The following is a 72,089-nucleotide window of genomic DNA, read 5'->3' as shown; positions in this document are numbered from 1 at the left end:
TATGCTCAGACGTGAGTCCCTTGCTCACTTTGCCACTGGATTCAAGCAAGCCTGGCTGAAGACGGCTGAAATGCCAGAAACCGGTCCTAGGAAGCTTGTTTCCGGTCCAGGGAAGACATGGCTTGGCAGTTCGGGCTGGACTGTTCCCATGAGGCACAGGGTCAGACTGATTTGCATATGGCCATGTCTGAACTGGGGTGGCAGAGTGGGCTAAAGAACGGTGATGGATTAAACCCAGATCAGTTGACTGGGGGTGAGTGCTTGCAATGTTCAACACTCCGTCCATCATTTCCTTTGGTTTTTGCTTTGTTCGCCATAAGTTGGCAGGGTATGCTCAGACGTGAGTCCCTTGCTCACTTTGCCACTGGATTCAAGCAAGCCTGGCTGAAGACGGCTGAAATGCCAGAAACCGGTCCTAGGAAGCTTGTTTCCGGTCCAGGGAAGACATGGCTTGGCAGTTCGGGCTGGACTGTTCCCATGAGGCACAGGGTCAGACTGATTTGCAAATGGCCATGTCTGAACTAGGGTGGCAGAGTGGGCTAAAGAACGGTGATGGATTAAACCCAGATCAGTTGACTGGGGGTGAGTGCTTGCAATGTTCAACACTCCGTCCATCATTTCCTTTGGTTTTTGCTTTGTTCGCCATAAGTTGGCAGGGTATGCTCAGACGTGAGTCCCTTGCTCACTTTGCCACTGGATTCAAGCAAGCCTGGCTGAAGACGGCTGAAATGCCAGAAACCGGTCCTAGGAAGCTTGTTTCCGGTCCAGGGAAGACATGGCTTGGCAGTTCGGGCTGGACTATTCCCATGAGGCACAGGGTCAGACTGATTTGCATGGCCATGTCTGAACTGGGGTGGCAGAGTGGGCTAAAGAACTGTGATGGATTAAACCCAGATCAGTTGACTGGGGGTGAGTGCTTGCAATGTTCAACACTCCGTCCATCATTTCCTTTGGTTTTTGCTTTGTTCGCCATAAGTTGGCAGGGTATGCTCAGACGTGAGTCCCTTGCTCACTTTGCCATTGGATTCAAGCAAGCCTGGCTGAAGACGGCTGAAATGCCAGAAACCGGTCCTAGGAAGCTTGTTTCCGGTCCAGGGAAGACATGGCTTGGCAGTTCGGGCTGGACTGTTCCCATGAGGCACAGGGTCAGACTGATTTGCATATGGCCATGTCTGAACTGGGGTGGCAGAGTGGGCTAAAGAACGGTGATGGATTAAACCCAGATCAGTTGACTGGGGGTGAGTGCTTGCAATGTTCAACACTCCGTCCATCATTTCCTTTGGTTTTTGCTTTGTTCGCCATAAGTTGGCAGGGTATGCTCAGACGTGAGTCCCTTGCTCACTTTGCCACTGGATTCAAGCAAGCCTGGCTGAAGACGGCTGAAATGCCAGAAACCGGTCCTAGGAAGCTTGTTTCCGGTCCAGGGAAGACATGGCTTGGCAGTTCGGGCTGGACTGTTCCCATGAGGCACAGGGTCAGACTGATTTGCATATAGCCATGTCTGAACTGGGGTGGCAGAGTGGGCTATAGAACGGTGATGGATTAAACCCAGATCAGTTGACTGGGGGTGAGTGCTTGCAATGTTCAACACTCCGTCCATCATTTCCTTTGGTTTTTGCTTTGTTCGCCATAAGTTGGCAGGGTATGCTCAGACGTGAGTCCCTTGCTCACTTTGCCACTGGATTCAAGCAAGCCTGGCTGAAGACGGCTGAAATGCCAGAAACCGGTCCTAGGAAGCTTGTTTCCGGTCCAGGGAAGACATGGCTTGGCAGTTCGGGCTGGACTGTTCCCATGAGGCACAGGGTCAGACTGATTTGCATATGGCCATGTCTGAACTGGGGTGGCAGAGTGGGCTAAAGAACGGTGATGGATTAAACCCAGATCAGTTGACTGGGGGTGAGTGCTTGCAATGTTCAACACTCCGTCCATCATTTCCTTTGGTTTTTGCTTTGTTCGCCATAAGTTGGCAGGGTATGCTCAGACGTGAGTCCCTTGCTCACTTTGCCACTGGATTCAAGCAAGCCTGGCTGAAGACGGCTGAAATGCCAGAAACCGGTCCTAGGAAGTTTGTTTCCGGTCCAGGGAAGACATGGCTTGGCAGTTCGGGCTGGACTGTTCCCATGAGGCACAGGGTCAGACTGATTTGCATATGGCCATGTCTGAACTGGGGTGGCAGAGTGGGCTAAAGAACGATGATGGATTAAACCCAGATCAGTTGACTGGGGGTGAGTGCTTGCAATGTTCAACACTCCGTCCATCATTTCCTTTGGTTTTTGCTTTGTTCGCCATAAGTTGGCAGGGTATGCTCAGACGTGAGTCCCTTGCTCACTTTGCCACTGGATTCAAGCAAGCCTGGCTGAAGACGGCTGAAATGCCAGAAACCGGTCCTAGGAAGCTTGTTTCCGGTCCAGGGAAGACATGGCTTGGCAGTTCGGACTGGACTGTTCCCATGAGGCACAGGGTCAGACTGATTTGCATATGGCCATGTCTGAACTGGGGTGGCAGAGTGGGCTGAAGAACGGTGATGGATTAAACCCAGATCAGTTGACTGGGGGTGAGTGCTTGCAATGTTCAACACTCCGTCCATCATTTCCTTTGGTTTTTGCTTTGTTCGCCATAAGTTGGCAGGGTATGCTCAGACGTGAGTCCCTTGCTCACTTTGCCACTGGATTCAAGCAAGCCTGGCTGAAGACGGCTGAAATGCCAGAAACCGGTCCTAGGAAGCTTGTTTCCGGTCCAGGGAAGACATGGCTTGGCAGTTCGGGCTGGACTGTTCCCATGAGGCACAGGGTCAGACTGATTTGCATATGGCCATGTCTGAACTGGGGTGGCAGAGTGGGCTAAAGAACGGTGATGGATTAAACCCAGATCAGTTGACTGGGGGTGAGTGCTTGCAATGTTCAACACTCCGTCCATCATTTCCTTTGGTTTTTGCTTTGTTCGCCATAAGTTGGCAGGGTATGCTCAGACGTGAGTCCCTTGCTCACTTTGCCACTGGATTCAAGCAAGCCTGGCTGAAGACGGCTGAAATGCCAGAAACCGGTCCTAGGAAGCTTGTTTCCGGTCCAGGGAAGACATGGCTTGGCAGTTCGGGCTGGACTGTTCCCATGAGGCACAGGGTCAGACTGATTTGCATATGGCCATGTCTGAACTGGGGTGGCAGAGTGGGCTAAAGAACGGTGATGGATTAAACCCAGATCAGTTGACTGGGGGTGAGTGCTTGCAATGTTCAACACTCCGTCCATCATTTCCTTTGGTTTCTGCTTTGTTCGCCATAAGTTGGCAGGGTATGCTCAGACGTGAGTCCCTTGCTCACTTTGCCACTGGATTCAAGCAAGCCTGGCTGAAGACGGCTGAAATGCCAGAAACCGGTCCTAGGAAGCTTGTTTCCGGTCCAGGGAAGACATGGCTTGGCAGTTCGGGCTGGACTCTTCCCATGAGGCACAGGGTCAGACTGATTTGCATATGGCCATGTCTGAACTGGGGTGGCAGAGTGGGCTAAAGAACGGTGATGGATTAAACCCAGATCAGTTGACTGGGGGTGAGTGCTTGCAATGTTCAACACTCCGTCCATCATTTCCTTTGGTTTTTGCTTTGTTCGCCATAAGTTGGCAGGGTATGCTCAGACGTGAGTCCCTTGCTCACTTTGCCACTGGATTCAAGCAAGCCTGGCTGAAGACGGCTGAAATGCCAGAAACCGGTCCTAGGAAGCTTGTTTCCGGTCCAGGGAAGACATGGCTTGGCAGTTCGGGCTGGACTGTTCCCATGAGGCACAGGGTCAGACTGATTTGCAAATGGCCATGTCTGAACTAGGGTGGCAGAGTGGGCTAAAGAACGGTGATGGATTAAACCCAGATCAGTTGACTGGGGGTGAGTGCTTGCAATGTTCAACACTCCGTCCATCATTTCCTTTGGTTTTTGCTTTGTTCGCCATAAGTTGGCAGGGTATGCTCAGACGTGAGTCCCTTGCTCACTTTGCCACTGGATTCAAGCAAGCCTGGCTGAAGACGGCTGAAATGCCAGAAACCGGTCCTAGGAAGCTTGTTTCCGGTCCAGGGAAGACATGGCTTGGCAGTTCGGGCTGGACTATTCCCATGAGGCACAGGGTCAGACTGATTTGCATGGCCATGTCTGAACTGGGGTGGCAGAGTGGGCTAAAGAACTGTGATGGATTAAACCCAGATCAGTTGACTGGGGGTGAGTGCTTGCAATGTTCAACACTCCGTCCATCATTTCCTTTGGTTTTTGCTTTGTTCGCCATAAGTTGGCAGGGTATGCTCAGACGTGAGTCCCTTGCTCACTTTGCCATTGGATTCAAGCAAGCCTGGCTGAAGACGGCTGAAATGCCAGAAACCGGTCCTAGGAAGCTTGTTTCCGGTCCAGGGAAGACATGGCTTGGCAGTTCGGGCTGGACTGTTCCCATGAGGCACAGGGTCAGACTGATTTGCATATAGCCATGTCTGAACTGGGGTGGCAGAGTGGGCTAAAGAACGGTGATGGATTAAACCCAGATCAGTTGACTGGGGGTGAGTGCTTGCAATGTTCAACACTCCGTCCATCATTTCCTTTGGTTTTTGCTTTGTTCGCCATAAGTTGGCAGGGTATGCTCAGACGTGAGTCCCTTGCTCACTTTGCCACTGGATTCAAGCAAGCCTGGCTGAAGACGGCTGAAATGCCAGAAACCGGTCCTAGGAAGCTTGTTTCCGGTCCAGGGAAGACATGGCTTGGCAGTTCGGGCTGGACTGTTCCCATGAGGCACAGGGTCAGACTGATTTGCATATGGCCATGTCTGAACTGGGGTGGCAGAGTGGGCTAAAGAACGGTGATGGATTAAACCCAGATCAGTTGACTGGGGGTGAGTGCTTGCAATGTTCAACACTCCGTCCATCATTTCCTTTGGTTTTTGCTACAGCGAGGCACAGTGTGACACTCACTGTCCCGCTTTTTCATCTTGCAAGTACAAGCCATGCTTGAGGGAGGAGCAGCAGCACAGGAGTGGTCCTTCACAATGCAGCTTCTGGAGCGCGTTCAGCTTTGAGATGCAAATCCAGCCGTCTGCTGATAAATATCTCTGAACGTGTGAATGAAAATCATGCTGGGGATCTCACTTGGGATTACGCTTTGGTGTTTATTTCTTCCATTAAACCTGTTTCAAAGTAATGATATCTTGTCAGATCAGTGGTCAGAGGCACAGGAAAAGTATGATTTACCCAGGATCAAACAGCTTGTTAAAACGTTATAGACAAAACTGCAGCACACTACTACTTGATGCAAGGGCTATACATTTACCACAATATTGCAATTTGGTGAATATACCATGAGACTGGGCACTTCTCCCTTTCCCGGTCCATATTTTTTCCCACACGCTTACTCACAGCTTTTACGATTGTAAATACTCCCAATCCTGCAAACAAAGAGCAGACAAATATATTCAAAAAGTGATTGCCCAAGGGCACACAATTTGGCCCAATGGGAGGCAGGGATAAAGGACCATGTCTCCTGTTTCCACAATTCCAATTAATCCACTAAACTACAACTGGGCTGCAGTGATCCTAGCGGGAAGACCAAGGGCCTGCTCTTCCCAAGGAAATGTCCCTGTGTTGTAGGCCCTGCCCATCTTTAGAATTAAGTATTTCCACTTTGTTTGGCAAAGTGGTTAAGCTGAGATTTAATATCAGGTATCTTTACATTCCCACTTCCTGTGGCAGCAGGTGGTTACTGGGCAGTGAGCGAGGTAGATATCACCATGTCAAAGCATAAGACTAGTTCATTCTAGTTGGTTACTAGAGCTGTTTATCATCTAAACTTGACACTCAAAAATTGCTATAGCAAGCAGTCACACCTTACTCAAGAGGTGATAATAGGATTATGTAAGGAAATGCCTCTTTTGCATGATCATCACCAAGTTTTTGGACTGGTGCTGCTGGATTTTTAACTCTGTGGGTGCACTGAGACCTGTTAAGCAGATCTTAGTGCCGTTGCTCTGACCCTTAAAAGGTATATGCATGAATGACTCACCCACAATTGGCATGAGTTAACTTTCTTATAAGTCCCTAGTAAATGGTACCAGGGATATCCTGGGCCTGTAAGTTAAAGTTTCTCCCATGGACTGCAGCACTTATTGCGCCACTACGAGTGGGACAAAGAAAAGTGTGACTCCCAAACCGATATTACTGGCTGACAGAGCAGTTTTAAACTGCTAAGTTGACTTTTCCATTTAATGTAATGGCAAAGCCCAAACCTTCCTTTTTAATACACGTCACACATAAGGCAGGCCCAACGAATCCTATGGGAGGGTGCTGTGTATTAAGAAGTAGGAAATGTGTTTTTACATGTCCTGACAATAAAAACCCCACATAGTTGTACTTACTGTAGAAAGGCTATTAGCCCAACTGGCAAGTACAGGGTACATGCTGACCACTCAGCAGTGCTAACTTCTGAATTGGACTACGAAATCCGGTACCACAAGGTTTCAAAAGAATTGTTGATTAAAACCCGACCTGAAACTCAAGTCGAATTTAATGTAACGTTTGCACAAGTGGCAACTTTGATAAGTAGTCAAGTCAAGAGATACTTTATTTCGAATTTAGTATATAAATTCATAAAAAGTCACATACATACAGAATTAAAAATCACAGACCAATTAAAAAGAAGTAAAGTTCCATTGACAGTTTAGCAATCCATATCCGCTCTTGATTTCATGGTAGATTTTAAAAAACGGACAATAAAATATATACAGTCCATATGCAATATTTGTAAGAACATTAAAGCAGGTTTAACCTGGGTAAACTTCATTTTCTTCAACATTGGTGTCAGGTAAGTAGTCACTTTGTTGCACAAAGTTTTCTAGCGACTGTTTACGGATGATAACCACAAGACTGGCTTCTGCCCTCCTCGGAGGAGGTGTGAACGAATCTCATGAAGGAACACAAAGGGCCCACCGTTGGAAGAGGTGTTAATAACCCTGGCAGTAAGGCCAAAGAAGGTGTGAGCCCAAAAAACGAGCTTAAAAGTGATAACTGCCTTTGAAAGGCAAATCGTAGACACACATGAAAGAGGGTTCTCTTTTATTCATGTAGACAGATGTCTGGGACAGAGAAGGGGAAGCTGTTGGCAACTTGTTTTTTCTACGGATGTGTCGGCGCCAGGTAGCCGCACCTCTGGGCTGGGCTGGGAAGCTCCACACACCAAGAGAAGGGTTCTGCCATGTTGGGAGCCGGCAGAATGGTGCATTCTGGACTAGCTAGATGCGACACTTCACAGGAAGTTGTCACTTAGCGACCAGGTAGCTCATTGGCTAGTAGTTGCCACATCCCCGAAGGGAACAAACTAGGCATAAAAGGCACACCCCTAGCACCCAACCACAGATCATATCTGTACTGAAAAATGGACCAAAGAAAGACTGCCCTGCTACTCCCTGGACCAAGCAAAGACAGGCTCCATCAACACTAGACTGCACCTGCAGCTCCTTGGTCTAGTAGAGAGAGTACGGTGTCTGTGGTGCCCTGCTCAAGGAAAAGTCACTCCCTAGCCTCTGACAGAAGAATTTGCTCCAAGAGTCAGTTGACTGACTTCCTGTTATATCTATAGGGCCACAAAGGCTGAATAACCCGGCCTTCGTGGGTTGGTAGCCATGAACGCCCGACCACCAATGTGCAGCCTGGGTGACTAGGTTCGGGCCCTTGAAAGTTGCAATCGAGTCTATTGGATCCAGGAGAATAGTCGGACTACAGTTTGTTCGCCCAACAAGGAAGTTGTCGCCAGTAAAAGGGAACCACTGGTTTTGCTGTAACTGGAGACCACTAGACCAGTGGCAACTGATTTTTGCCTGAACTTCAACCAACCTTCAAGGGACATTAACCCCTGTGGTCAAAGTAGCTCCACTATGTTTGTGGACTGAGTTGTAACCCCAGGAAGCCCCCCATCACCAGATAAGCATCTCTAGCATCATCAGGATCCTGTATTCCTTGCATCAGGACCACTCCATTAAAGTTTATAGCAGTTTGGAACTGGACTGGAGACTGCTTTTAGCTGTTTTGAATAACTTCACCGAGACAGTTGTCTAAACGTCCTGCTAAGCACCTGGATACCCTCGCGGGTGATTAGCGTACTATACAAATATACATAACTGCTTTAACTGCAAGATAACTGTTCAACCAAGCCTCTTTGGCCCCTGTGACTCACTCCTTTCCATAGTTTGTCTAAAGCGCATCAGAGTAGTATATAACAACTTTATAAAAGTTTTTCAAAGTTGTCAGAGATTACAATGAGCGTGGTCCATTAAAGTGATTTACTGAACTGAATGAAAAAGCTGTAATTTATTGTTCCTATGAAAATTCATATCTCTGGAAACCTCAGGTAGACTTTTTTCATTAAGGTATCTATTTGAAGATAAAACTACAACCTATTTTTATAAATTGGTGTTAGATTTTTATTGAGTCTTGTTTCTTACTTATTATACTGTTTTGGTATTCCTTAATGATTTACATTTATTCTTTTCATCGAGCCAGACTGCTCAGAGCCATGGCTACCCAGGGTTGAGCTAAGGTTTTTCAAACTAATCTATCTGGATCCAGTATAGGTAGTGATTTTATTACACAGTGAGGTCTCACTACCACACCATATGATAAACCGGTTTCTTCACAAATTAGAACTCAGATAAAGGACAAATAATGATCACACCTGATATTGCCAATATCCAGCCAGATTATGTTGTTTTTGATGGCCTGATCTGGAGGAGATTTAGAATGAAACCACACAATGTTATAATAGTGTTAGTAGTGTAATAGTAGTATTGAAAGCTCCCGCTGGCTGAGGTTCTAAATTTAGGAGCATTAGGAAAGGTGGCTTCTCCTTTTCTAGCCTGGTCGAGCGAACCAGGAACCAGCTTCCAGCATTAATAATTCTGAATTGTAATTCTGGAACTTGTTGAAAACGTGGCTGTTTGCGTCGGCTTGATTTGGTTTGTGGCTTCAAGTTTTGTGTTTCCATTCAGCAATGGGGTGCTTCTAGGAGTAGCTGCGTGCTCTACAAATCACTTCATTCATTTGATGTGCTACATGATTCATAGTCTCCCACCTCCCCAACAAATGGCTTTGGATGTCTCCGTGTATGGAAAGTGCCTTAGCATGTGTAAAATGTCTGTGCACAGTGTCCGGCAAAGTGATAATGGATCGTTGGCTACTCTAGACCAGGAACTTGATGACTTCTCAAGACAATCCTATCCAGCTGATTAGCATTATGAACAAGTCATCCGTGGACACCGGATTGCCTGAACAGAATTCACATGCTCTTAGTCCTATTTCCCCAATTTAATTAAGAAGCACTCTTGCCAATGGGTTACTACCTGACTGCTTTTCTATCAGCACCACTGGTATTTTAATGTCTCAGCTGATACAAAAATAGGCAGAATTACCTAACACCTGCATCTTTAGTCCTTATCTGTACTTCAAACTGCAAATATAAATAGAAAGCACTTTTAAATTAGTTGTAGAGCTGTGTTAACGATCCCTGTTTAATAAAGTAAACAAAGAGAAGTGACGTTAGTCAATTTTGTTAAAAGTCCCATTTAGAATCTGTTCCTGGCCTTTGAGAGTCCAAAAATAATAAGAAATGGCCGGTGTTGTTCTCTTGGAAAGGTGGCACCCCTACACGTGCCCCACCCACAAGTCTAATTTGGAAGGTCAATAAATGACACCATCCTCACCATCTACTCAAAATCCAGCCACTACAATTGCCACAGAAAGTAAAAGATAACGGTGCAAAAACAACCCGGTTATTATAAGATCATACCGTGGGTGAGATTATATGCCATGCGAGGTTTGTGAAAAATGCCCCCTTGGACAGTTTCTTTGCTGCCATTGTTTAATGACACGCTTAAAAATAATGGAAGAGCAAAGGAGCTTTACTGGGGAACCCAGACCAACCGTTGAAATGAGAAATGTCCTAACTTTCGTAAAGGAAAGTTTCAATTCTATTAAGGACATGGAGGTGAGGATTATGCATAACTTTCTAAACTTTTTATTATTCAACAGTTTCAAAGTAAACGTAAAAACATCCAACACTACAACTCCCATGAGTCCAAGGGATAGTGTCTATGGCAACCATTAACCAATAGTAGCACGGTCCGTAACTGACATATAAGCCTCTGACGTACGCAGTCCTTCCTCTTCCTTACTGATAGAAAGTTAAGTTCATGCAGAATCAATCCGTTTTGGAGTCGGAGCCTATGAATGAAACATAACCATTAAGTGTATGCTATTGTATTAGGAACTCACGACGAACACAATATATTAATCAGTATCATCACGTGATCCCAAATAATGTCTTTGAACCTCCCGGATAGGGAAAATACAGCATAAGATCTTGGTCTACCATCAAGCCTCTAGTAACTTACCAAGAAGCCTATCTTAAGCCTATCTTAATCATATACTCCCTGTAATCCATGAATCTGGGAGGGTAGGAATATAATGATATGGCGTGGGTGGATCGTTGCTTCTGCATCCTTAATAGAATATAAACTTTCCTTTACGAGAGCTAGGAAATTTCTCATTCTATGTCCGGACCGAAGGCGAAGATTATGCATTTTTAAAGTTTACTTACCACCAGGGATCCTTTATAGGTTCAAAATAAAACCTCTTAAAGGTGGACTCTGAGGACTAATCTGCTGCACTTATAATGTCCTCCAGTCTGCCGCCAACCAGAACGGCGGTGGATGCCATAGCCCCAGCTAGTCGAGTGGGCCCCAAAGAGGTGGGTATTATTCACACCCCCTGACATTAGCCATCTTACCAAACCTGGCAATGGAAGGAGAAGCATCAGCCTTGAACGGTTTCTTAATTGCAATGATTAGCTGTTTCTCACCTGGAGGTCTTACCTCTGCCTTCATTTCCTTATAAGCCTTAAGGCATCTTACCACACAGAGTTTAGGAGAACCTTCAAAAGACGGGTAAGTTACTGACCTCGTATTAGTTTTGGTCCTTCGCGAAATAGTGAATGTAACCCCCTCTGGATGAAGACCTGTGCTGTGATACCCAATGCCCTGATATCAGAGACTCTCTTGCAAATGATAAGGCACAATAGCATCACCAATTTGGTGGAAATTGCTTTCCTGGACAGGTACTGATTATCCAGCCAACCCGTTAGTAGACGCAGTACTAGGTTAACATCCCATAAGGCACAATACCTAGGTTCTGGGGTAGTGTTATTCTGATACCCTTTCGCAACTTACACACCCATGAGTGTTCTACCACCATAACATTGTTGATGATGGGATGCCCCGCTTAAATAGCTGATCTGAATGCGTTCACAGTGTAATAAGCCACCCCCAGCTAGAGAACTCCGTCTGGATGTTCAGGACCACTGTAACCTGTATGAGACAGAGGTGACCTTGTAGCACCATAGTATGTGGACGGTCGGTGGGGTCTGGTAGCATCTGAGAAAACAACGGCAGTCGTATCGGTTCCCTCCAGTTCCAGAATGGCGGGGAATGAAGCCTGAAATTTCCAGATTGGAGTCACCAGCACCAATGAAGGTCTCTGATGCTGCACTTGAGCTGCTACTCTCAGGATCAAAAGAAACAGCGTGAAAGCATATGCTTAACCTGTTGTCCAATCCTGTAGGAAGGCGTCCACCGCCAATGCACCCAGGTCTGGTCTCCAGTTGGCATATCGAGGAATCTGGGCATTCAGCCTGGATGCAAACAGGCCCACACAGCAGGACCCCATGGGCCATCAGGGTCAGAAAGGTCACTTGGTCCAGTTACCAGTCACTGGAGTCCGTGAAATGTCTGGCGTTACAGTCTGCCACTGAGTTCAGAGATCCCGGAAGGTACTTTGCCATCACCAAAATCTGCCATTGGAGGGCAGAAGGGACAGAAGTCCTTGGCCAGTTATGCTAATGCTCTCAAGTGGGTACCCCCCAACCGGTTGATGTATTTGACTTCTGTCATATTGTTCATCCAAAAGAGGATACATCATGATACCTTGTCCCTGGTCATTTATCAGAATCGCAAAAGATTCCATTAGCAGCTCCAGGCAGTTGATATGTAATCTCAACTCCTGCTCCGTCCATCATCCTCCCATGGAGATCGAACCACATCTGGCACTCCAGCCCTGCTGGCTGGAATCCGACTCTGTTACCAAGCCCAGTAGAGATCCGAAGATCGCTAGCCCATCCATGCCTCCATATGGTCTATCCACCATTTATCCTGGCCTGTCTCGTCAGGGTCACAAGTTCAGAGCAGGTGAGGCCCTTCCGGAGGTGAGCCACTTTCAAACATTGTAAAGCTCTGTAATTTAGTTGGCCCTTAAATATGGCATGAATTGAAGAAGACAATAATCCAATTATCCTGGCCAATCGTCTGAGGAAGAGCCAACCCCATCTTAATACCTTGGCAATTCTTTCTTGATCTTTGATGTCTGAATGCTCAGTGTAGCTGTGGTGGAGTCTATGAGAAGCCCCAGGAAATTCATGGTCTGCATCAGCGTCAACTCCGATTTCTGCGAGTTGATGACGAAACTCAGATTCAGAAAGAGCGCAATAGTCTTGTTCAGGGGTGACACCAGATGTGACTGGTCCATCAAGAGGATGTCATTGAGATATATAATCAGTCTGATACCCTTCAACCTCAGTGTCTCCACCACTGGTCAGAGGAATTTGTGATGCATTAAAGTGCTAGGAGAGACCAAAAGGGAGGGACTGGAATTAGAAGATCTGGCCCCTCCACTCGAATTGTAGAAAACGCTGATAAAGGGGAAAATAGAGACCGTAAGGTACGCGTTCTTGAGATCTAGATGCACCATTCAGTCGTTCTGCAGTAAGAGATCTCTGAGAAGGTGAATGTCCTCTATCTTGAAGTGATGGTAAACCAGCCACTTGTTGAAACTTCTTAGGTTTATCGCGGTGTGGAAGCCCTTGTCTTTTTTTTTTTGCTAGAAAGAGGTTGCTGAGCTCCTGATGGTGTAATACTGACCTCTGGATTGCTCCTTTGGTGAGCAAATCCTATACCTTCACATCTATCAGGATCATATCCTGTTGCAAGAAAACAAGGGTGCAGTATGGCCACTTGCACCAGGGTTCTGTAGATCTATTTGGTATCCCTGTACCGTCTGTAGCACCCACGGGTCCACAGTGATTTCTGCCCACTTGTATGCAAAGAAACTCAACCTCCCACCTAGCCTTTGAGGGAAAGAAAGGATACTGCTTACTGTTGAAACCTCCAGGAGCATTAGCCCCTCTCTGGCACAGTTGGCTCTGTCCTTTCCGCCACCACAGTTGGGGTAAAAGGTCCCATGCCGACCGTCGTTCCAAACGTTGTTGCCAACGGGCTTGACCTCTGCAGGGGCCTGGATTGAAAGAGCAGCCGGAGGAGCGACCCCTGCTTCTTCCGGCCTTCCCTGGAAAGATTTTTATTATGGATGACTGTGCTTTGTCCTGCGCCGAGAAGGTGGCAAAGAATTTCCCCAGTTTCTTCACGGAGTGTTTTCCAAACAAATTGCCTTTAGCCACTGTTCCCGCTTCGGATGAAGGCAGTTCCCCCAATTTAGGGTCTAGTCTACCTTTATTTATAGGGAGCGTTGTCTCTCCTACGATAGGGCACACGTCATTGCACAACAGGCACATCGCCCTCTGTGCCCAGCCTGCCACTATGTCTGTGGGAAGACAGGTCCCCGAATGTCTGGACTGCTCCGCGAGTTCTATTATTTTTAAAGATTAACAATGACTGGGTGGCAGCAGGGAGCCTTGGTTTTAAAGTCTAGCAAGACAACCGATAAGAAGTCAGCATCGCTTTGCCTGATTATAACATGGCCGCCGGCAGTACACGTGGCCAACCTCGCGCAGAGGATAAAACGAAACTCGACTCCTACGCACTGAGAGACGTCACAGGCAGGGCTTGCCTTCTATCTCGCCTGTCAGTGACGTCAAGGATGCGCCTCATTCTACACTACGTGGCGGTGTGTGGTGACGCCAGCCGGAGTGACAGCTGCGAGTGTCAATAGAGGAGGGGCGGGGCTGTGGGTACAGCCGAAGCGGGGCGGGGCTTGTGAGACACAGAAGACCCACCGCACCGAGAGAGAGCCTGGGTCCGGAGCCCTCTGACGGACGCAAGATGATGAGCTCGCAGCCGGCACCCGAGGAGTCAGGGGCTGACGCGGACAAGCCCCCGACCGCGGCAGTTTCCAGCGCGCAGGACGATGGCATGACCTGGTGGTACCGCTGGCTCTGCAGGACGGCCGGGGTGGTGGGAGGCCTGTGTGAGTATACTCTCTCCCCCCCCCCCCCCCCAGACTTTGTTCCCCTCATACAGCAGCCTGGCAGCTCACTCCATGTTGTCATGGATACCGGGGCTCTCTCGTGAGGACCTAGTGCATTCTGGGTGTTGTAGTGATGATTTTTCCATTGTTTCACCTTTGTCACAGACGCTTGGGCTCTCTTGTGACGTGATGGATTCTGGGTGTTCCAGTGCGACTCGCATCGGTTCAATCAGTTGGGGGTACTAGTATACTTAATGGTAGTGCTTCCTCAGTGAAAAGCACAGGACTGGAAACATGGTGTTAGTAATGATCAGGAGGGAGGTAGTCACCCACACTCAGCTGGAATGTGACATCGATGGTTGTGCGTTATGTACGCTACTGGACGTTGCAAACTTATTGGCTTGTAAGAGCCCCTGATAAGCTCATGTTCAAGAGGGTCCAGGCAATTGGTGTGATTAGGGCTTAAATGGGATGAAAACAAGCATTGGCATAGCCAATAGGCCTCGCTTTTGGGACCTTATAAGTGTTTAGCCATGCATCAGTTGGTGTTGTTGCACTAAGGATATTGTGCTGCATACCTAAATACTTATAAGGTCCCAAAAGCGAGACCTATTGGCTATGCCAATGCTTGTTACTGTTGCATGGAGCATGCGGCAGGAGGGAGAGAATCTCGCTAGACACAGCACAGGGAGAGGGGGCTGCGCAAGAGAACCGGTGCAGCACATCCTGCTGGATGTGTATGTGCGCGGAGGGGGGTGGGGGGCTGCGCCAGAAACCCTGTGTAGCACAGGCTGCTACGATTGTGTGCGGAGGGAGCGTACACCAGAGACCCCATGCAGCACACAGTGCTGGGACAGTTGGGGAAGGGGCGGAGGCACCAACAAAGACGTGGTGCATCGTGCATACGCTGCTGGGATTTGGGCTATTCGGAGGTGGGGGTGGGGAGGGAGCGTGGACGTACAACATAAAACCGCTGGAGCACACGCTACTGAAACTGTGTGCTGATTGGGAGAGGGTGAGGGGGTGGTGTACCAGACGCTTGCCGGAGCACATACGGAGCACATACTTCTGGACTGTGTGCAGGGTATAAGCATGGGTGGGCTGCACCATAAGCCCAATAGATCACACACTACTAGGATAGTTTGCATTGGAGGCCCATCTTAGACCTCCTGGAGCACACACTGCTGGGGTTGTATGAGGGGGAGAGGGCATGGCGGAGAGCCGGTGCAACACAGTGCAGGGAATGTGTGACGGGGAATCTCACGGGGGGAGCGACAAAGACCTTGGAACACAGACTGCTGGGGGAGTGAGAAGGGAATGTCATGGGGGGGAGGGGAACACGGACCTAATAAATCACTCACCGATAGACCTGTATGTGAGGAGGTGCACCTGACGGGGGCACACTTCGCAGGGCAACCGATGGAACACACACTATTAGGACTGTACAGTGGTGTTCATTAGGAGCGGACTGTGGCTCATCAGATCCATGGTGTGCGCACACAATGCTGTTTTAAAGACGTGTACTAGGAGCGTATGAGCAGGGAGGGGGGTGAATGTAATGCACACAACCGGGACTGCGCTGCGGTAATACAGTGACTGTCCTTCGGCTGGCCGGTGTTACCTGCACTAGAGAGATTGGCTGAAGGAGAGGCAGAAAGCAGGGGCTCATGGGAGCGTGCAAGAAAGGGCGTGCAGATGAAAGAGCGCTGCACCAGAGAGTGCACGGGGGTTGGATCAGAGTGCACGATAGACTGCAGTGGTGAGCGTTCTCGAGAAACTGCACCAGAGATAGTTCAAGAGGCTGCACACGAGAGCACGGGGCTGCACCTGAGACAGGGGGCGTAGGGGTGAGCAAGAGAGTACATTGGGGGCGCACCGCAGACAGAATGCCTGACGGTTATCCCAAAGCCATTGTGTTTGTGAGGGGCAGCAAAGAGTTGCACCAAAGACTGTACATGGCTTGCAGCAACAAAGATATAGTGCATATGCGTCATAGACATGTACATGGACTGCTGCAAAGACAGAGTTTGTGGTGGTTTGCACCAAAAACATGACCCATTGAGCTCTGCTCAAGGTACCGATTACATGGGGATGCAGCAAAGGAGGTGGCTAGTTGCACCAACGACAGAGTACATGGGGAGGGGTGCTCAAAAGAACAGAACCCATGGGGTAACTGCACACGAGTACACCGGGGCTGCATCAAAGACCACTCTGATTAATTCCAATGCCCCTTTGCGTGTATTATATCATTGCAATGGTGTGTAATAACTGTGCAAATAAAGATTTGACTTGTATGCACTCAAACACCAAATACACTACAGCACATGAGTTGCTGCACAGGAGAGTGCCTGGGCAATTGCAGCAAACAGAGTGCACGAGTGGCCACACTAGAGGCAGAGCAGATGGGGGCTGTACCAGAACGGAGCCCATGAGGTGACTGCACACCAGAGTACACAAGTCGCTGCACCATAGACAGAATGCACTACAGCACATGGGTAGCTGCACAGGAGAGTACCTGGGTGGTTGCAACAAACCGAATGACGGCTACACTAGAAACAGACTTTGAGTCACACTGTTCATATGGAGTGGTCGAAGGGAGGGATGTAAACGGGTACAGCGCATCATGCTCACGAATTACAGCAAACCTACTAGATGCACTGTAGGCAAGGATCAGGAGGGAGGCGGGCACAAGACATGTGCGGAGGGCCCAAGCATACATGGAATTCGGTAGAGAACAATTGATACCGGTAAATGCACTTCTGATATGTATGGGCGGGAGGGGGTTCAAAATTACAAGTGACTACAAGGCTAGAAGGGGTAGATGGTGTGGACAGAAATCAAATGGCCACGTCGGTGCGAGTTGTACATGGAGTACAATAGAACGGGGCGGGGAGGTACGGATGGATAGTGAGAAATAATGCACTACGTGCACATATTGTATACGTGAGATCCATACAGGGGTGCGTAATACCAGGGACAGAACTGTCCAGGGTCACCATGTGTACAGTGCACTGTGGGTTATAGAGGGTGCATGGCTGTCGGGGGGACAGGGGTTTGGCCGCTGAGGATAGAGATAATGCTGGTGATTCATGGGACATGCAGCTGTGCTAGCTAGCGTGGGTTAGCCGCAGAGGTATGGGAGTGCATGGGGTCCTAGTGATACGACAATGCAGGTGTACATGGGTTCTTGGGACCATCGGGGTGCATCTGGAGTAGAGTGGATGCAGGGTGCTCAGGGTGCGAGGACGGTACATGCACTTTGACTGGTGCAGTGATGCATTGGGTCATAGAGAATATACAGGGTTATGGGGACACCAGCGCATGAATAGATGAAGTGACTAGGATCAGCAGTTCAAGGGGATGCTGTGGTCTCAAGGGGAGGTTGGGTGAAGGGGTTTCCGGAGTACCGCAAGTATCGGGGTGTAGGAGACACTCTAGGCTTGGGGATAGATACATGGAGTGTAGCATGAAATTGAAGAGTGTTGAGTGTGAGTGTTGCTGTGCTGGACCATTTCATAGGCCATATAAACTAAGCAGCCCGAGGTCTTCACAAAGCCCTCTTCAGGGCGGCAACTGGGTCATGGAAGATACAAGAACATGAGACAAATCTAAGTGTTATTAGGACTCATTGTTTGAAATAGACTGTAAAAATACTAAAGCGATAACTTGCCAACCATGAGCTCGATACCCCAGTAAATATTGTAACATATTCATAATGCGACGTACGACCAGAGATGGGCATGCGGGTCAAGCCTTGTTCTGAGACGCCGCGCAATCATTGTAAACAGAGGGGGGAGGCGTCAAAAGGACTAGAGACCATGAGCCACGCTTCCAGACAGAGGCCTGAACCGCAAGAGGCGGAGCGAGGGAGAGCCAAGCCACGGAGGAAAGAGGCTGCCTAGGCAAATTGAGAGTTTCTGGCGCCACTCCGAGAAGAGCGATTGCTGCGCAAATGACTCACCATGCTCAGGGTTTGTCAACAACACTCCATAACCAAAACAAGAGACGCGCTCTGGGGTGGGCGAGGGAGAGGGGCATGCGCTGGTCTGGAGGCAAACCAACACGAGTGAAAGAGATTCGAGCAAGGACGTTCTGGCCGCGAGACGTGCTCTGTGGTGGTGGAGGAGCATGCTTAATGAGGAAGAGAGGGGGCGGGTTGTCTGTGTAGAGTTAATGAGCCATGACCAGCAGAAGGCGGCGCGTGCTGGCGCGCGTAACCGCAAGCTTGAGGCCAGCAAAAGCCTCTGTCAGCACTTTGAAAACCCACTTACTAAATGTCTCGCCAGAGCAGCGCATGCGCTGGCTCAGGCGTGACCTAAAAAACTGGGAGGTTCTCAAAGGGGCATGGTTTAAAACAGTTACTCTAAAATCTGTGCTTAGTATAGTGTGCCGCCCGACTGGTATTTTTGCTGTTTCTCCCATGGTATCCAGATGTACAATACAACAACTAGCATTACACCTACAACAAGCCTTGACTATTGGCATTGTTACTTGCCTGAGATAAATAATGAACACTGTAACCCAACTTTCCAGGGTGCCTCACATACCACTGACTCGACCGCAGTTATACAGGCCCTTCAGATACCGTGGCCTGCCAGGAAGCATCCAGTCTTGCCTGTTGGCCAGCGACCTCTGGTCACACAATGAGGGGAGCAGGCGCCGTGAGTAAGTATTGGTTTGGAAGCTTCCTTTGTTAATGACTCGGGCACCGACTCCAGAAGCCTCAACACATCCTGATCTGTACAAACGTGGACCTCTTTTCTATAGTGCAAATCTAGCTACAAGGCAATGTAGTGCTGCACAGGAGCAGAGCTTAATTTGTATTTTAAAAAAATGCAAGTGCAGGTGGCCAACATTTTTCTTAGGCAGCACGACACCCGGTTCCACCACTAGCATGGGGTGTTAATTGATCAGCTCTTCCATATATTGTGACTAAAGCTGTAATTTGATTATGGTTGACTATAGGGCACTTAATACATTCTGCCACAGTGCCATGTTGATCAGAATGTATGAAGGTTCCTTTGACTGGTGAATGTTTAGTGCCATGCAGCAGTAGCACCCTTTGATGTTCGCCACACCAGCTTCTTCTGAATATTTGAACACCTGTTGATCTTTGTATTCAGACCCAAGAGGGACAGGGGCAGCGTGTGCGCCCATTCAACCTTAGGCCTCTCTTAGAAGATGGGCCCAGACTCCAAACACATTTTAGAATCTCTTCCTGGGCTGTTGCTTGCATTTCAGGTAAATGGATGCATACCCCCCACGCCCCCACACCGCCACAGAAGTGGCCACGGGGGTGTGTAGGAGACGGAAGGGGGTGGGGGGGTTGGAGATTGGCTCAGATCCCACTCTCTTGCTTCATCACTCAGCCTCCTTATTTGGCTTTATTCAGGAAATTCATCACATCACCTGTTTACATTGCAAAACAGGCAGGCGGGACGCCCGATATCAGAATACTCACTTGGACAGATTGGGGTAATCCAGAGAGCCACAAAGTACGGAACTGAATGAACTGTTTACATACCAACTGCCGCAGAGTTAAGATTTTTTCCCCCACTCCGGGCAAAAATGGAGAGCCTGATAGGGACCTGTCTCAGCACCTACTTTTTAGAACTGCCGGTGCTAAGCGCAGGCAGGACTCGGCCCACTTAAAGCCCTGTGTGTGATGTTTATTGCACCTATTTATCTCAGTTGATAAATTCACACTCCCCTGAAATACCTGCCAACTGCGAGTGTCTGGTGCATAACGAGCAGATGTTGCAGCTTACCGGCACGTTCCTGTAAATACTGGCTATTTTTCTCCTGATAAATATTGGCAGCTTTGACCTACTGTTATTTATCACAAAACATGTAGTCGGTATACGAGTGGTAACAGCAGGTAACTGCCCATATTCCAATTAAACAGGCTGCTGGCAATGAGGGCGAGAGGGATCTGCCGAGACCAGCTCATCAGCTGCAGGCCGACTGAGCATCGTTCAGAGAGATGTCTCGGCTTCCTGTGCTGTGGCATGGGATGGGACCCGAAGCGCAGGTCTCCACCACAGACCATCTTAGGGACCGGTTTACCTCAAGAGGTATTAATAGGAAGGCTTCTGAGTGCCTGTAGCGATCGGCCCTGGACCAGCAGGAGAACGGCTGTAAACCAACAGCAATGCTAAATCTTCACTGAGCCAGATCCGATCACTGACCGGTCCGCTCTTGAGGACTGTACTGGCCCCTCTCGATGGGCGGATCATGGTTATTTTACGGCCTGCATGAGCACGCGAGGTAAAACAATGACTTCGGCGTTGTTTGAAGTATCGTTTCCATCATTTTGGGATGTGGTGGAAGATTGTATTTCTGCATATTTTGGGGGGAATATTAGCGTAAGAGCAAACACAGTACTTGGGACTAGTTTGTTATAATTTAATAAATCAGGGACAGTGGTGGTTACCTGAGAACTAATCTCCATTTACCCATTAAATGATGAGATTATAGTCCCGCATGAGTGTAAACACACTTGGGCCCTGTTTTGGGAAATGCCCTTGTTGCTCATTTCCTGTACAGATTCTCGCTTGATGTCCTCACACAATAGCAGAGGAGTGCATGATTTAAGCAAGATTAAACAATTTGGTTACGTAGGAGAATCAAAATTACAATATAGGTGTGAAGCTAGCTAAGTCACTTGGTCACTTCTAAAGGAAGTTTTAATTGTATCAAGAGGTCCAGCAGTCCACTTCCTGTGACCTGCAACTGACCACGAAGCAGTTGGTTGGAATCGACAGTGAACAGAGCTGAAAATGGAATGCACAATGAAAGAAAACGCTTATAAACCGGAAGTATAAAGAGCAGGGTACAGAAACCGGCAATGGACAGGTCAAACTACACTACATCATCTCTTCCTTTTACAAAATGCAAGAAAAATTGTTAACAATGCAATGTCACAATAAATGTAACTTGGCTAAGTAAAAAATCAATGCAAATATGTCTTTGAATTTTGCCGATATGGGAGCATTTTCCAAGTGTCTAATGTCATGTACTGATTCCGACTGTACATCCGAAAAACTCAGAATATCCTGCATATCCGCACTGTAATAATCTCCCAATCCAGCAGAACCAGATGCCTTTAAGTAAGTAAACCAAGAAGTATTCTCAGGTACAGAAGAATTTCCATTGTCACGATCTTCAACTGGTAATGTGTGGGAGGAAGTTTCACTGACTTGTCAACCACATTATCAGCTGTTCAGAACCATGAATGATCATCTGATGTTGATCATCTAAACCTCCTTTGTGACTGTTTTTTTTTGTTTGTTTGTTTTTTGTTCAACGGAAAATTAAACTAGACTTCTTTTACTCCACCATCTGTTTCTGAGAAGTAAAACTGAACCTTTTTGACACCTTAATTACTTCTACAGGTTCTGTGTAAAAAGACTCCTTCTTTGACTTATTAGGCCGTCTGATTAAGACCAAATAACCAAGAAGAAAATTCCAGGCTCTTACTGAATGTTCGTTATTAAATTGATTTATAAACGGTCTTTTGACATTCAGTTCTCTTTACCACATCATTGACCATTTTCCGATAACTTTCGCCACTTTTTGACCTTAATCCCTGTACCGAATGAGGACACACATTCTATATCTGTACTATTTTCTGTCCGTAACAAAGGAAAAGGTGAAACTCCTGTGGTGTGATCAAGCATGTCCATAACCTCTTCTTCTCTTTTTAAACTTTTTTTGTTTTTGTTTGTTTGTTTAAGAAATTCCAGCACTGGTGCTACAATGGCTGAAGCAGATTGGACACCCTCTTTCAAAATGTGTGCATTCTCTCAACTCATCCATTGGATGTTGGAGAATATAATGCCACTCTAAGGTGTTTGATTTGAAAAGATTCTATGGCATTTTTAATCTGTAGTGAAGTAAAATGTGTACCATTACTGGTTACCAGATCTTTTGGCGGGCCTTCAATGTCAGAGACTTTCTGAAGGAGTTTAATCACATTTGTAGTGGTGGGTAGATGTGAATTTAAAGTATACCACTTAGAAAAGTAGTCAATTAAGACTAATAAATCTCTTGTGTCACTGATGATATTGCTAGATACTTTGCTAGCAAAATTACTAACATCTATGCTAATTTCTCAAAGGATCTGCCCTCGGGCTCTGCTTTCACTGAGAATTTGGAGATCACTCATGATAAGGCATGCCTTTATTGCTTTACTGTTCCTTGTACTAATACCTTAATTAACATCTGTAAAAGCATTAAATCGGGGTCCCCTCGAGATCCTGCTCCTCCCAAGATCTTAGCAGCTAGCCTTAAAGTCTTAGAACAACACTTCAGACATATTCTCCAACTCTCCTTTTCTACGGCCATCCTCCCTGTGGAGTGGAAGCAAGCCATTGTACTTCCAATAAAGAAAAAACCTAACTTAAGTCAGGATATCCTTGAAAACTTACGGCCTATCTCGCTGCTACCTTATCTGGCGAAGGTGGCCGAAAAAATAGCTAACAGTCAACTCATGGCCCATCTAGAGTCTAATAAGGCCTTCCACAGCTCTCAATCTGGGTTCAGGGCAGGGTATTCTACTGAAACCGCCCTTCTGAGAGCGACCGAAACCTTACGTGCAGGTGCGGATGAGGGCCAGACTATGGCTTTGATTATGCTTGACCTTAGTGCCGCGTTCGACACTGTGGCACACTCCATCCTGCTGCAGTGTCTGAACAAAGCCGGGGTCACCCAAGAAGCACTGGGCTGGCTTAAAGCTTTTCTCACCAACCGCTGCTTCCAGGTTCAGAGAGGCATGCATCGCTCTAACAGCATAGCTTTAGAACAGGGGGTACCTCAGGGCTCCGCCCTGAGCCCCACCCTGTTCAATCTCTACATGGCCCCCTTGGCGAAAGTGGTTGAATCGTACGGCATTGAATTAGTCTCATATGCCGACGATACCCAACTCCTCCTTTCCCTGTCTCAAGCACCCTCCATTGATGCTAACAATTTTAAAACCTGCATGCAGGCTCTGGCAGGCTGGATGACCCAGCACTGCCTGAAGCTTAATGGCTCAAAAACGGAGGTTCTGGTAATTGGAGGAAGGGATGCGAGCTGGACCAAGGAGTGGTGGCCATCATGCTTGGGACCGCTACCCACTCCCTGTAAAGCAGCTAAGAATCTGGGGATCTGGGTTGATCCCAGACTCTCTTATGATAACCATGTACATAAAGTGGTGGGGAAATGTTTCGGGGTAATGAAGACCTTGAATCGTACCCTAGACCTTCTCCCTCTGGAAGCCAGGCGCACTATGACCCATGCTCTAGTGACCTCAAGGATAGACTATGGCAATGTGCTCTTGCTTGGAACCACACAAAAAAACTTCAGGAGACTTCAAGTACTCCAAAACACAGCAGCACGCCTAGTCCTTAGACTTCCGAAAAGGTCAGCCTCTATGCCTGCCCTAGCCACTCTGCACTGGCTCCCCATAAAAAAGAGAGTCCTATTTAAAGCTCTTTTAATGTGCTATAGGATTATCTCACACAAAGCTCCCCTTTATATGACAGATCTGGCTATCCCATACGAGCCTAAAAGAACTCTCCGCTCTGGGGGAACTGGATTGCTTAAAATTCCCCACGTCAAGAAAGCCAGAATGGGTGGATGTTCTTTTCGTGTTGTGGCTGCTAAAGAATGGAACTCCCTCCCCATGAATATCAGGCAAGCGGATTCAGAGCCCTTATTTAGGAAACTTTTAAAAACCTTTCTGTTTTCTTCTTAAACTGCCATCTCATGGCTCTGACTTTTCTCCACAGCGCGGGGACACGCCGAGATGGCGTCACCATGCGCTTTACAAGCTCCTTTATTATTATTATTATGAGTGTTTCACATGGACCCACAAAATCTAGTGAAACCTTAAACCAGACATCATCTGGCAATGGTACCATGTGGATAGGGGTCTAACAAGTATTCCAATGTCTATTCGACAGCAAACACGTCTCGCAGTTGCCTACCCACCTGGAAGCTTGAGTGCCCATTGATGGCCACAAAGAATATTGTCTGAGATTTTTGCAAGTTCCACCCACCCCTAGGTGTCCTTTATGAGCTGCTTTGATTAAAATATCACAAATTGAGGCAGGTGGAATAAAAGCATTGTTTCGCATTAAAACTCCTTTGAAATTGAAAGTTCGCTTTCTATTTGTGCAAAAGGTTTGAGGGGTGAAGGCAACAATCTTTCTTTAAACTATTTCTTCTTAACATATTCCATGTCTGAAACCAAAACAGCATCTTCATCAGCTCCAGCAAGACCAAGGAACTTTTCACCATTGTCAGAGTTCACCTGCCCATCAGCCACAGAAAACTCGGTTTCTCATCACAGGAACTCTGGAACGTTCTTGCAGACCACTTCCACAACAAGATAGCCTCCATATATAGAACCTTCGATTCCCCAAGCCACCAACCTCCTTTGCATTCAGTCCAGTGGAGACTGCTGCTGATCATCTGCTCACATCATAGGAACAGCTCGGCACAGCGGACACCAAAGTCCTAATGAACTCCATTAACTCAGGAGCACCCACCAACCCATGCCCCCCTTGACTCTTCAAACTCGAAAGCGACGACATCACCCACCAGCTCACCACCATCCTCAACGTCTCCATCACCATCAGCCAACTCTTGAGAAGTCTCCAGACGATCCAGAATGCGGCAGCCAGACTGATCCTCAACCTGCCCGAAAAGACCTGCATCACCCAGCACCTGAGAGACTTTCACTGGCTCCCCAACCAGAAGAGATGCCACTACAAGCTTCTGACCCACACCTTCAAAGCCCTCCACAACCGAGGACCAGCATCATGAACCGCTGCCTGAACTTCCACGCACCACAGAGAGAACTCTGCTACCCCTACCTTGCCCTCTCAAAGACACCACGCAGCCACACCAGATGTTGAGCCTTTTCCCACTTCACCGCCAAACCCTGGAACGCCCTTCTCCTCCACCGTCAAACAGCTCCTTCATTGGCAGACTCGGAAATGGGCTCCAGACGTGGCTCTTCAACTGAGATCGGCAGCCCAGCGCTTGGGTAACCTCATGGGTGATAAGCTGCGCCATATAAGTACAGCTTGATTGATTTTTTTTTTTCTCCAGTTGCCTTCAATCAGTCTTTTAAAGAAATTAAACCAGTGGGTTCTAAGATATCTTCCACCACAGTCACCACCTATTCCACATCATCCCCCATCTACTTCATTTTCTTCAATATCCAAAGTCATTCTCTGTAGGTAATCAGCTCTGACATTCCTTCCTCCAGGAATGTATTTATTTGTGAAATTTAATTCTTGTAGGTGCGATAACTGTCTGAATAATCTGGGTGATGCTTTTCCAGAACCATTTGAATTTAGCCTATAAAGTAGAGATTTGTGGTCTGCCCATGAACATGCTAATGCTTCAGGTTTAGTTGTGTAATGCAGTTCCCATCTCATTTAAAACAAGCGGAAGGCAACAGTTAGTCCTCTGTAATTAACCCATGGTGATAATACCTCAAATCAAACACAAGGTTTTCGTACGTGTTAACAAAAAAAAAAGGAGCTTCGGTGAAATAAAATATTTGCCTTTTTTCACCCATGTGGTCAAGCAGGAAGCCAGGATTGATCTTAGGTTTTTGGTTTCACATAATGCAATTCAGGCGCTAGAGAGATTTCTTTATTTTCGTTTTATAACATCAACGTTTTATGCTTTGTTTTTAATTCTTCGCGCATGAGGGTAGAGCGCGGGTAGCAGTCAGAACTCACATGAACCTTTAGGTTATTTTAGGGCTCAAAAGATCGAGCAGAGCTAAGCATCTGGGTCGAGCTTTGTGTCTCGCCCGCCTATAGTATTTTTACATTCATAGAAAATGGATCTATGCTGAAATAAAACCCTATGACCATACGGGATAGTTCATATGAAACATTTATACATAGTGCTACTCACCATGTGAATACATGTGCGGTTTAGTTAAAAGTGAGGAAAATGTGAAACACAGATGCCAATCGTGCCAGGAACCTAGGTGAAGAAGGGAGACAGAGATGGAGTCCTTCATATGGAAAGCAATACATGGTCTTTCCGTCTGTCACAACATGCATTTCTGTAGGCCTGCTTCTCATTAGAATTGCAATGGAAATATATGAAGTTGCTGACATTTTATAGACCATGTTTGCCAGTTTTGTTATTGACGTTATTTTTATGGAACATCCACTGCGAAAATAAAGGCTGTTTTTAGGGATTAAAGTGTTGCCACCTACGTGAGTAGCAAGGACTTTTGCCTCATGCTATACAACGTTATAATAAATAAATTAAGAATACATCACGTTAAAAATCGGATTTTTATGGTGTCACTACTGTGGTAACTGATAATGTGCTGAAAAGGTGTCCGGATCAGTTGCTATACTTGGCAGTTTTCACAACATGGCCTTTTGTCACCTCACAAGTTTATCTTGTCTTCAGTGCTCTCATGGTCCTAAGGGAAGGCAAGGTATGTGATGGTGATGTTCTGTTTTATTAAACCAAGTCATGGATACTAATGAGAACTTTTTTTTTTATAGGGTCCTTCTCTTGCCCAGCACAATTCCTCTTGCAACATCCTCCTCTTGCAGCAAACGCACTCGTAATACACTGGGTACTAGTCACTCTTGGTGCCTTTTCTCACAAATTCTACAATCCTCAGTAATGGCCTACGGAAGTGTGTATGTCACTCTGCGACTTGCCACGCCGTTTATGCCTGTGCTGCATGGCTAAACACGTTTGAGATCCTAAAGGGGAGGCCTATTGGCTATGCCAATGCTTGTTCATTTTTATTTTTTGTGAGGTCCAGGCAGCTGTACACTTGTTTAGGACCACTCACATTTGCAGATTTGCAAAATTATTTTTGTTTGGGCCCTACAGCTGCACATTGCTACTGGAATGCACTCTCATCCACACAATAAATCGTAAAGATTTTTGCCGCAAATGTGTATGTGCAAATTGCGGCAAGCATTGATTACGTTTTTGTCTGCTATAATATTCATTCAAAGATGACCACTGTGCCATACTTGCGTACGCACTGCACTCATCTTGTAATGAATATTCGTAAAGCACAAAAAATATCCAGCTGCCACCTGGTGGTAAAAAACGAGCATTGGCAAAACCAGTACATTTCACAGGCAAGACCTCTTTGCTTTTCGAAAGCGTGTTTGAAAATTGAATCTTTATGAGTAATTGATGTGCTCGATTACCTGTTAGTATGTGGAAAAGATGGGTGTAGAATTGCAGGAGGCAACTTGATTTCAAATTGTCTTTTTTTACATAACTCTGTCCTTCCTGTGATCGAGGGGCATTATTGTCCATGCTGATTATACTTCCACCTATTCTTTTAGGACATGTTCCCTGCTTTCCATGTTCAGTAGAGCTCAGCTGGGTGTAGAGCACTGGCGGCTGGCACTATACCAAGGTAAATGAGTGGTTTATCCATGATTGTGAAGTTTGGCAGCACATATCACCTCAACTTAATGATCCACAAATAATTTAGTGACTGTAGCGATTACATCTCCAGTTATTAGGGTGAAGAGGAAGGTGAGCTCGTCTTATTTAGGAGTTTTTTGGACGTTGATGTACTTTGAGCTTTTCTGTGTAGCCTAAGATCCATTCCTATCGTGACCCCTACCACACAGCAATGAAGCTTTCTACAGTAGCAGTTTCGGGCTCAATCCCCATTTTAGCACCAGTGATCAGCCTGCTGACGCTGACCTTGAGGAACTTTTTTTTATGAACTTTATTTCGTTTTAATGGTCACGGTGTCATACATGTATAGCTTGCTACATTACATTTGCTACAAGAAATAGTAAGAAGAGAGTCCAGAACAATTATGTTGGTCTCGCATATAATGAACATCACCTTGAATATATGTATTGTAAAATAGCCCATTTGGGTCCAACAGTGTGAGGTGCGGTGTATAAGTCTAATGTCGTACCCTAACGCAAGTGTTAACCAATGGAGGTATGTATTGTTATTAGTGTGTGTGCCACTGCTGCTCATCCCTGGCTGCTGCTCTCATAAGTATTCTCTTGGAGGCTTCCATATATCTTTAGGCCTAGATGTGGGGAGTTGTAGCTCCGCAAATAGCTCACTAGCAGTGTCACAGTAGATCATACTTTTTAACCACCTCTCTACTGTAGGCTCTCTACTGCCCTAAAGCAAGGCTATCTCTCTTTGCAAGAAACGGCACCATTGCTACAAATCTACGCATGGGTTTGGGAACGCCAGCAACATGGCCTAGTAATGACATCAAAGGGGAAGGCGCTAATTGTAAACTCGTCATTCGCCGCAGTCCCGTAAATATTCCATTCTAATAATTGGTGATCTTATCGCAAGTCCAAGTTATGTGTGCAGAGGTTGCTGCATGTGTGTGGGATTTAGGCCAGTGTGACAACCGGTTAGTGCCTATACGGGACATCAGTGCTGGGGTTGTATACGCCCTTCACAAAAATCCCAAATGTAATCTCTTATACCTGTGGTTACAGGACACCCAGTTTGTCTGTAGACAACAGTCTGTCCAAACTTTATCTGTAAGTGGGTATCCTTGATCAGTCTCCCACGCAGTCCTCACCTTGGGGTCTAGTGATGGGGTAAGCGGCAGGCAGTCGCAACACAGTCGATATAAGATGGTCTCCACTAGTGTCTGTGATTTGCAATGTAGGTGGTGTAAAGTCAGTCGGTTCTAGTGGGTATGTAAATATTTTTTTCCCTGTGTGCTGCTTGGATACGAGCCAGGATTAAGTGGTCTATGTAAGGGGGGCTTGGAAAACAGGGGTCTTCAGTATGGGAAAAGACGTGGCCTTCGGAGAAGAGATCCTCAAACATTTGCGTTTCATATCGTTGAAGAGTGCGCTGTACCCGTGGATCCAGCGTGGGGGGTAGCCATGGATTGGCCATTACCGTAAGGGCTGATGAGATAGTGTTTTACTTCCCATTTTCCTGAGTAATCTCGTCCATGCCCAACATGTGGTGGACAATGTTTGAATGTCATGAGGCTCTTGCAGCACTCCAGTCGGTCTCTCCCTCTCCCCACATCTACGAGCTTTTGCGTAATTCCCAAGAAAATGGGCCACTCCCTCCGCCACTTCTTGATATTTGGCGAGAAGTGTTGTTTGTTCCGATATTCCAGGGTTCTGCCCCTGGACTGAGCGAAATCCAAGGCCAACAGGTCATCTTCTAGTCTGGATCAGATGCGCTGCAAGTCTTTTATGGTCCCCGTTTGTCTAGAGAGACAAATCCCTATAGTGTATGCTTTGAAGGCCTCCCATAGGGTGGCCTGTGATGACACTGAACTTTGTTTAGGCCAAAATACTCAATTGCCGGTCACAGTTAAGCCCGAAATACGGTGTCCTGCAGCACCATGCTTGGAAAGCACCATTGTTGCTCAAACCCTCCCACCCCCGGCATTCGTACAGCCATGAATACTGGCGAATGGTCTGAAAGTGTGCAGGGTAAGTACTTCATGGTCTGAACCCATGGAATTCGAGAGCTGGACAATAGTCCAAGTGTCCTGTTGTGTATATGCAACTTCTTTTTTGTTTTTTTTGTTGTCTCAAAGTATCCAGCAGTACAAATGTTTCGCAGAGTGTTCGTAATATCTTGTGTGATCGGGGTTTGTTAGCAGGGGTTTTGGCTGTACTGTTCAAGTTTGGGTCCATTAAAATATTATGGTCCATGTCAATGAGATCTATCTGTGACTGTAGGTGCCGATAAAAGGTTGGGAAATTTATGTTCGGGAAGTATACATTAACAAAAAGCACACTATGCCCCGCTAGGTGCCCTGCAAGCAGCAGGAATCTCCCTTCAGTGTCAGATGTGGACAGGTGTTTAAATGGCAGGTTTTTCGAATCTATATGGAGACTCAGCTAGAATATGAGCTGTAATTTGAGAAGAAGCGGTGTGATCCTCAATTACAGGAAGATTTAGATGGGCTTGTGGGCGCTAAGTGTGTTTCCTGTAAGAACACAATATCAACTTTGTGTCGTCAGATGTATTGTAGCACCTGCCTACACTTGCGCATGTTGTTTAGCCCCCCCACATTCCAAGTCATAAATGTCTATATGCGAGCTAACGTAAGCCTGGTGTGCCATTGTGTGTAATGTTTGGTATGGTGACAAGCATCTCTGGCAACAAGTATAAGTGACACAGAGAATGTATCATTCCCATCCCCCTCCTTCCACCCATAACTGGCAGCTGTCTGCCAAGTACGACCCCAACTTCAGAAACTTCTGTAAGCTCTAAAGGCTTGTAGAAAGATTCAGTTGTAAACATCACGGGGTGGGGGGCTGCAACGCCACAGAGGTCCCCTGCACCATGTATTTATAAATTCAGAACCTTTGTCACATAGCTGCATCTCGTAAACTTCGCCCAGTCACCAACAAAGCGCAAAACAGGGACAGAGTGGCTATATTGTGAAAGTTACCGAAGTAATAGTGCATGCTATGGATGGAGTCTCAAGTGAAGCCAGATGGGAAAAGAGCCCACCTTGCACTAGAGTGGATGTCAGGCGGCGATCTTCCTGGAGAGCCACTCCCAGATGTTTGTCGTTTCTCAGAATATTGCCTGCAGAAGTTCTGGACATCCGTGAGGTTGTCAAAAACACTTGGTTTGCCATTGACGTCAACTTTGAGGCGTGCTGCGTATAACCTTCTGTACCTGAGGCCCAAATTTCAAAGCGTTACTTTTACCCCAGTGTATTTATGCCTGGCTTCTTGTACTAACAGCATGAACTCGTGGAACATGAATAATGACCATCTCTGCCAGGACAGTGGGCCATTTTCTCGTGCCAGTCTCAGAATAGTGTTGTGGTCTCTAAAATTCAAAAGCCTAGCAAGGCATCCAAGATTAGGGAGCTATCCAAGTGACCTGTGGCCACCCTCCACAATGATCATGAATGTAAAATGTTCACCCCCGCACAGATCTGTCTATAGCTGTTCAACAAATTGTTCCATCCTTCCAATATTTGTAGATTCAGGTACCCCCACTATGCGCACGTTGTTCCGTCTGTTTCTTGCCTCTGTCTTCTTTCTTTATGACCATTGTTTTCATGACTTTCTCCATTTGTTTGATTTTCCTCCTAGCGGTTGCGCTGCGCCATGTTTAAGATCTGATCTTGTTCCTTCCGCCGTGTCCAGTCGGTTGTCATGCCAGTCTATTCGCGCCCCCAGTATACCCTATCTTTTTATCTAGTGCATCGAACCGGCTGTCTAGCGATTTTAAAGCCCGACCGCAGCTCTGTCATCAGCAGCTCTTTGTTTGAGGGGGCCTTTCCTCCCGCAGCTCTTAACCTTGCTTTATCAGCCATGTCTTGTGGTTGCGCTTGTGCTTGGTTCTTGAGCGTATCAAATTGCAATGTGCTCTGCTTAGGGTCTTTGCGGGCCATTCCAGCCAGGTGTTCCCCTGCCTTCACTTCCCTCGCAGCTCTCGCGAGCAGTCTTTAATATGGAGGGTGGGGGTTCCACACAATCATTATTTGAGAGGAGAGACCCACACCAACCGGAGCTTCAATCAGTCACAAAGAGTGGCAGTGTCGCTCCTCTCACTGCAAGTAATCTCCCAGTAGCCTCTCTCAGCCCTACAGCGGGGCGAGGTTTCAAAATGCATGCGAGCTCCGCACGTGTCGCCCTCCAAGATGGCTTGTAATATGTGCTTGGACACAGACATCTGTCCCCAGCGGCATTTGGACAGATTCGCCAGTCTCAGTTGTATGTGTAGTGGGGTGGGGGGTTGAGGGGGTTAGAGATGTATACATCAGCTGGATACGGCTGCAGCTATATCAGGAGGTGGGGAAAAGCCTACAGCGGAGCAGGCAGAGGGACAGCCCGGCACGGCACGATGGCAGAGTCCCCAGGCTCACCCGCGGACCCTGTCGCCGCGGGGCCTTCGGGGAGATTCCCTGGGCGTCCTTACCTCTTTGCGTAGTGTGCCTCCAGTCACCGGCCCTCTTCGTATCTCCTCTGTTTTTCTGGCCTCGTCTCTGCTTTGTAGTGGGCACGTCTTGTACAGCAGGGTCAAAAAAAGAGAAAAGGGGGAGAGACTCGTCCAAATTCCGTGCCTCTGACCCGTTAAATGTTACTCCCTATGTTGCCGAACTGGAACGTGCTTCCTCTTTCCTCTGAGTTGGCGCCATGCCTCTTGTCTAAGGCTGCCACCAGCCCCAGTACTAGCTGACGATTTCTTACTAACTCAAGCTTGCGCCGGCGGGGTCGCCGAGGATGTTCAGAAATTCACCCCATACATTGGGGAGCAGCTATTTAGCCTAATATTGCTCTTGATGTGTGGGGTTTCCGACGGAGCTTCAGCTCCGCACGTCCATTGGGGGTCGGCGGACAGGCCACGCCTCTGGCCTTGAGGAGCTTTGATATGAAGTTGTTCCAGTCACTGGATGAGGACCTCAGACTATGGTATTTGTAGGCACCTGCTGATGAGCAGCTTGAAATTCTTAAAGGAGACTATTCCTCTTCGTTGCTGTTGACTGGGCTATACAGTTTCTTACATAGGCAGAGAAGAATGTCAAAACAAGTATTGTGTTTGTTAGTAGTATGGAGTGCAAATCTAGTCCTTAAAGTGCTGTAGTGGACAAAACCTTCAGTCAAATTCCAGATCAGCTCTTGTCTAGCACTGCTAGTGACCCAGTATATTTCATATACGGTTTCCTGGAAAAACCCTTGAGAGGGGGCCATGTGATGGCAAATTCATGCCTATTGCACATTACGATATCCAAGAGTGTCGGCATCGGGCAGCGTTAGGCTGAGGAATATAGCCGTTCCCTGTGGATTACCTCGTGGAAACTTGCAGATTTGGATGTGACAAGAGTCAAAATTACCCTTAAAGGCCATTGATTTGTAAAAGAATTAGATTATTGATGGGCAGTCCCACTGATGCCTGCTTCTCACTGTTTCTATAACCGTAGGATGTGGTCGCCAGGTTCAAAAGGCGTCAACCGGGTTTAATAGTATCAAGGCTGTGAGTGTTTTATCTGCATGAAGAATTGGATTGGTAGACGCCACTAACACAGATTCTGTTCTGCAGTGAGTGCTGACGTCACATGTGTCGTTCAAGATGTCATGATGACCTAGATATGTTCTCAGATGCTCGCAGATTACCCAAAGATCATTCCTTATTCTAGAAGGCCAGTGTTGAAAGCTGAGACCCTGTATTGCTTATGGTCTCAGCCTAGATGTTGTGTTCTGCCATAGGAAAGTCTGATTAGAAGCAGTCCTTAAAAGGAGGAGGCTTTAAAACGCAGCCATCAGTTAAGTATAGCAGCAGAGGGACAAAAACACACAAATGGTGGGGGGGGGGGGAGGGAGGAGGAAGGAGGAATAGAAGGAGAAAACGAACACAAAGGAAGGAGTGAGATAAAGAGGCAAGGAGTGTTTGGTAATGGATAGAAGACGCCTGATGTGAATACAACACACTCAATACAACTCTGTATTCGATGTGAGCTTTGACCACAGGCGCTCGTTCTTTTACAAATTAAGCGCTGTCCAGACCCCTGAATTACTAAATTAATGTAGTTGACCTATTCAAGATATTGTATTCTTTGAGAACTGATTATCCTAAAGTTAGCAAACGACCTCTATTCGGACGGTAATCGATCTTGAACTTTGGTCCGGGGGGCATCCCTGTGCTTATAAGTTACATGGAGGCCTGTTCAAGGTAGCGCTGCCTTCCTCTGCTATCCTACGCAGCACTAACTGAGGATTGGTTTGAATATTTTTAACTCCTTTCGGAACTAGTTCTTTGACAGTTCTTTGCCCACCCAGCTGCCATGAACTCTAGTTCATGGAGGCATCACTGGATTTAATATGCTGCTCATATGCCTGTCATAGGCTTCATCACTCTCTTCTGCCATCACATCCAGCAGTGTTCTTCCATTCATTGACTCTCTCATTTGGTATAGTTTACTTGCATCTCTTCTGCAGAAGCACGCCACAGACAGGAATCTTTTGATCCCTCCCACCAATGTTTGGGAAACTTATGACTTAAATCCACAATGAGTGTTCATACTGATTAGGCCTGGGCGGTAAATTCCGTTCTGCTCGCGGAATTTGCGGAATATGGGTAATTTCACGTTCCGCAGAGAACGCGGAATTGGCAAAAATTCCGAGATCCGCAGCTTTGCGTAATTTTTGGCTTTTTCGCGCTTTCAAAATGCGTATTCGCGAGATATTTCCCCCCCCGAGCACGCAACCAGCGTTCACAAACAGGAAAAAAGCATCGCGAACGGGCGGAACAAGCAATTCCACGTGTTTGCAGAACTGTACGTGCTCGCGGAGATATTTTACTGTTTTGCGGAGCTTTGCGTAGCGCGACTACGCAAATTCCACCCACCCCTATGATGTCTGCATTTTATTTGGAGAATTGTTTCTTCGGTACTTTACTCAAAGCATTTAAAGAAGCGGCCATTCGGAAAAGGATGTTTCATAAGAAACCTAAGAAGGGAAAGCTGCAAGGTGCAATACATAAGTGAGAAGGTGCTAAAACAAGCTATGTTGTAACTGTTGTGTGGGTACGTTGCACAAATGAGATTGGATGGGAGACTTGAAAGAAGAGAAGCCGAAGCTTCTGGCGCCATCCAGCTTGTATCGCACAGCTAAGCTCAAGGTTGGCCATGACCTGGCTGTTCTGTCTTGAAGCACTTCAAAAGGGGAGGTTTTGGTTGTAGACAGTTTAGTTGTCCTGGAGTCTTCTCATCCCAACCATGTCTCTAGGCTGTTGGTTTTCTTTCCACGCTATGTTTTTGTAACTGCCTTGGTCTTTGCTGTCAGTTGAGATGCTTCAGCAAATTGGATACTTGGGCTGCTTTGCATCATTTATGAAGAGCTCAGTGACTATAGAGCTGGGCAGTCCACTTGCAGTGCATCTGCTATCGTATTCGGAAGCCCAGCTTCCTTATGTTCTCCGCATTAAACATATGCCCCTCTGTGCTCTTAAATTGAGCTTTTTCGTTCTTCAGATCCCTCTTTGCTGACGCTGAGGCGAACATAACTACTAAAAACAATACTAAGCTTCTGCTTTATGTACTGATTTACTCAATAGGAACAACAAGAGCATGTTAAGTCTTTGAGGATGGAGAACACAGAATGAATGCACAGGGGTTCTTGAGCCACCAGTTACAGGAGGGTAAATCAAAACAAGTACAAATCGATCTATATATTACAGAAAAGAAATAAGTCTCGATTTCTGATTGAACTCGCCATCCCAACTCTCTATTGCTGTGTCTTCATTTGCCCCTCTTTCTTCTTGCCATAGATCAGCCTTGTTACAATGACCCTTTCTTTTTCTATCCTCCCAGCCCTTACCCTTTCCACCCCTGTTCACTCTTGGTCACGCCCTACACATCCGATATCCACCCTCTCATGTCCACTGTATCTAGTCCCTCTCTGGTGCCCCCAATGTACATTCTCTCTGGTTCTTCTCCCACATCCACACTGGTGTCTAGTCCCTCTCATGTTCAATCTCTCAGGTGCCTCTCTCTATTTACAATGTTTCTGCCTCATCCCTTCCCCCCCCTACAGTTCTCATTATGTGTGTTTCTCTGTCATTTTCACACTCCTTTCCGTCTTTCTTTAGCCCAGCCATATAATCTCCTCTTCACTTTCTAGCGCATCTCTCATTATTTGCAGAATCTGAAGAAAAATCTCGAGTTAGAACTTTCTTCCCAGTTCTACAGTTAAGCAAAGTGTTCGACTTGGAAGTGGTCTGCCTGTCTTTATAAAGGAAGCCAGCTTTCTCTAGACCTTTTTAGGGTTCACCTAGCCAGCACATGCGCTGTCTCTGCAAGACATGCTGTTTACATACAGTGGGCTTATAGCACACACATAACTTACCATTGTTAGCGCTGGTGTCGCTCTCATTTCATTTGTCCCTTTCTGTCATGGCATGCGGGCTTCATGTCCTCTTCTTTTGTTTGGCCCTCCCCTGGAGCCTGGACCAAGTAGTACTGTCCATCCACCGCTCCTGTTTTTGGAGCTACTGTTTTCTTTGTGTTCAAGCGCTCCATATGAGTGTTTGTGTTTTCAGTCTGTCTCCCATATCTTCGTCCATGTAGTTTCTGTTCCCTCCTGCCAGTCCCCCTTCCATGTTGCTTCTTTTTCCTATCGCCCTTCTACCCTGGACTCTATACCACTGCACTCTACTCTGCACCGCTCTACTCTGGGCCACTGCACACTACTCTGTACCAATCTACTAAGTGCTTCTCTGCGCTACGCCTATGCACTCTACGACTCTCTGCTCTTCTCTGTGCCACTGCATTCTATACCACTGCTCTGCATCACCTTACACATTGTCCATTTGACTGGGGTTAGGGGGTGGGCGGAGTGTTTGCAGATATTTACATCCACTTCAAAATATGAAGTTTTCACACTAGGCTAATTCATTCGAAAGGCAGGTTTGATTTAACATAGACCTATCCAATACTGCCCTCTATGGGACATACTGATAGCCCAAGCCATAGTTTGTCTTTTGCGTTTGACACCAGCGTTAATTCACCATAATAGCAACTAACAAGCATTTGCAATGTAATAGGTCTTGCATTTACGAGAGTTTGAGCTATTCGCAATGCAATAGCTTAAACTCTTGCAAATGCAAGACCAATTGCATTGCAGATATTTGTTTACTAGCGCCCATGTGGCGCTTTCACATTCGTGGAGGCCGCACCCCTTTCTTTTGACAAGCTGCAGCATGGGGCGCTTTGACAAAAAAAAAGCAATTGTTTGTCAAGTTGACACAGATGTGTTTTTTTTGTTGTTGTAAAAGCGCCCATGCCACACTTTCACTTTAATAGCGACCGCGCACCTTTCTTTAGATGCGGATTGTCTAAAGAAAGGGCGTACCGCCTCCATGAATGTGCAAGTGCCGCATGGGCGCTAGTAACCAACCACAACAAAAATAAGCGCGGCCGCTATACTTAAATCAGACCGCGCTACTAAAATAAATAAAGAAACGCGACCGCTATAGTTAAAGCGGACCGCCATTAGAAAATAAAACAGTAGTGGGGCTTGCTGCGACGTAGTGGGTGAAATAGGGGCATATCATTAAACAAAATAGTGCTCACAGCCAAGATAAAGCAGACCGTGTCACAAGACAAGTGAAAGGTCCAGTCGTTATGGAAGGTAACAAAATCTGACAAGACGGTACCAAGGAGGGATTAACAAGCTTAATAACGACTCGGAAGCCAGCGTTTACAAAGGACAATGACACAGGCCAATTAAAAATATGGGTGGAGAAGTAGGCGGGGCTTCAAAGCCATACTCCAATACTGCATGCCTCGCAGCAGTGCTTGCGATGCCAGGCTCGATCTAAAAAGATCTACACTGATGCAGTGTGGCTTGTTATTTAGAAAAAGTACTCCTGGACAGGTAAGTGCACAGTGTGATGTATTTAGTGCGAAAGTTCTTTCATAAAGAATATTTTACACCACCTCTCCTACTTCTCGTAGAGATGAATGAAATATTGCACACTGCTCATATCAAACTTGAAAAGGATCAGAATGTTCGTTGAAAATACCCCCATGTTATAGTTTTATTAACTCTTTACTTGGTTTATTGATCTGTTTAATAAGCCAAACTTGTGTTTGCCAACTAGAGGATCGAGGGCCACAGTGGGTGCTGGTCAGTGTATCAATAAGTTAACAAAAAAAAATTGTAATCCTTTTTTACCATGCAGCATTCATTGGCTCTCCAAGCCGAGGTTGTCTTGAGTCGTATTGAGATACTTCTTGACTGAAGGAGTCTGTGCGCAAGGTTTCACCATCATTTGTGTTTATGGGATGGAAACCCTGAAAGAAGGGATGGGGTTTGTTTTTCGTGCGGTCACTGATTTGTCTTGGTGCAGGTAACCCCAGAGGAAGAGCACCGTCGTTGGGTTGGAAGACTGCTTGGGTCTAATGCTGGTTGAGCAGCAACTTGTTGTCTCCGAGTGGACTACTGAGGAGGGGATATTGGCAATGTAGGCCTTTTGAGGTTCTATGAAGTAAGCGGAGGGCTCAGAATGTGACTTGGGCTTTGAAAGAGGGCTAGTTGAGGGAGTGTGAGGTTGGAGTTGTGGTGGGTGATGGGCGTGTGCGGGCTGCATGTTGAAGCTTTGGAGTTCAAAGGCTTCTCCGTAGCTGGACGTAGTTGGCATAGCCTACGTGGTAGTTGATGGAAGGCTTTAAAATGGACACAGTGTGGAAATATGGATTTTTCTGGTCAGTTATGTCCCCTATCTTGGACCCCAACGGTTACATGTATAAATCACAAGTACATGTATGTTCCCTCCAGTTCCAGTTATGAAGACGCAAACACATGTGCGTCCACCGCCAACATGTCCTCTTTCAGATCCGCCATGAATGGGCTGGATATTCCATTCCTAAGTATGAAAGGCCACCGCCTTTATATGGTTCACTTATGCCATTTTACAGTCCAGGCAAGTAGGCCCTGATTCTGCCATCAAGCTTTTTCTGCCTTCTGCCTCTGAAAGCTCCAGTTTGAGCTCGCATCTGTATCCATGAACTTTGTCCTCATTCTCTGCGCAGCTAACGGTGCCTGACATCAGCCTGTTGCCTGCCAAAAACTGTATTTCACCTTCGAGATTATCTGCTTCGCTCCCTACCCAATGCATTCCTGTCTAGTAGTTTAAGTAAACATTCTTCCAGCTACCGAGCAAAAGGCCCGGCTTCTCTATCTTTATGCAAGTAATTCATAGCCCTGTCACTATGGAAGATTTCTGCCCTCGCATCTAGTGTAGACACTTAGACGCTTGTACACGCACTAATAGTCAGTATAGTCAGTATAGAATAAGATTCTACTCTTAAGAGACCTCTCTTTTGGATAACATAGTTCTTTAAACATAGGAGGTTAGATATGATTTGGGATTAGGTTGACTTGACCCTCCAGACTTCTGTCGCCACATGTAGAGCTAAATGTCAAGTCCCCTTCTCCCCCTAGTTGCACGTCAATCACACGTCATGCTGCTGTGCGCGCATTTCTGCCAAGTATTTCTGCTGACATTGCGAAATTCTTTCATGGAACCACCCTATTATGACATCATACCTGATGACGTTCTTTAGTTACGCCCAGTTACACCCACTTTTGCTACGCATGTATGTTTTATCTTTGCTATCAATTGTTACGCCTCCTCCATTTGTTTCACTGTAATGCCTATTGTATAAAAATGATTACCTATCAATAAAGTACGGTCTTCACTTCCTGAACCTTCGTGGTGATGGAACCTGGAGCTCATCGATTTAAATTGATTATGGAATAAAGCCCGTTCCGAACCTCTAATACCACGGATTCTGCCTCTTATTTTACTGAGCTATTGTTATAGATTTTCCGCATCAAATTAAGTCCCGGTAATTAAATTATTTACCACATGAATGGCGCCCGAACAGGGACACTTTCTCATCTCACGCGCCGGCGGTGCGTTGCAGGCCCGGTCTCCTGTCACAGCTGGACAGACAACAACGCGTACCCACAGGATTTCCTGTATCTCCCTCCTGCCGAGCGGGGGTAACTGAGGCTGCGATCAACACCCAGACGAGGCGGTGAGAAGTGCGAAGTATCCCGACCAGAGCCTAGCTGAGAGAGCAAGATCCGAGGTATACAGAGGCCCACCAGTTTCCGAAGTTTCCGAAGTTCCGAGTCGAGTCCAGTCCGGTTCAAGTTCAGTTCAGTTCCGAGGCCTTCCGTTCCGAGCTACCCGGTGAGTACCATTATCGGGGAGGCGTTCTGACGTGCACATAGGTTGTGCCGGTCAAGACGGGTTTGGGTACACAAATCCGGTCTGCACTGTTTCAGCAGTGTATCTGTACTGTTTAGCAGTATATCAAGTATGTCTAGTATATAATTCAGAATTTACCCAGTTAGTATCGAGTTAGTATCGAGTATTATGCTTAGTGACTAGTTCCCTAAATGACCATCATTGTTTATTCATTAAATGTTAAATGTTAAAATGTTTTAAATACGTTCTGTATATTGTGGTGTGAATGACTGTTCATTATTGTGTTTTATGGTATTAAACGTGTTCAAAATTAGGGATCAGATCAGTTCTCAATATGCCGCTCTTTTCGAAGTTAAGACAGATCACAACTAGAAAAGGGGTACTCGAAGAAGCTGTTCCCATTCCTCCTAGGGACACTCCAGGGTACTTCATGTATCATAAACATGGCCTAGACGCCATATTATTTCTTGATCTATGGGTAGACTACACCAAGGAATTACCAGAAAGTCAGAGGTGGCCCGCAGCTGGGACCTGGGATGCAGATTGCATTGTGAAAGTAGAAGAAGAATTATGGAAAAAGAAAGCTAGACAGTCACAGAAAGATGCCATTGAATTATGGCGTAAAGAATCATATAGACGTACAGAAAAAGCACGTAGACAGGAAGAGAAAAGTAAGGAGAATTCAAATAAAGTTCGAGAAAGTGTATTAATTGAAGAAGGTACTCGAGTAAAGTCAGAACAAACAGACAGACAAAGAAATGCCCTTGCGAATGGTATGTATCCTCTTCTGGCCGAAGGACTACCTAAGGCTACTCCGGAAATACCAAGAGACTTGCCACCCCCATTGTTTCCGATAAAAGCACATCCCAAAGGGCATCCCAGAACCGCAGAAGATGTTTTTCTTTCCTCTTATTTAGACGACGTAGCTCCCGCGTATGCTAATGCTGCGCCACATAGACCGCCTGCCGAGGGGGTTCAACGCCAAGACCCTCCTTCGTCTGTACCTCTGCAACAGCAAACTCCGACACAAGTTCCGGCAAGCACATCTGTTTCTACATCCACACCCATGGTAGCTATATCTCGTTCAACGAATCCTTTCACATCCAGCACCCCAGGTGGTGCTACCGGAGGTACATCAAGCATTTTTTCTACGCCACCCAGGACAAATAAACTTTCCTTTCAAGAAATAGCCCACCAACGTACGCCCAAACTAGTAACTCCCAACACGCTCAAGGAACTTCTAATAGACTGTAGATATGACCCTGTGCCCGGAAAAGGGGACGAAATGATGCTGGCATCATTACGTATCCGACGAGCTGCAATATATTTAGGGAAGCTACCAGGAATGACTGCACATTTAGAAAATATATATCATTTTGTTCAGTCAGGGCGAGACCCTGAGAGTATTAACAGAGCCATGGAGTATCAGAAGGTGGAAATACAGGGAGAACTGTTACGTTTCCTCATAAACTGTGTGATCAGAAATCAAGATCAACCAGGGGTAAATCCGGAAGAAATGCAGATTCTTACCACATGGGGTAAGAATATATCAGAGGGGAGACATGATAAACGATCATGCATAGTAGCTATGAGCCGAAAGATCCGCAAAGAAATAGAACGAATACACGAGGAAAGATTAGCAATAGACGAACCAGAACAAATCGAGGACGAGGAAGAATTAGAACTGCCCACAGGACAGTTAGAAACCATGGCCTATGTAGGTAGAGGAAGATCTTGCAATAATACTAGATGCTTTACTGATCCGATATGTCCGATACGTCCAGATAATAACAGAAAATTCCAAACTCCTATAATAAATATAAGGTCCCCCGAACATTCATTCCAAGCCGCTGACAAATTACTCCGAGAACGAAGGGGTTATCATATACTCGATTCTATGGACGAACAAGAATTAGCCAGGTCAGCCGTTCACTGGGTTGATAGTCCTGGAAAATATGGTGATGATATACTAGTACATACGTTTTTAAACCTCGCCCCAGATGAACAGCGTTTAGCTGGTATCTATATGATTCAACAACTCCTTATATTATATAAAAGCCAACACTCCGATCCTGGTCCCTTACCTGATATATTGACTGAATTACTCACGAATAAATGGAGAGGTTCCGGTACTAAGTTAATTAGAGAAATACTAGAATCCAGAAAGCAGTACATTCTTTTTGTATGTCCTGAACATGTCTCACTGCCCATCAAAGAAAGAACGACGCATTACATGGATAGACAGAATCCCTTACGCGAAGTGCACCCGATAAAGGGTGATGACAATGAGTTTAAACGTGTGTTTGTATACACACCCATATCTAAAATAGAACTATTGGAAATGAAGAAGGTGGTACCCAGTCATGACAAAGACCCAGCAGGTTTCCATCGTGAAATTAAAGATATGTTACTCATGGGAGAATATACCTACCCCGACATTATGACAATATTGAAGGTATTAATGCCTGCTGGCATTTACGAAAAACTCAAGGAAAAGGATTGGGAGGTGGGAGACCAAAAGATAGATTGGACAGCATTAGAAAACGAAGAAAAAGCTCGAGGTCCAGGTTCAGGGCTCGGGGACAAGATCAAAGCACTACCAGGTCTACTAGTACAGGTACTGCCACGTTTATTAACTACGAAAAAGGAAGACTGGGGTGCAATCTCAGCCTGTAAACAAAAATCAGATGAAGACACTAGTGATTTCTATTCCCGATTTGAGAAATGTTTTGGTATAAATAGTGGAATAAAAGCAAGTAGCGAGTCGTATCCACATCTGTTTGTGACAAAGTTAGTTGAAAATGCCTTGCCCCAAGTTAAGAATAGAGTATTGAAGTTCGAGAGTACCTGGCAAGGTAACACTCCGTCACAAATGTTACAAATGCTACAGTACCATCACAATAGAATTAGAGAAGAACAAGAACATGAACATAGACGCATGAAAGACACGAAAATGAAAATGCTAGTTTCCCAGACAGTGCCAGTTGACGGTCATAAGAAGGGTATAACACAGTCCAGTGTTTCAACAGGTCCTGTAAAAGGGACGTGCAACTATTGTAAACAGCCAGGTCATTATGTACACGATTGTCCCGTTTTAAAACATAATATCGCCATAGGTAACACAAAAGAAAGATCAAGACCACTTAGACAGGATCAGAATGAACAAGGAACTCCGCAGCATGCACAGTCCATGCCAGCTCCGCAACAGTCTATGCCAGCTCCACCACCGCAGCCTATTGCTGCCACACAAACAACGACCCGACAGATGTATCAGACCGCACAGTATGACTATCCTGATTATCAACGATACTCATGAAACAGCCTAGTGAGGGAAGTTGGCTTACCCCTTATTGAGGTCCCTGTAGATCAAGAAGGACCTTATGTACACAGTGAACTATTAGGTCAAGATAGAAAATTCTTACTTGATACAGGGGCAAGTCGAACAACAATAAAACGTAGTGAAGTTCCAGGGGCACCCCTCTCAGGCGCACAGAATATTTCCCTTGGCTTTTCAGGAAAACCTATCATTAACGAAGTAACACAGCCTCTTCCACTTACGATTGGTCCCTTGACACGAACTACAGATTTATTACTTACTAAATCATGTCCAGAAAACTTGTTAGGCATAAAAACTTTGAAAGCTCTAGGAGCTATTATATGTTGTTCTCCGGAAGGAGTAAGATTATTTTTACGTGATTTCAAAGGGCACTACGTGTCCCGAGACATGGATCACCGACTACAGACTTTACCGACACATTTATGGGCACAAGGCCCTACAGATGTTGGTTGCATGAACATTACACCATATCGAGTCACACTAAAGGCAGGAGTGGTACTTCCACGAATGCGACAATACAAGTTACCCCCAGATGCTGTAGTGGCTTTACTACAAATCATTGACGAGCTTATTACCCAGGGAGTGGTTGTGGAAACTGACTCCAATGTATGTAATTCACCGATAATTCCGATTCTTAAACGAACCGATCCAACAGCCCCGCCAGTATATCGATTGGTTATTGATCTGCGCGAATTAAATAAATGCATAGTACCGCAATACCCCGTGGTGCCAGACATTTCTTCATTACTGACAGCCATTGATTCCGAAGCAACATTCTTTACTGTAATTGATCTCAAGAATGCCTTTTTCAGCGTCCCAATAGATCCGGAAAGCCAATACTTGTTCGGATTTAGTTTAAATGGACGAAGCTTTAAATTCACACGCGCACCTCAAGGATTTACAGAAAGCCCCAGCATTTATAGCCAAGCACTGAAACGAGAACTCGACAGTATCCACATGCCAGTCAACACTGCCCTGCTTCAATATGTCGATGATCTGCTGATCACCGCTAGAAGTGAACCTGAATGTGAGAAAGCCTCACTGACGGTATTACAATTTTTGGCCGAAAAGGGGCACAAGGTGTCCCCTTCTAAGCTGCAATTCTGTGTCCAGCGAGTTGTTTACCTTGGTCACTCGCTGTCCAAGGAGGGAAGGCAGCTTACACCAGATCGCATCCAGCTAATTACAAATATGCCGATACCCAAGACACAAAAGGAGGTGCGGGCTTTCATAGGCCTCACTTCATATTGTAGGCAGTGGATCCCTCAGTATGCATTTCTAGCAAAACCACTCATTCAATTGACAACACAGGAGGCAGCCACATCGACTGTTCTCCCTTGGACTCAGGAACATACACAAGCTTTTGAAAGCCTAAAGAAAGCCTTATGCCAAGCACCTGTTTTAGCAACACCATGTTACAATAAACAGTTTACACTCTTCGTTACAGAACGCGAAGGTACTGCCTTGTCAGTACTCACACAGGAACAAGCAGGATCACACAAACCATGTGCTTATTTTTCTAGTACATTAGATCCCGTAGCTCAGGCTTTGCCTGCGTGCCTGAAATCAGTGGCAGCAACAGCTTTAGCAATCAGACAAAGCGATGCCATAGTATTAGGGCATCCATTGACAGTACAAGTACCACATGCAGTAGAGGTTCTCTTGAACCGCACACAAACACAACACTTGACTATAGCACGACTCACTGGTTACGAATTAACATTGTTTCAGCCACACATAGAAATCAGACGTTGTAGTACATTGAATCCTGCCACACTGTTACCTATAAATGGAACAGACCCGCTTGCACATGATTGTATTGAAGTTATCACTATCACGACGAAACCCAGACAAGATTTGACAGACGTCCCATTGTCAGACCCAGACCTGACGTTGTATGTAGATGGTTCATGTATGAGAACAGGTACAGGAGAGCTAGTGGCCGCTTACGCAGTCACAACAGACACTGAAATCATTGAAACAAATTGCATAAATACCTTGTCCGCTCAAGCAGCAGAGCTCATCGCTCTGACACAAGCCTGTATTCAAGCCACAAATAAAAAAGTCAACATATACACTGATTCACGTTATGCATTCGGAGTTGTACATGACTTCGGCGTGCTGTGGCGAGAGAGAGGTTATTTAACTTCTCACGGTGCCCACATTCAGCACGGACCCCTTATTCATGCCTTATTAGATGCAATACATTTACCCACTGCAATATCAATTATGAAATGTAAAGCTCATACGAAAGTTACTGATATCATTTCTCAAGGCAATGATCTAGCTGACAGAACAGCTAAACAGACTGCTCAAACTCAAACATCCGACATGACAAAGACAATAGTCCCGACACCAACACATTGCATGATGGTTAAGGATCCCGCTCTTGACGTAATCGACATACAGACACATGCTACACCAGACGAAATGAAGAAATGGACTGAATTAGGAGGGATCCAAACGGATCAAGGATGGATGACGAAGGAAAAATCTGTGTGGTTCCTTCCTGATTCAATGGTCCAAGTCGTTATTAACACTGTACATAGTCCAGCACATCTAGGAGAAAAAGCTATGCTAGACAGCATCCAACACATTTGGTTCAACAAACATTTACGAGCAGCAGCTAAACAAAAAGTTCGTACCTGTATGATCTGTTGTCAGTTTAACCCAGGTAAAAGCATTCCCGTAGAGCAGGGTGGATTTCAGCCTCCTGATCACCCTTTTGAAGTTCTCCAGATGGATTATATCCAGATGGAACGATGTCGAGGATTCAAATATGTTCTCGTAGTTGTTTGTGCTCTTTCCCGTTGGACAGAGGCATACCCGGTTTCAGATTACACTGCCCCGACTACTGCCAAACAGTTAGTTCGAGAATTCTTCCCACGGTACGGTTTACCACGTGTTGTCTACTCAGATAACGGCCAGCCGTTCTCATCCGAACTAATGAAACACGTTTCACTTTTGTTAGGCTATCAGTGGAAGTTTCACTGTGTCCGACACCCCGAGGCAGCAGGTCTCGTGGAAAGACATAACCAGACCCTGAAAATTAGATTGTCCAAAATATGCAGAGAGAAAGGTGTCGACTGGGTAGTAGCCTTACCCGTTGCACTCTTTTACATGAGAATGGTAGCGCACTCTCGAACAGGGCTATCCCCTTATGAAGTGGTCTTTGGTAGACCACCAAATATGTGGGGGACGCCTATACCACGCAAAATAACTGATATTGACTGTAATATGCTGACAGATTACTTGGCTTCCTTGATGTCTGCACTACAATCTTGTCGTTCACAGGTAGCTGCAGCCTTTCCCGACAACACCGAGGTGAAACCCCATGACGTAATTCCAGGGGATTTAGTTCTAGTGAGGAACTTTGATCGGAAGTCTCAGCTGGATCCTAGGTGGAAGTCGCCTCAGCTCGTACTGCTAACGACGAGGACAGCCGTAAAGATCGAAGGTCGAAAAGGCTGGATACATTCAAGTCATATCAAGAAATTCCATGGACTACCGTCAGACGTAAACGACACACTTTGCGTGTCTTCCCCGAGTGACTCAAAACTTCCTTTGGTTGAACTGAATAGCCATGAACTATATAAACTAAAACTTAGGTCTAACAAGTCAGGCAATTTGATTGTTTAAGTCCTCTCCAAGGTGAAGCGGTCGAATTTGTCTCTGACATGTATCCCTTAGACCTGTACAGAGAAAGAAACAAAAGGATAAAGCTGAAACGACATGCGTACTGTAAATCACTGCGTAGTCATTGCACAGTGACGTTATTAATTCTGTTTTTCTTAAGTCTTTTAATAATTACTGCAAGTATATTGTTGCACATATATTATCCTATTTCTAGACATGTTTATAATGTTACTGCTGAACATTCTTTTAGTGAATTACCTCCGCATGAATTGTCTTATAGATTTGCGCTGCGCAATAACACTTTTATTAGTATGTTACATCATTCCCATCAGGTTAGCAATGCTACAAATTGTTGGATATGTGGTCGACTCCCTCCCTATCAGAACTATAAAGGAATTCTACCTCTCTTTCCATACCCGTTCACACACAACGGCTCCTGTGGAGCATGGTTTAGTTTAATTAATTCCCTAGATTCGAATTCTGCAGTTTACCAGAATAACTGGGTATGGGGAAATCTGAACTTAGTTTTACTCAGTCTGCCACCCCAACAAGGAGGGACTTCCCAAAAGAACAGGAACTGATCTAGAAAATGAAGTATATGGATTAGGTAATTTTACGCTCAATCTCATGATCTTGAATGTCGAATCCGAAGCTACTCCAATTTTGCCCGCCATGTCAGTATTTCCAGTTAAAGGTGAATTATGTGTAAGAAAGAATGGTTCCATATATATGGGCCATAGTAGATGCACCACTGTAATAGAATTTAGTGATCAAGGCAAGTCTACATTTAGAGCTTCCCGCCATTCCTACTTCATATGTGGTCAGACGGCATACATACGTTTGCCACTAGATTGGGATGGTACCTGCTACATCGGATTCCTTTTGCCACCTGTTTTCCTAGCTCCTCCTGATTATCACAGAAATACTCATTTAGTACACAATAGAGAAAGGAGAGATCTCCCAATAGTCGATTATACTGAGACCGCATGGGAAAAATACACAGATTTCAATAAAGGTCTCTTTCCCTATATAGGTACAGTTACCAATAGTAAGCTGATACGTAGATTAACCAGAACCCTTGAAGCAGTAGTGAACGAAACTATTTCCGCCTTAGGCAATTTAACAGAAGAGCAGTCTGCTATGCGGATTGTTGTGCTTCAAAATCGTCTTGTCCTTGACGTCATCCTGGCCGATAGGGGCGGAGCTTGTAGGGTCATCGGATCAAGTTGTTGCATTTTCATACCAGAAAATTCGCCATCTGTATATAAAGCCATAACTCGCCTTCATAAGATTGTAAGCCAGATACACCAGAATCCAGGCACCTGGACTTGGTCCGGTTGGTTTTGGAGTGTATTATCTACCTTTGGATGGAAGGTCCTATCCTTCCTAGGTATTGGCTTCCTCATATTATTCAGTTGCTGTCTATGTCTACAATGTGGACCAGCGATCTGTGGTCTGTGTGCCACATCGTGTATTCCACCACCAAGATTTCATTCATCACGGAAGAAGAAAGAAGAACAAATGATGCTATATGAACAGATCGATGGATTAATGAAGATTGATATCTCTTGACGGGCAAGTAGGGGACAAGGAGGGAATGTGGAAATATGGATTTTTCTGGTCAGTTATGTCCCCTATCTTGGACCCCAACGGTTACATGTATAAATCACAAGTACATGTATGTTCCCTCCAGTTCCAGTTATGAAGACGCAAACACATGTGCGTCCACCGCCAACATGTCCTCTTTCAGATCCGCCATGAATGGGCTGGATATTCCATTCCTAAGTATGAAAGGCCACCGCCTTTATATGGTTCACTTATGCCATTTTACAGTCCAGGCAAGTAGGCCCTGATTCTGCCATCAAGCTTTTTCTGCCTTCTGCCTCTGAAAGCTCCAGTTTGAGCTCGCATCTGTATCCATGAACTTTGTCCTCATTCTCTGCGCAGCTAACGGTGCCTGACATCAGCCTGTTGCCTGCCAAAAACTGTATTTCACCTTCGAGATTATCTGCTTCGCTCCCTACCCAATGCATTCCTGTCTAGTAGTTTAAGTAAACATTCTTCCAGCTACCGAGCAAAAGGCCCGGCTTCTCTATCTTTATGCAAGTAATTCATAGCCCTGTCACTATGGAAGATTTCTGCCCTCGCATCTAGTGTAGACACTTAGACGCTTGTACACGCACTAATAGTCAGTATAGTCAGTATAGAATAAGATTCTACTCTAAGAGACCTCTCTTTTGTATAACATAGTTCTTTAAACATAGGATGTTAGATATGATTTGGGATTAGGTTGACTTGACCCTCCAGACTTCTGTCGCCACATGTAGAGATAAATGTCAAGTCCCCTTCTCCCCCTAGTTGCACGTCAATCACACGTCATGCTGCTGTGCGCGCATTTCTGCCAAGTATTTCTGCTGACATTGCGAAATTCTTTCATGGAACCACCCTATTATGACATCATACCTGATGACGTTCTTTAGTTACGCCCAGTTACACCCACTTTTGCTACGCATGTATGTTTTATCTTTGCTATCAATTGTTACGCCTCCTCCATTTGTTTCACTGTAATGCCTATTGTATAAAAATGATTACCTATCAATAAAGTACGGTCTTCACTTCCTGAACCTTCGTGGTGATGGAACCTGGAGCTCATCGATTTAAATTGATTATGGAATACAGCCCGTTCCGAACCTCTAATACCACGGATTCTGCCTCTTATTTTACTGAGCTATTGTTATAGATTTTCCGCATCAAATTAAGTCCCGGTAATTAAATTATTTACCACAACAGGAAGATTCCATTGTGCGATTTTTCTAGCCAGGTCCCTGCTAGAGGGGAACACGTTCCTGACTTTTCTGTCTCCCAGCTCAGCCTTCCGGTAAGGATGCTATTTGCACTGTGTGCACTGCCTGTTGAACCATATCCACCAGTTTGTGTTAACTCTTCAGGGAATTCATTTTTGGTATTTGACAAACCACTGTGACGTTGAACTGGGAAGGTGCTACACGTATTTGTCTGAACATTAAAGTGTATTGCTATTTCGAGAGATCACGCTTTATTAAACTCTTTAAATTCTGTTAGAGTTCCAGCTCAGAGCCCAGCCATTACATTCATTTGGCTCTTTTTAACTATGCAACATTTGAATTGTTAGAATAAATAATGTACTAGACAGGTCAGTGTTTTGAGAGAGGTGTGTTCTGGAGCAGGCACAGCTGGGCGAGAGAAGCTTGCAGTGCGGCTGTCCTGGGATGAATGGAGTACATCCGAGTCTTGTCCTGTTGGGAGAAACCATCTTTTTTTCCCTACCACGCAGTAGTGACTCCGCGTCTGAAATGGCTGCAACCCCTGCTCTTCTCCAGCACAGAGACAGGGGTGGGCCTAGCTGCAGGAGTGGTTGTGGTACCTAGATTTACCAGTCCTAAGGGAGTGGCATAATCCACCCCCTCCAAAAAGACCCTTCCAAACGTGAAACTGAGTCCAGTCTGGTTAGTTTACAGTTGGCCGCCACCAGAAAGGCTGTCAAGAGCCAGCTTAAGCCTGAATGGACTGGCCATACAATGCCTCTCTGAGCATAAACTCTTCTTTTTGAGGGAAGCCACCCTTGTACATCGAGGAGCCCGATGCCATGGCTTCAGCAGAACTGCTGTTCGCTGCGTGGGCCAGTAAATCAGATTTGTTCTCTTAGTTTAGGAAGGATTGCAAACTGCCTGATTTTAAGATGCAAGCTTGTAGAGGGATGCTGTGCTCCACAGTCTCCTGCTTGTATCGCTGATATTTTATCCTCTTATTTTTTTTGTATCTTTAAGAAGTTCTGTTCTTTAATACCTCGACTGCCTGCTGCACTCAGTTTTACTCTGCAGTTTTGTATCCTGCAGTCGCCTCCACTTGTTTCACGGAGATGCTTTTACCAGTGGCTTACAGCGACTTGAAAATGAATGTGCGTTCCAGTCAGAAACCCGCAGGAGCATGCGCAGAATACAGACATTTAACTTCATCATTGACTTCTTTTCCAATTTTGGAATTTGGTAGACACTAAGACCGCTGCTCTTAGTTACAATTCTTTCTTCTGAGCTTGTAGAGAGCGAGGGGAAGGCTATTCTAATCGGATATGAAAGGCTTTTACTGTGATGGAAAGGAATAGCACAGAAACCATGCTCATGTCATTTGTTTTTCAGCTTGCGCAGTTGCTGGTCTCTGGAACTGTATCACCATCAATCCCTTGAACATAGCCGCTGGGGTCTGGATGATGTAAGTGCCGTCGCACCTTCTTTGTTTATGGAACAAAGTCTTTTATGATTTTTTTTACTAATTTATAACACATTTTTGCAAATAAAAAGGCGGGATAAATACTGTATTATTAAATCGAATCTGTATAGACTTTGATTCGATCTACACACCGTCATCATGGCTATCACTCTCGTGTGTGCCACATGAATTAAAAAGCTTTGTCTAACAGAAATGTACCAAGTTATTAGCTTAGCTGTTTTTCCACCTTATTTTTTTCCTTTCCTTTGTGCATTATTTATCAAATTTGAAATAGATACCTACTGCTAATTAATTAATGCAACTTTTAATTTGTGACTTCGAAATGTAGATTGTGGTTAGGGAGAGAACCCCCACTTCTTTTGCTACCACTGCTGCCTAGTATGCACTTTCGCTAACACCAGTCCTCATTCACGCATAAGCAAGCCACCATTCACAAATGCAGAATGGGAACCAGGATTCGGCTAATAAATGTATTATCCTGCATGCGATTATGATAGATAGAATTTTACATAATGTCCTTCGAAGGACAAATAAATCGCATCACCTCCTAAGGTTTTTTTCACCTTGAAAACTCTCAGGAAAGTGTTGCCTTATATTCCTTTAAGCCTATAGAAGAGGGTAGTTACAATTCTCACCTCTTCCAAAATAGATTATGGCAACACCCTCTTTATCAATAGCCAAAAGCGCTTTCTTCACAAACTACAAACACTACAAAGTGCCACTGCTCGATTTACTATTTGGCATTCTGAAACATAAATCAACCTCCGAAGCTCTGATCCAATTACACTGGCTCCCCGTAGATAAACGCATTCAGTTCAAGGCACTTTGCATCGCCTTCAGGGCTCAACAAGCTGTTGGACCGGACTACTTGATACAAAACTTTCAACGTTGTACTCCGACACACCCCTTATGCTTATCCTCAAGCTGCAATCTCATAGTCCCCCGATTTGAAAAAGCCACCTGGGAAGGGAGAGTCTTCATTGTATGCACTTCAAGGCTATGGAACTCTCTTCCAATAGAACTTAAATTCAAGGCAAACCTGCTGAATTTCAGGAAACCTCTGAAAACATGGCTTTTCAGTAAATAATTTAAGTTTCTCTGGATCTTCCTAGCTTTAGTATCCGATCAGTGCCTAGATTCCCCCCCCCCCCCCCCGGTAATTGTTGGGGTTTATATTTCTTATTTTCATTTCAATTTTATAAGCTCTAATTCAAGTTCTGTATCAAGTTCAAATTGCATATATTTAAATCTTAATGAATTCAGTTGGAAATAATTAACTGGTAATTTAGTTAAGTCAAATCTGTTTTAGCTGCAATAATATTGGTGGAGGTATAGTTATTTTATTGGCGAGACAAAGATATGATCTATAAACTTAGCAGGTTCTGATATAATGGGAGCAGAGAGGATCAGTAGTTCCTGAGAAATTGTAAGTCATTCATTGACAGGTGGTCCCTATCCGATCCATTTCTTTTCCGTCAGAAGTCCCATGTTGGACAAAGTACGGCCCATCCTAGGTCTTTCAAGTTGCATAATGCATCTTCCAGAGTCTTCAAGGTTGTCGAGTGTCCTCCACCTTTTCCAAGCCTTTAATATTGGAAGAAGACCTCACACTTCTGTGACCAGGCATTTTTATATTAGTCTTTGCCTTGGTTCTCAGTGTGTCCCCAATCAGTAATGTGTTGTGTAAGACTGTATTGTTGGTGAAATATGATGGTGCTTTGAATTTAGAACAGGTTTGTTGAACTAACCATAGTGGCAGTATTTTTTTTTACATTTTGTTTTTGAGTCCCTAAAAGGTGTTTGCCCCAGCATCCTGAGGCTACTGAAGCAAGCACCAAGGGGATGTTTAGCCCTTCCCAATCGTCCACTTAACCCACAATTTGTTGGTGCTAGCTTGGGGTGTGTCCAGTTCGAAGGGGAGGAGCCCACAGGTTTCTCTGGTTCAAGGGCCTTTGGAATACGTTTTTTTTTTTTTTTTTTTTTTTTAAATAGCATAGTGATAGAACTTCCAGATGCATGAGAAGTGACAGTGCTGCAGTTTTCTCTAAAGGTCACTGTGCCGCGACCCTTTTATGCTCGCATTGCACAGAATATATGCAGCCATGGGGCAGGAATTACTGGCGACACAATTTGAACGGAGCCTGGACATTGTTTTTTCATCTGTCATCCCTGTAAACCATTCGCTCTTTGTTTTGTCTGTGTAAAAAGGCCTGTGCTTGATCTCCTTCTGTCCCCAGTTGTTTAGTTTTGCACACAGTGCTGACATAATGATTTTTACAAAAGCATGTTTTCGCTAAGTGAAGCGTCCCTGTCCCAAGTAAGTAGTAGACGATGGACCTATTAGCAAAGGTAGGTGCACGCATTTCAGCCAGTGAGTAGATGGACTGCTTTTCGATTTGTGTGTCTTCAATGTGTGCAGCTATGGTTTTGTCAGATAAGATGAAAACTAAGCCAGTTACAAAACCGGAAACTGTTTGCCTAACCTGACATGGCTGAAATGAACTCCTCCTTTTTTTTTCTTTTCTTTTCTTTTTTCTTTTTCTTTTTTCCTTAAGGTTGACCGCCTTCGTTCTGTTCCTCTGCGAAGCTCCGTTCTGCTGCCAGTTCATCGAATTTGCAAACAAAGTGGCTGCAAAGGCAGATAAATTGCGACCATGGCAAAAGGCCATCTTTTACTGCGGGTAAGGAATAGCTTTCTTTTTCTCTTTCTTTATTTCGTGAGTATCTTGTGAAACCTGATTGAGCTGCAAGGGATTTCTTGTTGTGGTGGCTCAGTGGGCATCATCTCCTGGAGTCTGTGTGACTTGATGGCGACCTGTTAAAATCCTGACGGGCCCCTCAGCCTTCCATCCTTCTGAGGTCCAAAAAATTTGAAACCTTTCTCCAAGATGCGCCAAAGGGGGAACGTGTACCTTACAAATACACATTATGTCATAATCATCATTGTCCAAATTACTTTATTCAATTAATACAAAATTAATCATAAAAGTGCAAATATACTTCAACGATTAAACCTTTGTGAGAACAATTCACTCATATCAGCAGATAAGCGATTTCCAGGTTTTCAAAGACATGCATAAAAAAGAAGCGCCACTGTAACAGGTTAGAGGGTCAGGCAGCATACGTAAAAAATAAAGAGCCGGGGGACATTGCCTAAAATTATGCTTACGTAAAAGGGGAATTAAAAACCTTTTCCGATGTTTACAATAAAAGTTACAAAAAAAGAATGTGCAAATCTGTTTGACGTGAGAAATCATCACATGGGCAACAAGGGAGATCGTTAGAGGAGTAGATACCAGCCGGGTGGCCCAATATGCATGAAATGTAATCAAGGCGAAACCTTAACAGAATAAATCTGTGCCGTGGGGATGTTACAAACTCCAAGTAGGAGGGTATCCCCTCAAGCTAAAATCGACCTTCCATGTATTCCCTGACAGTTGGTTTATTACGGTGTACATTTATTCTCCTCTCCTTAGAAATGGTTATAAAAACAGGTCTTTTAAAGCTTTTTTCCAGACCGACACATTTCTTTGGGAATTCAAATAAACTCCCTAAATCTAAGGTATGTAGGGTGTTTTTCACATACTTTAACCATTGGATATTCTCTTTATGTTCGAGGGATAAGCAATCCAGTATTATTTTTTGGGTAAGAGACACAGTATCTGCACCATATTGAATGCCATTGGAGAATGGGTGCTGCGTTTATCAAATCGGTTATATCGGGGATATTTAGCTCTTGAAATAATTTGAAGTTGGAACCACTAATAGGGAGGCTCATCATTTATTTCCAAAAGCAATCCTCTATTGTTTGTATGCCTTTTACATTCACGTGGCCCCACACTCCTGCACCATACATAGCTACTGCACTAGATTGTGCCCCATAAACCTTTCTTAAAATATCTGGGTTTCTTGTTCCCAGCTTTTTTGAGAATGAACGAATGGCGTTTATACTCCTTTCAGGCACGGTCCCACTGTTCTCCACCATACTCCTCCAAGATGCCCTGTAGTCAAAAGTTACCCCTAGATATGGAAATTACTCTGTCTGCACCACTTTACGACTTGAGATAAAAAAGAACTGGGGCTTGCCTGCAATTAAAACAAATGACTTTGATTTATTTGTGTGAAGATCCAAGCCTTTCATAAAATCTACATAGGTATTTAACAGTTTCTGGAGGGACCTTCCTGTTCGCACAATTAAAACTGCATCGTCTGCATATAATAAAATTGGGATGCACATCTTGTCTATTCTAGGCACATCCATGGCTGATTCTAGCAATTTAGACTCCACCCCATTTGTATATAGCGAGAATAAACCAGCATTTGCAATGCAATAGGTCTCGCATTAGTTAAACGTAGAGCTATTGGCTTTGCAATTGGAAAAGAAATGTGGCGTCCATTTGCCTTTTTGTTTTTCTATTTATTCAATTTTAAAGCAATGGCGCAACACTGTGCTTTAGAAGTTTAAAGCGAAATGCAGCGTGCCCCTATTGCAACAAAACACTGTTGCACCAAGGATATTGTGCTGCATAACAAAACGCTTATAAGGTCCCAAAGGCGAGACCTATTGGCTATGCCAATGCTTGTTCTAACCTGGAGTGGAATCTTTTTGTGTAGTGTATTCACTATTTTACTGAACTGTTGCACAAATACTTTACACATTGCCTTTAAGTTGAGCCTGCCTTCTCTGTGCCAAGCTACCAGAGAGTGAGCACAGGTTAATTTAGGGTTTTGCTCACTAGGATTGCGATCGCTTCCTGATTTGGGCTCAAATGCTAGTTAGCGAACAACCCAATTCTAACAGAGCTAATAATAAATATGACGGTTTGGAAAATCAGAATCGATGCACAACTTCCAACCACTTTTTAGGAATCAATACTTAGTACATCTACCCCTAAATGTTTCTCCCATTGAAACATTGTATTGATAAACTAATCTCGTTTCATTTTATTTTTCCCAGTAGCACACTTTTTTGAAATATTTTAATTTTGGCTAAAAATTCAAAACCAGACTTATTGGCTTTGCCTCTGCTTGTTCAAAGATAGTGTAAATGAATTACACTCCAGTGGATTTGAAACCTGCTGTTATATTCAACAGATTCTGCGCTTGAAAGAATGCCATACAAGGGGAGTACTGAGGGTATTAATTACTGTTTGTTGTGCTAATTGGAACTGTCATTTGCTTCCCGGGCTGACCTCCTTGACCTATTGAACAGTAAAATCCATTAGGACTTTCCTATAGGTCATTCGGTATTGATTGTGGTTAGGCTGAAATCCCAACTCATCTGTACTATTCTGTGAGTCTACCAGCCCCGTCTTATTGGTTTTTACTGAAGTGGAAAGAAGTAATACAGTCGGCATTTTATTTATATATTTCCAACGGCAGGCTACCTTGGGGCCTTGATGAAAATTGCTGCGTTTGAAAATGATGGACTAGACCGCGAGAGCCTATTTGCGTGCTCTGATGTCACTGGACCGTCACCCTCAGGTCATGTGTCTTTAATGTGACAGATGTCATGCGTGATGGCGTGAAAGTGTCATATCTTGCAATGGTTCTCTTCTTTTCTGTGGCTCTTAAAACGCTTTTCATGTGTAGAGACGTCTTATACTTGTGTGTAGCTCCGTCTCTGCCGAAGCTTGACCTTTTCTCCACGACTCACCCTGTAACATGCATCAAAATGCAATAGAACCGCTGCGTGCGATAGGAATTCTGCCGATCCGCTCCCAGAATGATTCACGGTCCCTATTTCATCATAGCCCGCAGCATTCCGCTCTTCACTTATGAGGGCATCCATCTTCCTATTGCATCTGCGCTGTACATGCAATATCGCGAGTGACACCCAATGTGCAGCAAGGATCATTACACGCCTCAGCCCGCGCTACAACGTATGTCCCCCGTCACCGCTAGAAAACGCACAGCCACCGGCATAATACGCACAGCCACCGGCATGACAGCGTGCCGCAGACCTACTTTAAAGTAATGGCTTCGCAGTCGCTGCCCACGCCCCCACCAACCTTACCATTTACTCTGAGTCTCCAAAAATAGTGTTTGCAAAGGTTTATTCGGTTTTATACTAATTGCACGCATGAATAAGTGAAGTGACTTCTCAAACACCATTCTAAAAAGTGCAGATAATACTACCAAAAGCTACATGTACTTTTTGACATTATTGTCCAACCAAAAGCTCCATTTAGAGGGCTGTGTGAATCCTGAATAGGGTAATAATATTCCTGAAAACTGGATGCCTACACCATAAATCAACCAGCCCTGGCGCGGGACTCAGATTTAATTAACAATTCTTCACTCACAGCTCTGCAATTGTCAGGCCATGAGTTATTCCTGGAAAAACAAACGGCACTGAAATGTCCAAAAAAAAACCACACCTGCGAGTGGTGCGCGCCACAGCCAGCTATATGTTTTCAATTACCGTGCCCGTGTCTGGGCACGATAATTGAAACCACATGGGCTTTGGTGCGCGTAACAGACACCAATAGGCCAGGGGCGGAGCAATGCGCCCGCCTTTAGCCTATTGCGTGCTCTGTTTAAAAAAAACAACACGCACTCAAAGCCCAATAACAAAAGCCAAAACTAAAAACACACACAAGCGTGTACAATTCCAGGGTCTGTTTCGGAACCCCGGACAAAAGGACTCTCGCTGCGCAAGCAGGGCTGCGCACTGCATCGCTAGGCGCGAGACCTAAAAAGGGGCGAGAACTCACCCTTGACAAACTCCTCTAGTAACTTGAATCCATCTGGTGCACTCACCCTGTAACCCATACCTTACAAATGCTTTGGCTCTTGAGTACAGTTGTCTTATAAAGGTAATCACTGCCTGGTCTACCCCCATTTCCCTCCTGTTCCTCCATAACTGGGAATGAGATACGCAGTCCGCGCTAAGGTCCATGAAGGCCAGATATAAATTACCTTGCTTAGCGTGGGTGTATTTTGCTATAAGCAGGCTCCAAGTCAGGCATTGATCTTGAGTAACTCTACCTTTTCTAAAGCCATATTGTGCTCGGATCAAGATGTTATTTGTCAGTGCCCTTGTCTCCAATCTATTTGATAGTACTGTGCCCATAAGTTTTGCCGTGCTGTCCAGGAGGGAGATTGGTCTATAGTTTCTAGGGTCTTGCTTATCTCCTTTTCTATAAATTGGTACTAAAATAGCTTTATGCCAGGAAGCAGGAAGTCTCTCTTTTGCTATAGCGTTAAAAGTGTTAGTAGGCAAGGGTCCCCAGTGGTCGGCTAGTCTGTTGGGGTACCGTCTATACCAGGTGCCTTATTACTGGTGCATTGTGCCAGGGCTTCACATATCTCTGCATTATTAAAAGTAAGAGTGACACCAGAGGATGAAACAGGCTCTTCGTCCATTGGCCCGGGACCCGCTCGCAGACCATTAAAAATGTTACTAAAATGCGCCACCCATGAGTCTTCATCCACATGCCTGTTCACTGAGCCGGGTCTGGCGGCTCAGTGGACAAAAGCAGCCACTGCAGGGGTCTGTGTTTCACCTCATGGTCACGGGTTCAAATCCCGGTGGATCCACTCCGCCTTTCATCCATCTGAGGTCAATAAAATGAGTACCATTGAGTTGGGTAACAATAAACGTCTGTTATTCAGCGCCAGGACGCCTACGGGTAATCGTGCGCTTTACAAATACACCTGTTATGTTAATTAGGATCAGAGTTCGATTTTAGGAATGGGGCGTTAATTGTTGACCAGAAATCCCTTGCATTATTTGTAATTGATGCTGCAAGTAATTTTTCCCAGGCTTCTTCTTTCAATATCTTTAATCTGTTCTTCCTCTCCACAGAGTAACTTAGGCAGGCCAGTTTCACAAGGAAGGTTTTTTTTGGGTACAGACTTGAGTGATCCATGTAGGTCCGAGAGTGCTTTAGTGCAATCATGATCAAACCTCTTCGGTCCCTTTTAGGTTTGTGTGACCCACCACTCTTATCCATCAAAATGGATTCAAAGGCCTCGATAGTAGACTCGGAGTCCTGATTTGGGTCAAGACATATTGCTATTTCGTTCTTTCAATTTGTAACTACCCGTGGAATAACATTATGTCCTTCCTTCACATTTGTGAGGTGCTCTGCTACTTTTATTCACTATTGAGAATGCCCAGGGATCTCCAGTTTGTCTCGGCAGGGTTGGTTCAGCCTTTCTTCCTTCTAGGGCATTGGAAGTATTGCAGATGGAGAGAATAATGAGCTCAATAAATGTATTTCTAATGACTTTGTGTTTTAACGTGTTTGTGTGAAGTATTGATTTGGTATTGCTAGTACTGTAGCTTACAAGTAAGCTCCAGCTAATGGCAAATGCATCGATACCTATTCAGAAAATAGTCATTGGTTGTGATTTTTCCTTGTTGTGTATGATCGTCTTGGTGCATACATTTTGCTGCAGTTGTCTTTTTAAGGCTATGCAGTGTTTTGTCACTTTAGTTGCCAACGGGTATGGTCAAGGATTGAACTGTACTGCACTATTGGTGACTCATTTTCAGGATATTGAACCCTGTAGTAACGGGGCATGCTTTCTCAGTATCATTCTAGATGTGTTAAACTACTCTTCTGTCCTCAGGCACACTTTGTCTTCCATTGGATCTATTCTACTGCAGTCTCTTACCAGTACTGCATTCTCTTTTGTGAGTTAATTTTAATGAGAACAAACTCTCAATGTTGTGGTTTTGTGCTAGGTGAAGTACTGTTGTTAGTGTATTTGTGTGTGAAGTTTCCAGCTATCGAAACTGGAGGGGGCACATTTGGAAAAGTGTTAGATTATGCATTTGATTAGAATACTATTAAAGTTTACTAGAAAGTCGGAGGAAATGTAACTCGGCCATTGATCTAAACCTGCCAGGTTAGATCTTAGGTCAGAACTCAATCTGGGGCCACCAAGCTCACAGCTTACTGGGACTTAAAAATGATGTCTGGTGGCCTTTTACCACTAATGCCTCAGGGCCCCACCTACTGTGGCACTGCATAATGGGTGCCAAGAACGCCCTTTCTGCATTTGACTCTCAGGGTAAAGGAGCGAGCAGTCAAAAACTTCTCGGGTAGGGAGTGGAGGCCCAGAAATCACAGTTATGCAACTGAGACCATAAATGCATTCTAGCTCCTAACAAAAGAGAAGTACTTTTATTTCACACCATAACGTAATACTACACGATGTAAGGTTAGTCTGGCATAGTGTTCTAATACTGGTGCAACAGGATTTTAATGACACAGAATACAACTTTTTAGGTGTGAGCACACTATGACATGTACAATCATGCTTCCTGGTTCTATAACCCGATGGTCCGTTCACTCGTGACCGACTACTAAAAAGTTCTCTCAGTGCTTCAGAGTGTAAAGAAAACCAATACCTATTGATTATAGTGGTAGAAAGATGGTCAGTGTTTGAGTTCACTTGCTTGGTTCACCTGATGTAAACAATGCCCGGAACTCTTGACCGCCTGACCAACAGACCACAGCAGCGCAAACGGTCCTGCTTGTCGTTCACATCGCCGGTGCAGCGGGCTGCCCAACCCTCTTTTTGGGTTGTACTGCGAGGAACGCAGCAACACCGGCAAGCAGCAGCATGGGCTCATGCACGCCACTCCCAAAACAACAAGGAACCTCCTGGCGTTGGCAGTTATAGGTCATCCGACTGTGGTCATTTTTCGTCTTGAAGGGATACATATTCCTGAGCACACCTGTATTGCTTTCTTCATAATATACTTCAAATATGTTTTGTTTGTCAATATATTTGAGCGGTAGTGAACATTATTTTGAGGGAAGCTCTTATCCCAATACTTGTGAATATGCGTAATCTCAATCTTATCTGCAAATTATCCTCCACCCGAAGTCCATTAAAGGCTCTGGTGTGATTTCATTATTTTTTCTCCATTTTTCAAGGGAAGAATTGAATGCATTCAAAATGATCGTTGTGTAATGATCAACTCTCCCTAAGTTGGCCTCGTGGTATTGTTTGATCAGCAGCCGAATGTGCTGGAGGGTTTAAATGCTCAGATCGTTTGAGACCAGGAGAAATTACAGATATTTATAGAAAAATCTGAACCTTTAGTGCAAGCGCCATTTTGCAAATGGTCGTAGTGCTGTGTGTAAGGCAATTTAATCTGCAAACCCTGGCTTGTGTAGTGTTGTCTGCTGTGGCCCCCTAACTTCTAGAGCCAACTCACACTTTACCTTGGTGGATTTGATACGTTACTGTTGAGTAGTGCTTCTCCATGTATTAATATTTCGAAATGTCATTAATACATTTTAGACAGGTGGTTTGTGACCTGGGCCAAACTCTTCCTCTCTTTCTGTTCTCAAGAGTAGTTTTAGATTCTTCAATCTCTTAAAATGCATCTTCGTGATGGGCATACGGGTAGTACGTATGTGTCCAATAATTATTAAGAGTTATTGGACTTTGAAGGTTCTCCAGTTTTAATCCATTTCTGAAAATCTCAATGCATGCGCTGCTTTTTTCAGTCTTCACCTGCTGTCATTATTCTAGATGTGTAACATGTTGGCTGATGGGTGATGGCGCACCTCCAGCCTAGCGTTCCTGTTTGTGAACTTGTCACTGGTTCTTTTATCTTTCTCTAGGATGGCTTTGGTTCCCATAATACTCAAATTCAGCATAACCACATTCTTTGGGAATGCCATTGCGTTTGCAGCAGGAGTACTGTATGGACTCTCGGCCCTCGGAAAAAAGTAAGTTCTGGTGAAGTCGTTACTCTGTTGCAAACCTTTAGGTGAAAGGATGCAGTAGTTACAGCTGTGTGACCAATGAGTGCCTTTAAAACAGATTTTAATCGAAGCTGCTGGGTTTTTAAATGTTTGCTAAAAGTCTGCAACTTCTTACAATTGTCCTTGTTTGGTACGTGAGAACACCCCATTCTCTTCTTTACGCTTTCTCCCTCATTCACAGACTTCTTGTGTGCTTCTAGTCAGCTGGTCTGTTCTCTCTTTGAGCAACCCTTCTTAATTTGTTTAGAAAGTGGTGATTCTTGTGTTATGGACTAAGTTGTTAAACGCCCTTTCTCTCCGTTTCAATTGAGTCCCTTCCACTCGTCACCCAGAGGAGTGCTGGTGGCTGGTGCATACCACATTGCAAGAGGGCTTGGATACAGAAATACAGAAGTTCTAGACCTTGAAAAGCTGTATCGCCCTCTTCATAGTAGTTCTTTCCAAGACCCTCCCCACTTTTCAAGCCCCTAGAGGTACTCCATGATTTTGTTTGCTAGTAAAGGCTCTACTGGTTCCAGGTGGCTACTTACCCGTAGTTGAACCAGCATGCCAGCCCGTCAAGCTACTGGTGATTGGTGGCAGATGATATTGATGGTAGAGGCCCTGCTCGTCTCTCCATGACGAGATTGCTTCTTCTTGGAGTGTATGGTGTCCATCTCTCACCTACCCCGTCCCGTCCCCCCCCCCCCTGCCGAAGGCCTGACACCGAGGTAGCACTGCTTTTGTGACCTGCCTGTAAGGAGGTGAGGCTGTATTGTCTGGGCTGCGTAATGATCAGGCCCCTGAACAATAGAAAAGCCGGCCACAAGACCTTCTGAATGAATCTCTGCATGGTGGCCATCTGAAAAGCTTGAGTCGCCCATGCACCACAAGAACTTTGTAACCAGTGTTGGAACAGGAATAAGTGCAAACCTGTAATTCCAGGAGCTGCAGAGATGCTTTCCGGGATTGCGGAGTGTTATGATCCGGGATTGCTGTTGACCTACTGCTCTCCTGGGATCCCTTTCGGCTTGGGAGCCTGCACCTGGTCATCTCATCCAGACACCAGAGGGACCCATGCCAAATATTGGGATTGTGCCTGTTAGCAGCCTTCGGCTGTCCTGACTCCAGAGCGGTGTCAACAGCCCCTGCGACTGTTCCAGGGTTATGCATGTTTAAAGTTTGCCTCGGATCCTAAATACCAGTTTTAACTGGTTAACCCAGTGAGTGCTCCCATCCCATAGACACCAACATCTTAGTCCTGTTTTATAATTTCTTTTCTTTTTTAATATTTTTGAAATTAGTTTTCCAGAACCATTTAATGTCAAACGCTACCATGTAGATAAATAAGAAAACCTAATTTTGAATAATCATAATTACAGTAGTTAAACCATTTCTTATGTAGTGATTAACCAATGCTGTGAGGTTCATCATCCCAATTATCGCCGACTAATAAGATTTGGGTGTCTGTCGCGCACAGTCGATATATCTATTACAATATACATCACAGGAGTGTACTCTATCAATTCCAGTCCGTTATTTCAACACCAGCTACCATCCCCCATACTTTCTCCAGTTTACCAAGCTCTCTGAGACTCTCCTCACTCTTTCCTCCTCCATCCTCCACCAGCTCCCAGCCTCTTTCGGGGGATGCCTCGTCAGCATCTTATGGCACACCTTGCAATATGGGTTAGGAGCGCATTGTGAATTGTGGGACTTGGGAAGATGAACATGTTGGAGTTGAAGGCACTCTGTCTGGCATTAGAAACCTTTCTTCCAGTGGTGAAATGCAAGATGGTGAAGAGCCACATGGAAAATACATACCACAGCACGTCTGTCGGCTAGCTGGTGTTGGACGTATTCTAATGGCCATTTGCTACACGTGCTCCATCTGAACATGCTAAGCAGATTGCACTTAACCTGCTTCACCCAGTCATCCATGGGTAATAAATGTCTTCCAAAGTCTAGGGTTTCCCTCTCTTCCTCCAAACTAGTGCATTCCATGTGTGTGATTGGGCTGAAGGACTAAGTGGTTGGTTGCCTCAGTAGGTAGCCTTCCCTGTTCAAGTATTTTAGGATCTCAAGTCCGCTTTTGATCTCCCTGCTGGCTTGTTAACACTCCAAACATTCTCAGGCACATTCCTGGTTTGTTTGTGAAGTAGATTAAACCACTTCACGTTTTTTTGTTTTTTTGTATGTTTTTTGTATGCTTGTTATGAAGTTGATTATATATTGGGGCTTCCCAGAATACTTAGTACAAGCACAGGCACTCAGTTTCTAGATTAGATGCAGCCGGCTTCATTCTTCCAAGTTGGGACAAGCGCAAGACCTTGGTCAGTGTGTCTGGGGTGTATTTACAGCTGTTTTAGCTGCATGTTTCTAATTTGACTCCTTACTTCTCCACAGAGGAGACGCCATCGCCTACTCGAAGCTTAAGCAGCAGAAACAAGCGGATGAGGAGCGCATGACTGGAACCATCGAGGGCTAAGACCCACTGATCACCTAATCTGCTTAAACCCAACGACCCATCTCCAAGGACCACAGTCCCACTGTACAAGTCTTTTATCAATATTTATTGCATTGGATGTAATGACGTTGAAACCTTTTAAATTCTTTTGTTCTACTTTCTCAGCCTTCTGAACTGTGGTTCGTGGTGTGGGCAGTGACCTTGAGGACCAAGTGTCGTTTGTGATAAGATGGATATCCTGAAGACCAAGCAAGCGTACCCAAGGAGTGATGTTTGAAACCAGGTGCTGATGAGTCCCCTCTCGGGTCCTGATGGGTCCTCAGGGTGACCAGGCTTCTTGCGACAGCCGGGAGCACCCATGTTGAGTTTCTTCTTCCCTTTAAAGTGATTGCGGGTCATTGATCCTAGCACAGAGTTGCTAATGCTGGCCGTGATGGTGAAGAGCCGGCACAACGAATATGAAATGCATCCCTTTAATAATTGAGATCGAACCTCTTAGTGGCGCGACGTGGATGATGTGACGAGTAGCGACCTGTACTGTCTTGACCTACAACTGGACGCTGCTTGCACAAATCTGCTGAGATCTACAAATCTAACACTGAGGCTGTGAACTAAAACCTATTTGTGTGAATTTAAGACATATGCAATAACAAACAGCTGAGCCTGAAAAGCACAAATTCTACAAAGTAGAGCGGTTATGGGCGAAGCTTCTTTCGGCGATGTGACGCCTGCTTCTGTTCTCCATTCGATGTGTTTTAATTCTACACTACATTTTGTTTACAAACCAGACTTGTATACACCTCTGTTGGGTATTTATCAGCAATTCCAATGAGCTTGGGTGTTCCTCCTATCGCTGTTTTTACGTTGATGCAGTATAACATTTAAAAATGGAACGCCCAGTTTTGAAATTAACCATTTTTTTCCCGTTGTTCTTAAATCGTCTTCTCTTTCTTTGAGTGAAATGGTTTTTTTTTTTTTTTTTAATTGTGCGTTTTGCGGGATAGTGTTTTAAAATTATTCTCTTGCAGGTGTTTGCTTTATTGCGTGTGTTGTAATAACTGCTAGAGTGGAAGCGAGCGAGAGTTCTAGGAAAACTGCGTACGTTTGTCTTTGTGGACTGTGGTTGAGCTCAGAGGTTCATTTTGGAGTGCTCTTGTGCATCTTATAGAGCCTGACGCATTGTTCATGTCTTATGAAGAATGTACCACTGTGGTGCTTCAATATTCAGTGTACTAATCGAAAGTGATGATGGATCGTTTTTTTGGGCCCCAGTATAGGCATTATGATCCTAAATGTCATTTGTTGCTTGACTTTTTGTGGTGCTGGCGAGTTTGGCAGTTTTATTTTTGCTCCAATAGCAGTTTTATTTCCTTAAACGTTTTTTGACTTTTGGTTTTCACTCTTGGCAGGCTCAGTTTGCACAGTCACTGGAATTTCAGTTTATTGTTGGCTTCTTTTTATTGATAAGCCCGGTTTGTCCTCTTTGGAATGACTGAACTGGGGTAGAACAAGCACATCAAACAGCAGCTGCCGAAACACCCAGATGTTGTCGTTAGTTGTAGACCATGTTCTCAGGACACCAGAATGCCTGGCCTCTAAAGTTTACCAATGCGTGTCGATACAAGGGCTGGCCACTCTTGCCTGCTCTCCTGCAAACCAGTCGTGCACTATAAAGGTTTGCATTTGCAAAGGCCTTGTTTTCTACTGCTGCCCGTTGTCTGTCAGTGCTGCTGATTGGAGTTTGGCTGTGGTTCTGTTTGAAAGAACTCCTGGCACAGACCATGTTGATAGAGCGCTGTTTGTTCAAGTATTTTCCCCATGATTAGATGCTTGTCTGAGTTTGCAAATGTTTTTTTCATTGGCCTGAATAGGGCGGAGATGAAATTGTAGCAGCCATTCTTGGATAGAGGTAGCGGCCCTTGCTAGTGGGGACAGATGTGTCCCCCGTTACCTGTTGGAGGCTGAGGCTTTGTGTGGAGCCATCCAGTGGTGCCCTTTACAGACCTGGAATGTATTTTATAATGCAGCTGATAGCCATGTTTATGTACTCCACCATTTCCTTGGGTGATGCTGATGTGAATAGTTTATGGTCCTTGATATCTGTTATCTCCGAGGAACTCTGGTTTATGTAAAAACAACGCATTCAGCTTTTGTTTCGGGGTTTTACCTTCCTGCTGTTTATTTTAAAATGGGGTAGTTTAGGGATATTTCTGCAATATGAAGTGGTTACGGAATCCCATATGTTGTATAGTGCTGCCATCTAGTGGCTCTTTAGGGTATAATAATTACGTTCACTGTGTTCTGTGTTTTGTTAGGCCAGGGTGAAAGCTTCTTTACGCTAGTGTAACCTTGAGTAATTTCTGACCTTTTGTGATAGGCTTGTTATGCTAATTTCCTGAAGTTATGCCGTTATCCCTGGTCTTGAAGTTCAATACCGTTTAGATAAAAATCCTATCACAGGAACACTGGAAAATGCAAACTACCATAAAATGTGCTGCTGTGGTGTGTGTGGCACATATTTTTTTTATAATTTTGTGCGTGAAATGCACCTTCTCATCCTAAATGATCATTAGGACACATTTCACACTAAAATATTGCTCTAACTGCCAGATTTCAATTTCACATATTTTTTCTAATATTTGGCGTAATTACTCAAAAGGAAGTATGCACATTTTTGCACACCCCAAGTTTTAATTTTACCACTTAGTGACCTTTACCTGGTTCGGAAATATTTATAACAATAGTTGTCTTAACCTTAACCTTCAATCTGTGCTGCTGCTTGTACTTTGAAATTTATGTAATGGTCCAGACCAAAAAAAACGAAATCATGCTTTGTGATTAGCTGGTTCTTATCGCCGTTCTTTCAATGTATCCAGTCCTGGAATATAACTGCCAGGCACCCATTTGTGAGTGCATCATAATTTTGGGGTGATTGACAAGCACTTACCTGTATTGTGCAAGATTGGTTGTTTGATTATTTAGTAAACAAATCATAAATATGATTTGTGAATTTATAATATAGCTGCAAAGCACTATTGACCTGAATGAAATGTCTTTTGGGTGCACTATTTTCAGCTTAATACCCATTACCTGTCCCCCATTGTGAGGTAAAGTTGAATTTTTATTTTGCAATGTCTGTTACAAAATTAACCTCAGAATCCAGTCCCCACCGCTCGTGGCTTTCTTTTTTTGTAATGTTGCTGTGTGGAAAGTCATCATGTTCTCTTTTGCTATGGAATTTCCTAAACTAATAACATTAATAGTGTTGCTTTTTTCAAGTGTGCTCGTTTACATTAGAGTAAAAGGGAATATTATGGCGGTTCTAAGGCCGTGCAGCAGTTTGCACATGTAGTGAAGTTGTTTGCAAGTCTACCTCTCCCAAGAAGCATTCAGTACTTACTTTCTGATGTAACATCGTACAGACACTGACTCCTCAAGGTAAATCACTACCATGTATTATCATTGTCAGGAGTTGTGTTTTTTACGTTCTACAGCATTCAAGGTGTTTTGTGGGAATGACTATAAAATTCTGGCTCAGATTTTTGTGGAGCTTTTGCTTTTTCTGAAGAGGAGAGCAAATTCTGTTATTTGTGCGGATTTCACTGGTGAAAGGGAGTGGGAACGTAGGAGGTAAACCCCTAAGTATATGTGGATTTAATTGTGCTCTGTGGCATCTTGTTGAACCAATCTTGTGTCGAATTTCATCTTCCATGTACAATCATTTTTATTTTGGTGTAAATTAATTTGTATATCACTTAAATCTGAAATAAGCTTCACACAATGAAACACTTGCACACTAGGATTACTGGTTCAGGCAAACAGTTACATCCCATAGCCCCTTTCTTTCAATAGTTTTGATCAAATCTGATTGTTTTCAGTTGAACATGTACAGAATTACTGTTTTTTGTTTAGAATGTTTAGTGTGCACAGTTGTTAAATAGCGCATCAGTTCAATTCTGATTAATTTCTTTCTTTATTTGGTCATCTCAACCTGGCTTGTGCCTTTTACTCAAACATTAGATTGTTTAGGGACATTCTGTATGTTGAATTTCAGCTTTTTGTACAATGTTTTTCTTTAAATAAGCTAACCATTTGGTTTCCTACTAAACTGAAAAAAACATAACCTAATTGTACTGATATAGACTGTTTCTTTTTTTTCCTATGTACTCTATTTTAATTTTTGACCTGTGGCACATGGCCTGCTGGGGTACTTTAAAATTATTTCGAAATTGTGCTGGCAGATGTTTACACAGATCCATCGATGCACTGCTTCTGTACCAGATGTAACGTCATTGGAGAAACTGTCCAGCAGGTGGTGCTTTTTGCTACTATTTGATTTCATTGCATGGTACAGATTGTATTGGAGATAACCAAATATTTTGTTTCTGTTCATTTAATTTCTTTTCTGTTATTTATGATTCAAAAATAAGATATTTATCTTGGTTTAAAACTGCCACGCTTTTCTAATTGCACATAGTTTGTAATTCTGTGTTATTGCAATAAAGCTGAAGTTAATGGGGTTTAAAATAACATTTTAAAAATGAATAAATGGCGTTTTGTACCAGCCTTTTCACTTATGACCCCTCCCCTTTCCTCTCCCCTCCTTTCACTGGAATCACCAGATATCTAAGTCCTGTCCGTGTATTTGCACAGTGACGGTTTTTGCAGCGTTTGTTGCGTTTCAAATAAGTTAGTAAGACATGTGTGAAAGACCAGAACCACAGTCTATTACCTATTGATGGGCCCTGATTAAAAATGTAGTTAATGTCAAGTGTTTCTTCGCCCACCGGGGTGTGGAGTAACATTTTCAGAGTCACGGTTTCACTCGAAATTTGTTTAATTAAAGTCCATGTTCTTAAAGGTTTTAATACTAATATAGCTTCTTTTAGTTTTTTTCTGTGAAAAGGAACACAGTGAATATTGTCATAGTTTAAATGTTATCAGATTACTAAAATACAGTTTAATTTTATAACCTGTTTCAAATGTTTGTTATAAGATGTAGAAATGACTTATATCGGCAGCCTTGACTACCCTCCAGTTACTCTCATTGTAACTTGAAATGGTGCTCAGCATCTTTGTTGCACACACATTTCTCAAGGATGCACACACCACCTCCTTTTTTATTATTATTAAAACACAGCTGTTCCTAAAAGACTATTCTTTATTTTTTTCCAGAATATTTGTTGGATGTTCTCCTAATTTGAATGTCAGAAAAATACTTTACCATGTTGATCTGTGGTTAACCTTGTGTGCTACCAGTGAGCTACTAGATTTACTTGTATGTTTTATACGATCTGTGAATAAAATATATGTAACCTTGTTCTGATTTTAAAAGACCTCCAAAATGTGCAGCATTTCTGGTAGAGACTTCCAGCTGCGGATTCCTTACCTTAGAATATTCCTCGGGCGTCAGACTGGCCTGGAAATTTTCGAGCGGTACCCTTGCGTGCTAGTAGGTGGTGTCCTTTGGCTCCACATTGGCGGTGTAAATGCCAAAAGTGACGTGCACGATGCCTATATAGGCGCTACCCTAGTGCGTTGACTGTTCTTTTCATTCCATGCCAATCAATGCAGATCGGGACAGAACTACCCTCAGTAATTTTTTGACTGGCTTTTTCTCAACTTTTGTCTAAGTCTTTTTTTTTTTTAGATTTCCATCTCTTGATGTGTTAGGGTCCTCCTCTAAAAAGCCAATGGGATTTAAGCCGTGTGTTAGTGCATGTCACAGACCGATTTCTCGAAGACCCTCATCTGATATGCCTGTGGTGCTTGGAGCTGGACCACAACTTTAAGCCCTGTGACAACTGCTGTGCTATAAACTCTAAGGTGCTGAGGGAATGTTCTCTGAAGCTCCTTGCTTCCTGACATCAGACGACATCCACAACGCTCGCAGTCCCGACTGTGCGCAGTTTCAGGACCGCTCGAGACGGTTGTTGCAATCGATGTTGGCTGGCAAGTCCAGCAAGAGGAAGCAGTCAAGAAGTTGAAGCACTCTTTAACTTCCCTGCGCTGGTCCAAGTTTTGGGATGAGGCACAGAAACATCAGCTTTCTAGGCCTCGCTCTATCATGGAACCTGTGCCAGGGTACACTCGGCGTTTCCCGGAGCGACGCCTCCCCCACGTAAGATTTTATGAGGCCATGTACCTCATATTTAGGTTGCCCAACCCCTCTGGGGTGCATTTAGGCCCAAGGGGTTTGGGAGGAACCCTTGGATCCGGAGCGGTGCTGCCTGCAAAACAGTGACCTTCCTTGGTGCCTGCTCTTGTACTGTCTCCTGGTGCCTCTGACGCCCTACAACAGCACAGGTCCCATCATCCTACCTGCCTCCCACAACACTGAGCTGGATGGGCGTTGTCCAGTGCTGACTGGTACAATGTCTTCAGAATCAGCGCCGATGCTTTTTTCTTTTGACAGGCCTGGAAAGCGTGAGGACTGGGAGGGGTCTGAGGACCCATATGGTTACCATCATCCCCTAGATGAACAAGAGAACAACTGGTAAAAAGAAATGGCTGACGGCAGTGGTTTGGACACTTCACCAGACACTGAGGAGGAGTCCAGGATATTCAGGCTATAATATCGATGTTTTAGCCTGCATCCTGGATTTGGATGACAGTAACTGAGGCTGGTAGGCCTCATGCATCCGGTGGGCACAGCATCAAGGGAATCTCTCTGACATGGTCTAGATCGCTGAGGGAACTGCTAAAGACCTGCAGTGGTGGCTGATTAACTGCAATTGGATCAGCAGCAGAACCTCTTTCTTCCCCAGCCAGTGCTGACTGTAGGGTCAAACGTGCCACTCCTGGGCTGGGGTGAGCACCTAGGAGAGGGTGGAGATTGGAGGACTCTTTTCTTCAGCAGAGTCCCTACTCCACATCAATCTGTAAGCCACCTTCTTTTGATCGGGGGGGGGGGGGGGGGCAGCGGGTGTAGGTGTTCACCTAACAACACCGCCATGTAGTACTTCAACAAAGAAGGTGGGTCTTGTTGTTGACCATTTGTCAAGAGGACCTGCGTCTCTGCACATGGCTGGAATGTCATGGTATTTCCCAGATGGCTCAACACCTGGCGGGCTCCCTGATTGGCAGGGCAGACTAACTCCGCCATCTATGCCTAGCAGATCATGAATGGCGTCCCAACCCTGGATGTGTTGCATAGCCTCTTTCAAGAGTGGGGAGAGCCTCAATTGGATCTGTATGCCACCACCATTAACGTGCAATATCCACAGTTCTGCGTGCTGGAGTTTCGAGGGAAACTCTTGCTCGGAGAAGCTTTTCATCTTGAGTGGAGGCCTGGCCTCCTGTATTCCTTTCTGCCAATATTACTCCTGCCCAGAGTTCTCAAGAAAATCAGTACCAATTGGGCGCAAGTCATTCTTTTGCTTCTCGATTGAGTACAGAGTCTGGTATCCTGAGCTTCTGAGCATGAACATCGGTCCTCTGATCAGTCTGCCCCTTCGAGACAATCTGCTGTTGCAACAACAGTATAAGGTTCTGCACCCAGACCTGGCACCCTCCTCCTCTATGCATGGAGATTTAGAGGGCACAGTTGACAGCTTTCGATCTCTTGTCCACCCAACCCCTCCCCCCCCGAAGCTGTGATATCATTCTGGCAGCCAGACGCCCCTCCATCAAGACGGTGTATACCTGGCATTGGGAAGAAATTGTGGCACAGTATGACTCCACAAACATTGACCCTCTCTCTGCAC

The 72,089-nt window shown here is 45.0% G+C and overlaps 1 protein-coding gene across 1 annotated transcript; it reads left to right on the top strand.

Annotated features, from left to right (window-relative positions):
* The first annotated feature begins 13,896 nt into the window (after positions 1 to 13,896).
* On the top strand, positions 13,897 to 69,535 carry CACFD1 (calcium channel flower domain containing 1). Its single transcript, XM_085613861.1, has 5 exons — positions 13,897 to 14,255; positions 51,111 to 51,183; positions 53,757 to 53,882; positions 61,794 to 61,901; positions 64,323 to 69,535. Exons 1-5 carry the CDS (start codon positions 14,111 to 14,113, stop codon positions 64,402 to 64,404), a joined length of 534 nt encoding a protein of 177 aa, XP_085469987.1. The 5' UTR covers positions 13,897 to 14,110; the 3' UTR covers positions 64,405 to 69,535.
* Positions 69,536 to 72,089: the final 2,554 nt, after the last annotated feature.

This window comes from Triturus cristatus, chromosome 1_2, assembly GCF_964204655.1.
Source record: "Triturus cristatus chromosome 1_2, aTriCri1.1, whole genome shotgun sequence".
In the NCBI taxonomy this organism is placed as follows: Eukaryota; Metazoa; Chordata; class Amphibia; order Caudata; family Salamandridae; genus Triturus; species Triturus cristatus.
This window is presented reverse-complemented; position numbering and strand designations above follow the sequence as displayed.

Excerpts from the sequence above, each read along its gene's own strand:
- CACFD1 (XM_085613861.1), top strand. The coding sequence starts at position 14,111 with ATGATGAGCTCGCAGCCGGCACCCGAGGAGTCAGGGGCTGACGCGGAC. Across the intron at positions 51,184-53,756 it reads GCCGCTGGGGTCTGGATGAT|GTTGACCGCCTTCGTTCTGT; the intron begins GTAAGTGCCGTC and ends TTTTTCCTTAAG. Across the intron at positions 53,883-61,793 it reads AAGGCCATCTTTTACTGCGG|GATGGCTTTGGTTCCCATAA; the intron begins GTAAGGAATAGC and ends ATCTTTCTCTAG.